Source organism: Felis catus, chromosome C1, assembly GCF_018350175.1.
Source record: "Felis catus isolate Fca126 chromosome C1, F.catus_Fca126_mat1.0, whole genome shotgun sequence".
Taxonomy (NCBI): Eukaryota; Metazoa; Chordata; class Mammalia; order Carnivora; family Felidae; genus Felis; species Felis catus.
In genome coordinates, this window is record NC_058375.1 from 141,105,643 (window position 1) to 141,177,731 (window position 72,089).

At 39.3% G+C, this 72,089-nt stretch overlaps 1 protein-coding gene and 1 long non-coding RNA gene across 3 annotated transcripts; one reads left to right on the forward strand and one right to left on the reverse strand.

The window, feature by feature from the left end:
• Positions 1-5,723: 5,723 nt before the first annotated feature.
• Positions 5,724-25,635, reverse strand: RND3 (Rho family GTPase 3). The gene is made up of 5 exons (XM_003990756.6): positions 25,243-25,635; positions 24,663-24,750; positions 12,502-12,611; positions 9,198-9,332; positions 5,724-7,756 (listed from the first exon to the last, which is right to left on the reverse strand). The coding sequence occupies exons 1-5, from the start codon at positions 25,390-25,392 to the stop codon at positions 7,505-7,507; spliced, it is 735 nt and encodes a 244-aa protein (XP_003990805.1). The 5' UTR covers positions 25,393-25,635; the 3' UTR covers positions 5,724-7,504.
• Positions 23,423-48,743, forward strand: LOC109502691. 2 transcript variants are annotated; one of them, XR_002161451.3, is made up of 4 exons: positions 23,423-23,723; positions 41,833-41,882; positions 42,359-42,511; positions 47,765-48,743. It is a non-coding gene; the product is annotated as an uncharacterized LOC109502691 (long non-coding RNA). The 2 variants fall into 2 exon arrangements; XR_006583199.1 differs by lacking the exon at positions 47,765-48,743 and having other exon boundaries at positions 42,359-42,522.
• Positions 48,744-72,089: the final 23,346 nt, after the last annotated feature.

Here is a 72,089-nt window from a genome sequence, read left to right on the forward strand (position 1 = left end):
GAGATAAGATTCCTGACACTCATCAGGAATGGGAGGCAGACATTTAGTGAAACGAGTGGCTTGGGTCTGTGGTAGCAATGCTATGAGCAAAGCCTGTTACCTCATAACATAAAGGAGCCAAGAGTAAGGGGTGAAGGAAGAGGAGAGTTTTGTTTAACATACCTGTATTAGCTTCCTATGGCTCCTTTAACAAATCGCCACAGATTCAGTGGCTTGAAACCACACAAATTTATTATAGTAGAGTTCTTGAGGTCAGAACTCTAAAATAGCTCTTCAGAGGTACATTCCTTCTGGAGGCTGCAGGGGAGAATTCTTTTCCTTGACCTTTCCAACTTCTAGAGGCCAGCTACATCCTTTGGCTGTTGGTCCCCTGCCTCTGTATTTAAAGCCAGCTGCTTAGCATCTTCAACTCTTTTTCTCTCTGTCCCTCTGCAGAGCCTCTGTCATCACATTGCCCCTGTCTGACTCTGAGTCCTTCTGTGTCCCTCTTATAAGGATTTATGATTACACTGGGCCTAGCTGGATAATCCAGAATGGTATCTCCATCTCAAGATCTTTAACTTGATCACATATGCAAAGTCCCTTTTGCCACGTAGGGTGACATTCACAGTTAATGAGGATTAGGAAGCAGTCATGCACGGGAGCCATTCTTCAGCCTATACAATACCTTATGTTTGCTTGCTTGTATTTATTTCTTATGCCACAGTTTTGTAGGAAGAGTCATGTTCACAGATATTATGTGCAGAGAAGGAAAAAGCAGAGAAGGAATTCATATAGCTAAGTATGAACAGGTGGTAAGAAAAAGGAGAAGGAACTATGTGCTTGGAGCTGAAGGCAACCTAAAGTTCTTAACAAGTCGTCAACTGCGTCTTGGAGACATAAGGAATGAATAAGTCTCCCTCCCCAGCAATTTGTCACATACTCCACTTCTACACTATTTATGTAGAAGGCTGGAATATTGGGAAGATTCTTGAGTAATAATATCATATTATATTGCAATAATATTATTATAATACATGAGCTGTGCATTATAACTAAATGAAATGAGAATGTTCTGTAACATTCTCATACATTGATATTTTCCTGGCGGTAGAGATGTGTGCAGTGGAGCAGGGGAAAATGTGGGGAGTGGGTAAAGGTGGGGTGAGTATATTCCAGATGGCCACAGACACACAAAGACTTCCTGTGTAATCTTGTCCTATTAGGGTAATTCCAGATCCAGCAAGCTTCTTCAGGGCTGAGACAATCCTAAGAACTCTGCTTAATTCAGACTGTTAGAAATCATTTGAGTCAGACCTTAGCAACCCAAAGAGCACCCTTTCATTTGGTACTTCAAGTTGTGAATTAATTAATTAATTAACCTGCTATCTACTGTTACAAATGATGGATATACATTGGTAAATAAAATACAGTCCCTTCCTTGCAGAGCTAAGAGTCAAGGGCATTCCAAGACACTCTGGATGTATGGCTGTCAGAGAAAGAGGTCCACACTCACAGATTGGGGAAAATCTGGACACAAAGTGGCCAAGGAAGTCCAGATCTTTTGAGACTTTTTGAGGATGTTAACACGATTTATAAATGTCATATTGCCTGATTGCGTTTGGCTTTCTTGCCACAGGATATGTTAGAAGAAAAATGAGCAAATGATTAGAAATGATTAGTCCAGTTGGACCGCGAATGGAGAAAGGGCAGAGCCTGAGAAAGTTGGGACCTACGCAAACAAGAGGAGTATGACAAATATCTTTTCCAGAAGGGTACAATGGCACTTAAAAAACAGGAAACCCTACCACAAGATCCCGATAACAGGTGAATGTAGCATTTTCTCTCCCAGCTCTTTTACGGTTAGCTAAATCACCTTGGTGATGATCAGTCAAATGGAAGTCACTGCATTATTCGAATTGGGTCAAGTTTTCTCTGTCCATCTCTGTTCTCTAGAACTATGTCAGCTCCTGGTGAAGGAAAGTAAGTTCTAGCTACTCTTCGACATCCTTAAACAGCAATTTACTGGGGATGTACTCTTGGGAAACCAAAGTGAATAAGAGTAGCTTCCTCCTCTAATTGGCTTCCTGGGATTTTGAAAGGCCTTATGTGTCAGCCAACTGTGGGTCCTGCTATGGACTGAATTGTGTCCCCCAAATTCATACATTGATGCCCTAGGCCCCAAAGTGACTATATTTGGAGATAAGTCTTTTAGGAGGTAATTAAGTTTAAAGGAAGTCATAATTGTTGGAGTCCTAATCCAATAGGATTGGTGGCTTTTTAAGAAGAGGAAGATTCTCTCTCTCTCTCTCTCTCGATCTCTACATGCACCAAGGAAAGGCCATGTGAGCACACAGTGAGCAGGTGGCCATTTATAATCCAGGAAGAGAGGTCTCACCAGGAACACAATGGGCTGGAACCTTGATCTTGGACTTCCATTTTCCAGAACTGTGACAAATAAATATACGTAGGCCACCCAGTCTGTGGTATTTTGTTATGACAACCTCAGCCGACTCGGACAGGTCCTTTCATTGTCTCCTGGAAATGCTCTCACCACCCAAGAAGCAGGGAAAACTTGCATAGAAATAAAGGCAGAAGTGAAAGAGGGAACAAGAGTGTGAGGAGAGTTGGGAAGTAGCTAGGATTATGGAAAAGACTAGTATGGGTACAGACCTGGGGAGATCAGGGTGGATGTATTCACACTGTAGCTCAGCAAGCAGATGCATGGCCATGTTCAGTTTTCATGCACTTGGGACACACACTATACACATGAAATTTTTGTCTAAGGCAAGATAGTATGGTGAATAGCGTGGAACTGCAGGACCAGACTGCCCTCCCTGAGTTCTAATCTTGGGTTTTCCATGTGATCCTGAAGAAAATATCTGGTTCCTTATCTGAAAAAGAGGAACTTGATGGTACTTAACTTATTGAGTATATTTGTGATGGGGAATGAGTAATTATATAAACCATTTAGAATATGTACAATTTCAGCGGTAACTATTACTTTGACAGGGTTGACCATACACTGACCTAGTTTTCATTTCCACTGTGGAATTCCTTTTAAAAATTTGTTTTAAAATAAAGGCCCACTGTCAGTATTTCACTATTCATGGAAGAAAGGCATTAATGATTCCCTTCAAAAGAAAATCTGAAAAAAAAAAAAAAATCCCAAATAGTGAATTGGCTTTGCCAATCCTGAGTTTTCATTTTTGGGTTCCCTGGAATTTGTTTCCTGTGTTCCCAAGGGGGTCAGAGACAAAGAGTTTTAGAATTCACTGTTAGTCAATACTGTTAAAAAGATTTTTTAAACTCCCACCAAACACATATTTTCAACATTAGGTGAATAATGGGTTCTTCATCTTCACCCAGAGTGCTATTATAAATTCCCCGAGTTAATTCTGTAATCCCTTGAAAGGTCACTTCATTTTATTTCATTTATGACTTTCATTTCATTTATTTCAAACTTTATTTCCTTTTTACTTTTCCAGTATGTTTAACAAATGAAGACTTTACAGAAGGAAAGTACAAATTTCCGCACATTTTATAACAAGCAGATTAAGGATCGTTCATGTTCAGTATGGGAAGGATGTTTTCCCCCAACGGACATCTAAGCAGCCACAGAAATCTGAGGTATTGTATAAACACTAGAATGATGACTGGCAACCGTCATTCACATTGCTCTTATACGATCCCCATACACGGACGCCAGCTGTTAGGACACTCTTGAAAATTCCTTTTGCACCATCTTTATCGTAGCTTTAGAAATGTGGTGGAACACATGTGGCTATTGCCTTGGTGTACCTGGCTGCATGTTGGAATGTTTACCACTGACCCGGCATCTATGGCTCAGTTAATGTCCATAGCAATCACACCCAGACATCTTGCATGGTGACTGTCTCCCTCTACTAGATTGTAAACTCTCCAGGACAAAGATTTTTCTAGCCGTGATTCTGTTCCAAGTCTAGGAAAGTGCCAGGCACATAGTTGGTACTCAAAAATGTGTAGTCAATGAAAGACTGACATCAGTAAAAACTGACAGATTTAAAACAGAATACTAATATCAAAATAATCCATCCAAAAGAGAATGTGAAGCTCTCAGAGTTTCAGGAGTCTTAAGGAAATGAGGCTTTTTTTTTTTTTTTAAATTCCTTTTAATAAAAAATACTTCCCTGGGTTATTTCTAAATTTGCATTTGAGGCACATTTTCTAAAAGACCAGAATCTTCCAAGCAACTATTCCTAGAAAAGATTAATAGAAGTGAGAGAGACGCAATTAAAGTCTTACTCAAAGTTTGAAAATCACCTTTTAGTATTTAAAGAGGCATTAATCATGATCATTAATCAATAGAAAGGAATGTTCACAGAATGCTTAGAATAAATGTTTGCTGAAGCAAGAAGTCAGAGGAGAAAAGGAAGGCATACATGCCCACGGCTGAAGACAAAGTTTTTTTCTTTTTGGTTTAACAAATTAAAGCCACTGGAAAAGAACAATTCACTAGAGGGAAATATTACTGTACAATCTATAAAATACTGCCAAGGTCAGCAGAACCTTAGCTGTTTTTTCTTTTTCTTTCTTTCTTTCTTTCTTTCTTCCTTTCTTTCTTTTTTTTTTTCTGTGCCAGTCGATGTTGAGAAACAAGTTTCTCACAAGCCTGATTTAGATATTAAGCCTAGAAGTTACTCAACACCACGGATTAGGAAAGTACTTTTATTTCCTTTACTGCTTACTGACAAGAATGAGTTACATTTTTGGTAATTCTTTTTAAATCTTTTTTCTAAGGCTCTCCTATTATGTCAATGCTCTTTCATTTGTTCATTCATGCCAGCCCCTCTGGTTTTCCCCTTGGTTGGTGCTTCTGAGAATTATTTCCAAGGAACTATACCCCAAAGATTGCTAAAGCCATTTTTTAAAAAGCCACAAGGATGCAGTTTTCATATGAAGTGACTCAGCTGTACAGAAAGCTGAGTTTTGAAGTCCTACATGGAATATCTTTGGATGTTTATGGAACTCATGTGTGAGAGTTTTAGCTAAAGACTTTGAACCAACTAGATTTATGGGGACCCAGGCCACTCTTGGTTCCATGCTATTCCATGCTTACATCTTTCAAGTCCCTGGAGAAGCTCATATTGTCTCCCTGTGTTATTTCGAGATGCTGCCTTCAACAAGGGCAGTTTTTCTTGTCCTCTTTTCCCCCCTTCCCTGTAATTGTTATTAATAGCTAGGTCCTGGGTCATCTACCCAACTGACCTCTGAACAAAAACATGCAATCCAAGGTGGATGGCTGGGTTAGGGACTGAGGCTGGAAGTGAAGGATGGGTTGGGGGACAAAGGGCAAGAAAGCAAACAAAGCTCATAAGCAGAATTAAACGTGTGACCTGAGACTACCTCACACTGTCTCATTACTAAAGAGTTCAAGGCATTTCCATATCTTTTATCATTTAAAATTTTTTCCATGTTTTTTAATCTTATGCAGTATCGTAGCTCTTTTTCTGTGATCGAACCACTTAGTCTGGTAATACTCCATTTTCTTCTTGTGATTTGAAATTGTTATGAAAAACCTCTTATCTACGCAGATTTAGCTTTTGCCCAAGAAACTTCCACCACCAGGAAGAATCAAAAACTTCCAAAGCTTACGAGTTTAGAAAACGTGAGGCTGGATGCTCTCATCATCTCCATTAAAGAACAAAACCAAACAGCGAAACCAGGAAGTAGATAATAAAGGACAAATCATATTTAGACAAAGACATGGTTACTTTTTTATTTGAAAGAAAAACAAAAGTATGTTTTAATAAATACTGCGGAAACATTGACCAAACAAACATACAAAGTGACTTCAACATTTAAAAAAATGCAACGCAAGTTCTGCTTTATAACAGTTATAACTTATTTTCTTTTTACAATATTTAAATACAGAAAGCACTTGCCAGCTATTTTGTAATACTGCCCAAAGCATAACGCTGCATCAATCAAAGCATATTATGTTGGTAAAACGTCTGTATTTCGTGGGAAATGACTGGAATGGTATTTTCTTGCAGAGACAAAACAAAGTGCTTGTAAGACAAAGGACTGAATGTTGTAATTACCTTAATCTCCTCTTCTGCTACAATTTAATGGGAGCACAGCTTCAACACTTCAAAAATGAAGCTTTATCACTGGAAAGAAAGCTCGTTTTCAACAAGCGCCAACAATAAACAGGTCAGATCTGGTTTCTCCTCTGAAAGAAGTTCTAAAAGGAACTGGTCGAAAAATATCTGTAAACTATTTTAAATGCTGATTATTTTACGTAACAACAGCAATCAAGTATTGAACACCGGCCTTGGCTGAATCTGGTTAAGTGAGGAATCTGGGTAAGCAATCGCTCTATGGAATTGCCCTAGTGTAGTGTCAGGACTGACATCACACTTTTCTTCTAAGGATTCTCTAAAGCTTAGGTAAGAAGGTCCTTCTCTTAGAGATGTTCTTTTAAAGAAAGTGAAATAAACCAAGAGTTATCAGATGCTGTCAACTTTGGAGCTTCATCCCAAAATAATAGGCCTTTTGCTTTGTACTTTTGGTAACTTAATTCCAGACAGCTTTACTCACAAACTGTGCTTTCTGCTACTATTCCTTCATTATCTCTTCAGGTGAAAAGAGTACCTACATTTTAGATATTTTCCCCCCTTGGATCATTTTATGACGTCAAACCAAGACACCTCTCATTTGACTTTGCACTTTCATCAATGATGGCAAAAGAAATCACACACCCTCTTTTCTAAACAGCGCACAAAAATATTACATTGAGCAATTTACCACTTTTTAATGACAATCACAATGATGAACAGAACCATCAGACTGCATAAAAACGGACACCTTTTTTCTATTTGATCTATTTGATCTTTGTAGTGCTGGTCTGCATATCTTGCAAGACTCCAAAAGCCTTTCTTTAGAACCATCTCGCTCAGCTATCTTCAGGAAGGCAAGATTTCAAAGCCTTACAAACTTTTCCTCTGGATATCCCATGGGTCCTGATACAATTTCCATTTTAATGATGAGCTAGGAGGAAATTAGATCACATCCTCTAGAAAACTAAACGCTAAGGTCACAGTGCCAGTTCCCCAGTGAGGACGGTATATTAATATATACTTTTTGTAAAGGAGATTAAAACATTTAAAAATTAAATCAAAGTAGAGATCCATGAAGAGATTGTAACAAAGAAAACAAAAACGCAAGCACCATTCAGAACGTGATTCTTCTTCTTGGAGGTCCTCTCGTTCCTCTTTATCTACTTCTAGCCCATTTGAATCTCTCTTTTTTGGCATATTTTTCAAGTCACACTTCAACACTCTTCAACGTATTCACTGAACTGCCTGTTCTACATGCCGAACCTAAGGACAGGATTCCAAAAAGATGAGCATCTTTCCAAACACCTCCTAAGCCTCCAGAATACGTGACTTTGGCTGTGCGCTTCATTCAGACTTCACCTTTCTGTTTTGTTGTTTGTGTTTTTTACACTAGACTTCCTTGTCCTCATTAAAGAGACAGAGATTCACATCACAGTGCAACTCTTCGCTTTGTCTTTTCGTAAGTCCGTAGCAACTGCAGAGAGTTCTGGTCTGCTGGGCATGTGTGAGATCCGCTTTGTGGCCCTCTGTGATTTGTTCCGCTTAACGTTTTTATTTGTCTTGTTTACACATGCCAAGGTGGCAACGTGAAAAATGTCTCTGACACTATTTTCTGACTGTAAAGCTGAGCATTCAATGTAAGTGGCTGCTCCAATCTGTTTGGCCATATTTGCCCCCTGAGAAGCAAAAGAATGGATTGCAATCAGCAATAAGTCCTTGGGAAAGTTATAAAGTGTCTTCCTAATACCACAGAATAATAATGCATTGCAAAACATTTCAAATATGTGAGCTGTGTTTTCCAAGTGTTGCTGCAAAAAAACCCTCCAGTTTTTAAAATGCATTCTTTTGTAATAAATTATAACATATTATTTCATAAATATTTGCAGTCAAGACTCGGTCTTAAAATGTTCAGTTATCATCACTCAGTAGACAGTGCTTGACTTCCCAGAGGTGTGAAAGCCTGATTTTTCTTGAGTCTAAATGGTGCTCAAAACTAGTCAATAGGCTGCATAAAAAACAAGGGTAAGGGGTGGAATTTAGAATCAAATTTGAAATGTATGTGATTATGTCTCAGGGCCAAAATAAACTGAGGAAATGAATAACACTGTTATGAGACCTATAACTTTGGGAAACACAAAATACAGAATTTCTAAACATGGACCGGACAGACAACGAGGGAACACAGTAATAAGCATGTGTGCATCAAAATGACTTCTTTAAGTAACTAGATTTTTATTAATTGCACATGTAAGACAAACATGACTACGGTATTTAAAATGATGAATACTAAGGAAAATTCTAGCTATTTCAACATGAACTCTCTTTAGAATCTGGTTGTTAAGTTTTCAGAGAATGAAGTTCTGAAACAAATTCTTTCTAGATACTTGGGGGAGATGCCCACAGAAATGATGAATCTCTAAAAGACAGTTTTATGCAGTGTTCTACTTTACTGGCAATGTCCTTCTTAAGTATTTTATTGTTCTGCTGAGTGTAAAGTAAGATGACCTCTCTCACAGAGTATTACTGATTTGACCACATTTTCTCTTAGATCCATCTAACTTTAAACCCAGGAAGAGCTGCAGAGATATACAAAGGGTAGAATATGATCCACTGTTTATATACTCAGTAACCAAATATCATGTGATTACCCTACTGAATGACAGAGCATTTCTCATTTTAAAAGATGTTTTCCAAACTCATCTTATTGATGCACACACATATCCTTATCTAATCCTTATAAAGTAAACTACTAAACAAATATTGGAACGCTTTTTGAGAGGGTCCAGCATCAAGGTACCATCAAAATCTCAGCTGAACCCTGCCCCAGATCACTTTGCAGTCTTCACAGTCTGAGCTATCAGCTGTCATGAGGGGCTTAGATGCTCGCTGTAGGAGGCACCAGGACAAAGAACGCCAGCTCTTTCCTCCGTGTTTTCAGATGGTCCATCCGGGCACATGGGTCTCAGAATGCACCTTACTCAAGGGTTTTTAACCTGGAGCTGACTACTGGTGGAGCCTTTAGAAAAGCAGCTACTTTTTCCTTTACTTATAATGAGTGATGTTCCACTTTCGTCATCCTTTTTGATATCCACATTTATACACTGACAACATACATACCTGATCATATGACACTGGTGTCTGTCTGTGATTTGAGAGCTCTACTAATGTACTAACATCTGTCCGAAGGTCAGATTTGCAGCCAACCAGCAGCATTTTGGTGTTGGGGCAAAACTCCTGGATTTCACCTTTCCACTGAGGGTGTGGGAAGAGAGAAACAAGATGAAAAATTAGCATAGTGCCGGCATCTATATATCAGCAAACAATTCCTCCACTGGTGGACGTCGGAAATGGAGACTCAAAAAGAACATTTGAAAGAAAATGTCACTTCAGATGAAGAAGCAAACTTGCCTGTATCTTTCGAGTAGATTATTAAGTTTTACTACTTTTTAAAGTGGATTCATTAAGGAACACTTATGTATGTTATTATCTCTTCTCCCTCTCTGTGACTCACTACCTATCCCTAAGCAAGAAACTTGTTGGGTGGTGTCAGAAGGTAGCTCCAATAATTTCTTAATTATTGGGGTATCTCTGAAGGATAAAAGTGCCTTAGGAATAATTATATATTCTAACACATGACTGTATCCTCAGATATGTTGAGCTGGTATGGTACTTCCCAGCCTGGAAGGTTGAGAATAAGGCAGAGTCAACACAAGCACAGGTATGCATTCACAAATCCCACCAAGAAAGGCTGAACAGCCACCACGTGCCAACATTTCCAATGAGATTTCAGGGACTGGAGACAGTGTTAATAAACAGAATGGCCTGCCTTTAAGGAACTTCCATTCAAGTGACTGAATCAACACAGATCATGAAGTTTACAAAGGCCCATCTCTAGGCTATCGGGAAGGCCTCTGGTCCTATAGCTGATATGCCCTTGAGTTAGTTTTAAATTGCACAAGTTGTTTAATATTTCAATTTAGTCCAATTTGGCTAGCTGTTTTCGTGACCTGACAAGACTTATTAGAGCCTCCAGAAATGCCTAGGAGGGAATTCCAGTTGTCCTCTTAAAGAGTGAACAGCTGACTTTGTGTGGTTTCATTTCCTCAAGCTTCAGATGACCATCATGATGGGAGACAGGGATTCAGAGTGTTCCCAGGAGAGCTCTGGCTCCTGGGGATGGGGGAATGGAAAGCCAAGATCAGGAACCAGGCTGGCTCTCCCAGCCCACACACACAAGTACACATTAAGTGATCTACTAAGTACTGTGGTTGTTACAAAGATGATTAAGACATAGCTGTGGGGGTGCCTGGGTGGCTCAGTCGGTTAAGCATCCGACTTCGGCTTAGGTCACGATCTCACGGTTCATGGGTTTGAGGCCTGAGTCGGGCTCTGTGCTGACAGCTCAGAGCCTGAAGCCTGCTTCAGATTCTGTGTCTCCCTCTCTCTCTGCTCCTCCTCCACGCACGCCCTGTCTCCCTCTCTCTCTCTCTTTCACACACAAACACAAATAAATAAACATTAAAAAAAAAAGAAAGAAAGAAAGACATTGCTGTGGAATCCACCCAAGAGCAGGGTTGACAAAGTCATGTATATAATACTAGATAAGAGGGACATGCTACCAGAGTCATTTAAAAGACCACTAAAGGGGACATCTCCAGATCTAGAGGTATACTTTGGGCAGACAAAAAGGTACAAACATGCTTTCCACAAGAGCCTAATTTTTCTGCCAAATCCCTCCTTCTCTCCTCCCTTCCTTCCAGAGTTATTTAGAAGCATCTACCATTTGCTAGATGACACTGGAGTTCGAACTGCAAGATGAATTGAAAAAGAAAAAAAGATCTATCCTGCTTTATGTCACTCTAAACTCTTTGATATTCGAGGACTTAAAGACTCAATTAATCAAGACAAACCACTGCACGGGTTATCACGAGCCTTAAACTTCACACAAATGTAAAACACATTCATTAATATCTCTAAGGCCAAAGTCACTATTCATTAGGTCTTAGAAGACAAAAGCAAAATAAAATAAGAGCAAGGCTTTTGATCATAAATTATGCACAACCTGATACTACATCAAGTAAAAACTCCAGTAAATAAGCAATCTCTTTGATCTACAGACAAGCGGTAGACATGTCGTTATGTTGTTCTTCAGCGGTGTAATGACTTTGGTTTCCTTCTGCATGTCTAGCAATTGTTTACAAGCACTGAAGATAGGAAAGGTGTATTCCTGCCTGAATATGACAAACATTAGCATTATTTGTGTTAGATAACACATTACTCAAAATTGAAAGGAGTAAAAAAAGCCTTTGATCTTTCAAGAAATTCTTATTTCGTTGAGCTAACTAACTGTGTTTGTCATGTTCGGTAAAGAGACCGAGGTGAGGGGGGGAATAAATCACCTTCAAATCCTCATTTCATAATGACATCCAAGATGAGCAGTTAAACATAATAGGGGAATGTAAACTAATAAAAACACACAAAATACAAACACATTACCTTGCTCTCAACCACGGCCTTTGTCGTAGCCTTAGTGCATGGAGAAGAGGCAGGTGATCTACAGAAGGCTCTGACTCTGAAACCTCACAGCACTCAGGCCAGGACTGAGAAAACAGAGAGTGGCAAATACACGCTCATCCATGGACAAGCCTATGCCTTCTGTGACCAGCCAGGGGCTTAGTCCTAGGTTGGTGGCAGCCCCGAAACACTCCTCTCCCCCATTGGCCTCCCTAGGACTTATGATCCGTCCTACAACAGGCTCCCTTCCTCCTGACCTCCCCCTGGTTCCAGCCCGAGCTTGCTCAGGTCCCTTCTCCACCTACAGAACCTATGAACCTCCAGAAACCAAATGTGTTCTCTATAGCATATTTACAACTACTGTTTTTATCACTCTCTGATATCTATCTGATCACTCTTCACCTTGTCTAATGTCTGAAAACACACCTCCACTCCTCCTTTAACAGTACTATTTCTAATAAATAACATCATAACCAAAGCACAGCTTCTTTATCAAAACAGCTCTTATTACATTCATTTCAATATATGAACAGAGGTCAAATGTAAACCTGTAAACTAAGGCACAATCTATAGGAGAAATGAAGGATGGAAAAAGAAACACATGCTTGAGAGTAATCCAATATTAATATTTTTGGCTGCACCATTTTCACCCAAAGGGTAAAGACAGAAGCTTTTTAAAGGGCATGTACTTTCTTAAAATGAAAGAAAATTTTAAGCAGGTTCATGGTCAAAACTTTGACATATGTGTGTAGAAACGCTGCTGTAGTATGAGAGTGTTGTTTACAGCATTTTAATTACAAATATGCAGCAAAGTATTAACTGGAGTGTTTGAGCTCCCCCAGCCAACCCCCGTCTCTGTTTTACAGATGGGCCAGCACCGAACTGTGCCATTGTCTCCAGCACTTGCCTTTTTTAGCACACTGTCCAGAGTCTCTGGTCTACTGATGTCAAAGCAAATCAGCACGGCATCTGAATCTGGGTAAGAGAGAGGCCGAACGTTGTCATAGTAAGGAGAACCTGAGAAGAAACAAAGAAACACACATTTTCAGATAAAAATCCCATTTATTTGTCATCTATTAACTCTACCCTTTTGAGTTAAACCCCCTGAATATCACATGGCTCTATTCCCACCTTCTCAAATTCTTAGAGAAGAATGCAAACAAGCAACAGCCCAGTGGTAATATATTCATTTCTACCAGAAGATAAGGAGGCCTCACTGGCATCTGTCTGAAATTCAAGGGGAGGAGCAAGGACTTTAAGCTGAAATCTGTATGGTTCAGGGTCCCCGAAGGCACCTGGGTGAAGTGTAGAGTAGAAGCATGAGGAGTCAGGTGGCCTGGGGTGCAAATCTACCTCCATCACGAAGGAGGGGGGCAAGGCATATTTAGGGCTCTGTGTCTCTGATTCTTCATCCTAAAATGAAGATGACAACAATACCTACACCTGGGATTAAATGAACCCAGGCAATGACTGGGATTTAGTAAGGGACTGTTAAGTCTCAACTATGGTTATGGTTGTATTGTTGCTATTACAAGCTGAGTGGTAGCAAGCACCGTAAATGGAGCTACTTCTTGGGAAAGAGACAAGACCTCAAGATCTCTCTGGTAATCGGATGGGATGAGTGGGGGAGGGAGGGAAGGGCCAGCTCCGAAAAGAGAGCTGCAGTAAACACAGAGTCACCCTATCTCAGTTACACATTTGGATGAGCCACTGATTTGTGCGCTTGCTTACTTGAACTTATCCCCAAACCCTATGTGGACTCTCTTTCTGTTACAACCAAAGAATGTAATAAATGCCATATTGGTCATGTCACTTTTCTACACAGTTCCATCTCTGAGAGTGACACTGAGGCATGATGCAGGGGTCTCGGCCTGAGGTAAATCCAGGGCACCCAAATGATTCAAGTTGCCAGCCAATTAATTTAACCACAGAAATGTCTCATTGTTTAGAAGAATTTCTATTTCTTTTAGAATCCCAAAGGATGAGCAATTACATGAAGTCAATTATTGTACAATGGTGTGACTATAAAATTAAATACAGCTTGCCAATGTTATTTATTTTTTAAAATCATTTTCAGTATACTACCATTTTACAAGCATAGCATGAAAAATCATTTTACATATATAGGTATTTGACTCCAGAGGAGAAGAAGAAAATCTAAGCTACCAAAGTTTTTTTGAAAGCCAATTTCATTTTGACATCACTCTCCGTTTCTAGCAGAAAAACATGACATGTTGTCCCCTGATAAATCAAAACCTCGGTAGTCAAAGTCAGGAGGAGAGAGAGACTATAAAGAACCTTTTAAAATAATCTTTTACAATTCTATCAAAACAACATTCTTCAGGAGGCTGCTCTTGAGACCTAGAAGTTACTGTGGTTAGGGTGCATCTGGTATTCACTATGCAACCCCAGGAACTCTGTGGCCTTTTCAATAGCTGCTTTCGGGATGGACAGTGACAACTCCAGGACAGCTGCGTCTACAAGCAACGAAGTAGGGAACGTTCTAGGAACCAAGAAGAAATCTAAACCAGAATTTTTCACAAGCTGCAGTAGCTCCCTACACACATCTGGAATCAGGACTCTGGTGTTACAGAGACTGACAACTGAAAGGCATTTTTCAAAAGCTTAAAGGGTTTAGAGTTAAAAAATATCAAGTCCTTTTAAAGGCATACTGGATATTAAGGCATACTAGAACGGCACTGTCTCTGAAAATGAGCTGTGACTGCTTTTTCAGCCACTAGAAGAAATTTAAGGTCAAGAGAATAATTCACAAACAACTCACTAATTTAAACATTTTTGAGAGGCATCAGAAATGAGATGGCTTATCACTGTTTCTAGGTATAATGGTTATTTCTGTATTTGTTTTGTGAAGTTCAATCTCAACCTCTCTCATTTCTGTGTTCAAAGTTAGACTTTGACTCAGCTTCTTCTGTAAATAAAGTTAGGAAATCTTTTTCAAAGTGTACGGTCAGAAAATTCCAGATTACAGAGTGGTATACAAATACCAGACACATACACAAAGACTTCCTCTGCTCTTCCAAGTTAGTAAGATATGACATGACCCCAAATTCATACAGTACAGCTGTCTGACAATTCTGATGGCCAGGACCCTAACAGGGCCTCAGAGATCTTTCTTGGAAATCACTCACATTACAAAAGACAACTATCTCACTGTGGCTACTTTCCAGCCTCAATCAGGCCAACTGGAATTGGATGAAAGGCATATCCAGGTGCCTTCAGAACATGACCTATGTCTGGATGAGAGTATTCTATGTAACAGAGTATACTGATCTCCCTGTACTAAGAGTTCTCTATGTTAACAATGGGAAGACCCAAAGACCATCTTTCCCAAATACAAACTTTAGGAAAGACAACCGGAGAATTACAAAGGTGCTAAAATAGAGTAACATCGGGACTACCAGTAAATTCCAGAGGAATGATTTCAGCATTTAGGTCACCAGGTGACCGCAGAGAATACTCCTTCCTCCAGTTGTGTCCTGGGTTCGCCTCTCCCACCCATTTTTATGGACACAAGGAGGATCTGGCTTTGTCTTCAGCCCTCAGTCAAGGCTGGAGATTCTTGCTCACTACTTTCTTTCTTTCTTTTTTTTTTTTTAAATGTTTTTATTTATTTCTGAGACAGAGAGACAGAGCATGAGCAGGGTAAGGGCAGAGAGAGAGGGAGACACAGAATCCGAAGCAGGCTCCAGGCTCTGAGCTGTCAGCACAGAGCCTGCTGTGGGGCTCGAACTCACGGACTGTGAGATCATGACCTGAGCTGAAGTCGGACGCTCAACCAACTGAGCCACCCAGGAGCCCCAGTCTTGCTCAGTACTTTCAAGTGAGCTGCCTTCTGTGCTCAGTGGGTATGCCCATATATCTGCAAAATATAGACAGTGGCCAGGCCTGAAAATGAAACAGTGTGCAACTGAAACCAAATTCTTATGGAGGTTTGTTTCTGCTTTTGTTTTTATTTGGTTTAGTATTTTGAATGAAAATACATTTGTGTGTAAAGGTTTTCATGGGAAGTAAAGCTCCTTGCTGGATGAAATAGAAGGGTGATTTTAAAGAGCTTTAACAAGACCCAATTAGGAACAACACTTTGATCCTGTCTTACTACTTTTGCTAATGAACGGTACTTTTAGGTCAACAAGTGTCCAAAGGCGGTAATAAAACTGATCCTCACATTTAGTACTTATAGGTGTAATTTGTCCAACCATGAACTACAAGAGTGATTTGGCATTAAAAATAGAAAGTCCATTTCTTCATGAAATTTTTGCTAGGGTAAGGTTAGAACTTTTTTTGGATAGAAAAATCTGTCTCTATTGTTTTGTAGTAAAGGAAAAAAAAAGACAGAAGACAATACAGGATTATAAGAGAATTGTTCTACTGGGAAAAATCTAGCAATTCATCAGCGAAGCAGGACCTTCAGTTAAAAAAAAAAAAAAATCCTGTGTGATTTGACAGTGTTCACTCTGTGTTTAAGCACTTTGAATTCTTCCCTATCTATAAAGCCCATGCTACTACACAAAGGAAGTGAGAAAAGCAAAGCTGGAGAGTCAGGGTGTAATCACTGGCATCCGGGGATAACTCTCCAGCCAAGGAGAAATGAAGAGGAATTCCAGGAATGCCCCTGTGAAGTGACAAGCAACATGGAAAGGCAGAAGTGACACCAAAGTGAGGAGCAGAAAGCAAGCCGATGAAATGGACAGTATCTGCCTTGTACTCCTATATCCCTCCAGAAAAGTCTTAAAACATTCTGCTAGCCAAACGGCAAACAACAACAACAACAACAACAACAACAACAACAAAAACAACAAAGAACAAAACAAAACAAAACAAAACAAACAAACAAACAAAAAAAGTCTATAGATTTAAAAGATGCACGTGAAAAGCTTCCAGGGTAAGTGTAGAACTGAACATGGCACACAGAAGAGCGCCAATCATTACGTAGTCAAGTACTAAACTAGAACCACCATACATGGTAGGTACTGAGGTACATATGGTAGGTGCTCCAGTATCCAGGAATGTTCTCAGGCCTAATTCAGTTAGTCTAAGCTTTGCTTGTCAAATACAACTCGTTCTCAGCATGTGAAATGGTCTCCATGCATATGGGAATTTCCACATGCTGCATGTCTCTTACACTACCTGAAACTCTTAAGCACACAGCACCATTCCAAAGTCCTTTCTAATCACCTATCAGAACACCAAAAGGAAAACTCCAGGAAACTCTATATTGTAAAGAAACAACCATGGCACATGTGTAAAATGTGCCCACTCCCCCCCCACCCCCACCCCCCCTGCCCCATATAGTCAGAGGGCTTTGCTCTGGGTAAACTGGAATAAGTGCACGTTTGGGGTTCTCTTGAGTTCAAGTTTGGCAAACATCAGCAAAGTTCCAAAAACGTTTTTGAAACTTCAGGTCTAACCATCTTTGTCTTCAGGATCATTAATTCTGGGTGACAGCAATACTTCCAGCCCAAGAATAGTCACCAAATGCCTCACCCAGAAACTAATTCTGCAGACACATACCTGCTTGCTTAAGTCATCCTTGCACAAAGATAGAACACACCATATATGCACATACTTAAATGTATATGTAAGGAGATTCATGCCCAAAAGGGAGGCTTTATGGAACCTTTTGCAAAGCCAGTTCAAACGCTGAGGCTTTACAGGAGCTTGAGAACTGCAAACACTTCTAGTTGAATATTTCATAATCGAAATACTCTTTTCCTTGAACCTGAAATTGAAAAGCTTCCCCTTCCCCAAAAAGAAATCCCTACCAAGAACAGTAAAATTTGGAATGTTGTATAATTTTGGCAGAGAAAACATATTAACTTTTGGTAGTTTTAGTGACTAGCAAGAGAACATCTGTACCAGAGAGCAGCTACCATGCGAGCCTCTATGATCTGCCCGATTATTACCAGATTCCATTTCCTCATGCCGTCTCTACTCAGAGTGAAAGCTTCAAGTCAGCAATAATCTCAAGAATGTGAATCAAGTCTGGGCAGAACTTTCATGTCTGGCTCAGTACAAGACTCTGTTGAATTCATTTTCCCAAGGAGTCTGAAGGATAAGCGCCATGCCTGTAAAAATGCAGCAAACATTCCCAGAGAGGCTATTTCCTTTATTTCTTTATAGGCTCAGATTAACAGGAATTATGAACAGATTTTATGAAAATGTGAGGGCATTTCTGTGTTGCTACAAAAATACAATCTATGTTCTCAATTTCTGGGGACAATGCAGTTACATAGTTAGAGAAGAGGTCAAAGAGGTAGAAATGATTGCTATTTTTGAGCTTTACATAAAGCTTTAGCTTAAACTTTAAACTCCTAATCTTATTGAGATACTTAAAAAATAGAAGAATAAAAATACTTTATGTAAAGTAGAACCATGGGAGGTCACAGAACTTGAGGGATAAGGGTAGACAGGCATTTTAAAAATTACATTATCATTCTGTAACAGATTGAAGATTTTGTGTTTTATATTATACGTAAGTGTGTGATTCCTTGGAGGAGAGGCCCATGAGCAAGTCCACCTTGCCACATGCTATGTCATCAGGCTCATTTTCCAAAACCAATGTATACAACACCTGCTAAAACTTCTGAGGCAGCTTACCCTCCATCCATGTCAATGAAGTTTCTGTTTTGTCATGGGCGTCTCTGAGTAAAGTTGCCAATATATAGTAACTGAGAAGATGTTTAAAGGGCATCAGGGGCACCTGGGGCACCTGGGTGGCTCAGTCTGTTAAGTGTCAGACTCTTGATTTAGGCTTGGGTCATGATCTCACAGTTAGTGAGATCAAGCCCCATGTTGGTTTCTGTGCTGACAGCGCAGAGCCTGCTTGGGATTCTCTCTTTTCCTCTCTATCTCTGCCCCTCCCCTGCTCATGCCTGTGCATGCATGCTCTCTCTTTCAATGAATAAACATTTTTAAAAAACAAATAAAAATATAAAGGGCATCAGAAAATGGCTAAGGTACTACCAGTTCAGCAGGCATAGCCACCAGCTCTCCAATGAGCTAACTGGAGAAACTACTGGTCCATGGTGTCATATCTACATGCAGGAACTGGGTTAATGAGGAAATATCTGGCTATTTCAGGTGGCATCAGAATAACTAAACTGGATATCTCACCGAAATGTGCAACTTAGCAAGAAACAAGATTGGGGGGGGGGGGCGGGGAGGAGGGGGGAACACACCAGACTAAATGAGATTTAAAAATAGGCCTAGAGATAGATAAGGACTTAGAAAGAGAATTTATACCTTTTTTTTTTAAAATACATGGTGGACAAATCTCCAAATGTAGTTTTATATATTGCTTATTGGAAATCACCGTACAAATTCAGAGCTCTCTGTTTTGCCTTAATCCACATCTCTTACAGAGTTTCAGTGTGAAAACTGCATTGAGCCTGGTTTTGAAACACTAAGCTAGTAGGGATCATTACCACCTTATGATCTAACTGGTTTTCTGCAATTTGTCCCTTGATATTCACATCACAAGTCTTCGCGCTTCTTTGGCTTCTTTGTAAATTCTCTCTCTCCCTTTCTCTCACAAGGTCAAGTTAAGTGAGAATTCTTCAACTTTCAGAATCTTGTTTTCACTGATAGCCCTTAAGTGTAGGCATGTTTCCAAGTGGGAGGGATGTTAAAGACTTCTTAAGAATTGAGTCAACTTCTAGAGATAAGGATGGAATTGTGGTGGGCTTCAGTGAGTCAACTTCTAGAGATAAGGATGGAATTGTGGTGGGCTTCAGTGAGAATGAGTGAGAATGAGTCAGGGGCTTGGGCTGGCCCCACGGCCCTCAATTACTCTTTGGATCTTTTTGCTGGGAGGTGAATCTAGCTTTCAAACCTTTAGATTCACCCTCCTATAAACAAGGACTGCAGTACCAAGGAGGAGGCCATTACTACCTTGCGGGCAAGAACTGCTTTGCAATATACCCTCCCTTGCTCCCACAGCCTCTACCAGAATTCCTGCACACAGAATACCCTAAAAAGCATTTACTGGTTTTATAATCATTTCTGTAAGTCTTGCCTTGCTATGTTAATTTACATGTCAAATCACAAGAAAAGGGACCAATGAACTATTTATTTTGAAGCTGCTTTTCTGAACTAAATACATACTAATCCCCAACATTGCTGCAACACTTCTTTCTCTGTAAAGCAATATTTCAGTACAGTGCTTGTCACAGAAACCATTTTTCAAATGTGATGTATAAGGTACAAATACAATATGCATTGACTTGTGTTTGTAGAGGAGTATGTCCTCAAAGTCAGGCCAGGAGTAATTAAGATTTCTCTTTCTTCCTTTGTCCTATAAGTCTAAAAATTAAAGAAAACTATATTTTCTGTTACTCTGCTAAAAACTAATACAGGAAGTGCTAACTTTAGCACTCATGGACTAAAAGCAGCTTGCATCATGACAAGATTCAAAACAGTGTTCATGAGGCAATGGCACAGTTATTGTAGAGGAATTTTAGCAGCTGAATTGAGTAGTTTATAAGTAATAACATGCCTTAAATAAAGTGGACATTAACGTGCATTGGTTAAAAGCTGGCATGAACGATTATTACTCCCTAAATTGCGTGTGCTGAAATTACACTGCAATCAAATCACTTAGGAAAAGATATGGTGATCCTCAAATGGCTGAGTTTCCATTATTAGGAGGCATTTGGCTTCATGCTACAAACTGCCTCCGTGTTTGGCAAATGTGGCACATTCTGATATTAGAACATTCACATTCAAGATATTAGAACTACTTTGGTCTCACTTACCACTTCAAAATGTTGAAACCATTACCCAGTGTTTTGCAGAAACTCAATGAGTGAATTTGAGAATCATTCAGAGCATTTCTGCAACTATTAACACAAATACTCATCTTATCAATGAAAAGGGAATTTTTCTCATTAAAATCAATTAAGGATGGACCGGCATCCAAAGACTACCTTTAAAAATCCCCTCTTTTAGAGAATTTATGGTGGCATTGTTTAAAAGGTTTTGTTTCCTGGCCTGGGGCGGGGTGGGGGGGGGGTGCTGGAATAACTTCAAGCAGCTGGCAAATTGCCATTTGTGGTTGCTCTAATTGGGGTGTGCACTGAGGGTGGGAGGAGGGAAGTGTTTCCTACCTGAGGAGGATCCAAAGGATGTATCAGCACTAGTGATGCCTGACAAGGGAAATACACTGCAACCAGGTGGAACAGTGGACTTGAGTTCAAGAACCTGACAAAATTAGCTCAACATAGGTTGAATATTAGCTACACTAATAATCACGCAGGGAGAGCTTCCTTTTCCCCACTCCCTGCCCTACCAGGGTTCTATGACTCTTAGGAGCAGGACTGTATAATAATACTGCATCTCTAAGGCTTAACAGAAAGCCTATTCATGGTAGGTAAGGAAAGGAAGAAAGAAGGAAGAGATGGAGGGAGGGAGAGGGACAGAAAGAGACAGAGAGCGAGGTGGTGAAGGAATGGAAAGAACTGTCAAGTTACTGTGCCTCAAAAAGTGGGAAAGAATTCTCTTCTCTTGGTGCAAAGAGGTCCCACGTATTCTAATACCATTTGATGTTCTTTCCTCTACCCAAATTGGCACTTTTGCCTATGCATAATTCCATGACTGCTGGGCGGGGGAAGGAGACCCCTTATGAGAAGTTGTCCAAGTACAGAAGTCAGCAAAGAGAACTGCTTTCTACGTAACAGAAGTTAGGTATACCTCATTTTTCCTATTAATCTTTAACTTTCACAAAGTTCCAGAAGGGGGGAAAAATCTGGCATTTAGGACTTTAGAGTCTTGGGCTTGAATGTTCTCTCCGGAGTTAAACTGATTGATAGCAGTTGGAAAAAATAAATGTATCAGAATGCATCAGGCATATGCAATTATTTTCACAACCTGAACTAAACAAATGTCCTAGTGGGCAAAGAAAATGTCAAATATTTGTCAAAAAATAATCCTGTTTGGAAATTTGTCACAAAAACCTTGAGATGAAGTAGAAAAATGTTCGGAATTTGATATGATGAGCCGCTGATGAAGTGGCTCTTGTTAGATGCCTTTTGCTCGTGAATGATAAACCATTTTAGGTGAAAATAATCTATTTCGTAGAATTTAACCAGTACTTGGTGGCTATGCTTAGTTAACATTTCACTTCACATCAACATAATAGGATTCTAAATAATACCCTTGTCCCTTTTTTTTCCATTTGTATAAATCTAAATTTCAACTAAGATTTCATTACTGGCTAATTCTGCAGTGTGATGTTTTCTTAATCACGGTTTTTTCAAACCTTTATGTTTGAGTTAAACATGCATAGTTTTTGTTACATTAAATAAAAATAAAAGTGATTATTTTATTACAGACTTCATTTCAGGTGATTATCTTCAATCTGATGAAAGGCAGTGTTTATAAAGTTGCCATTCTTTGCGCACAGGTAATTCAGTGGTAATGAACGTCAGGGAATCTCATCTCCTTGGAAACTATGCATACAATTATTCATTTGTTCATTTAACAGATTTTCCTGGGTGACTACTGTGTGCAAGGCGTGCTACATGTGTAGCATCATCATAGGGTGTACAAACTATTGAATTTGGATTAAATATTTGAGGATATCTGAAGTGTTATTTATCTGCACATGTGAAGCATAGCCTCAACGATAAACTGACCACATTTTGTTTGTTTTCTAGCATTTGAAAAAACAATGTGCCTTTTCTTCCCTAAAAAAAAAAAGTCACTTTAGCTCTTTGGTCGCCTAATCTAAAATCTCCATTGGTGGTCCTGTGACTCATGGAGCATGACACAGGAGAGGCATAACCCTGCATTCCTGTAGGCCCAGCCATGCCTCCTCCTTCCTTCCTAACTCCACTAGGAAGCAGTGGCTCTGTTCAGAACCTGGCTTGCTTTGTAGGTGGTGAAAACCCCAGCAACGGGGGCCAGATCCATTGAGACTAAGAGCTGAAGGCAACCAACGTCCTGGGAAACAAAAAGACTTGCCTGTCTGGCATACTAAGGCCAAGAAGTATACAGCTGGGAGAGACCCTGCACATTGTCTAGCTCTGTATCTTTTCAGATGAAATGAGGCTCAGGGAGGTAGAGATTTGCACACAAAAAGCCCTGGTAACCAGTAGCTAAGATCTAAACACAGGTTTTTATCAAAGACGAGATCAGATTTACAGACCCCAAGACTAAATAATTCTTATCATGCATTAGGTCCAAAGAGACTGGGGGAGGGTAAGTACCGATGCTAATTACCGGTACCATACCAGCGGTACTGCACTCTAGGTATAACAAATATCATGATATGTCTGGGAATCCGAGCCCATTAAATACTAGGCTATGTAACAATTCTGATAATAGGAGCTATTGAAATAAGAAAACACTGCAATTCTATCAACACCTTCCCCATAGTTGTGAGACCGTGTGCACACCCCGATACAGTACAGGGTGAGGTTCTGGTTCTGCTCTCCTTGGCCAAGCTTGAGGAAGAGCCTGCCTCTCCAGGGGGTAACAGAATCAGTGCTTCTCACTGCAACACTAGGAGCATCTGGCACCGGCCGTGAGAGGCGCTCGTGCGAGACTTCTCCTTTGCCTTTGTGCACGGACTGCCTCTGGCGACCCTGTCAGTCTGGTATCTTCCTCGTGTTCTTTAATCCCCTGAGTCCCTCGGGGCCTCCAGAGGTTAAAACCGAGGGCTGCGTGAAGCTCGCACAGTCCAGAAGCACCTCCACGAGGCCACTCCCAGCTGGGCTCAGGTCCACCTCTGGGGCCTCACTGCCTGACGGCAACGCTTGCGTGTTGGCACTTGTGCGCTCCTCCAAGCTAGTTTCACCCGGGATTTGGCTCGGTTTGCCCGCAGCAGCCCAACTCCCCGCTAAGCTCCCAGAACTAAGGTCCGCGGGGACCTTCAATGGCCTTCCCGGTGGCTCCTCCTCCTCCAGAGGTGTCACCCTTCTGGGAAACGGTACTCCTCCCTCTCACCCCCGCCCAGCACTGCTGGGGGTGGGCGGGAACCGGTGCCAGCCGGTGATTCCAGGTCGAGCCTCCCGCCCTCACCAAGCTTGACCCAGCCCAAACCCCTAACAGCCACGCGCTGGGAGCCTCCCCACCGCGGGGTACCGGGCCCTCTCCACCACCGCGCGCCAGGTAGGTGGGTGGGCGCGTAGGAGGCGATAACCCGCCCTTGAACCCCAGACCCTTGAAAATAATTTACCACGACGCCAATAATTCAACTAGACAGGAAGGTCAAAGGCGAATTGTGCTGCCCGCGGCCTTATAGGCTGGCAGAGGGTGATGCAACGGGGGTCAGGAGGGAAGGGCGAGGGCCGGGGGTGGGGGGTGCGTGCGGCGGCGTGATCACTGGGGGCTAGCGGGGGTGTCGGACCTACAGATTCGCGCCGAGGCTACGCGGGTGGCCGGCAGCGGGAGACAAGGGCAGGCGACCGCTCGGCCCGGTGCTGCCCGCGCCACCAGCGCATTCCTGGCAGTAGGCGTCACGAGCGCCGCGGTTGCTTGCGCTCACGTTACAATCCTTCCAAGCGCTGAATACACACGTAACTGCGTCGCTTCAGGGATTTTCTCCCACCTCCCACTACTACCGCTGCGCTCCCAGCCTCTCCGACAACCATCAGGTTAGATCCCGGAGGGGCGCCCGTCGCGAGCCAGGTAGTTCTGAGGCGCCTCACGCATCTCCCCAGTACCGGGCCACCTTGGCCGCCCACAGGCGACTCCGGCATAACACCCCCACCCCCACCCTGGGCCCAGCCGCTCCCCGGCCACCTGGCTACAAGCAGTTCCCACGGCGGGGTCACCCAGCGGGCACACAGCGCCCTTCTCTCCCCCCTGCCATTCCTCCCTACCCATTGTCGTCCCCCACCCCCACCCAGAAGGGACAAAATTTTCACCGAGCAGGGACTGCGGGAATCCCACGGAAGAGGCAAAGTTAACCCAGGGGCGCCGAGTGCGCTGGTGGTGCGCGGTTGTGTGCTTAGGAGTGAGCCACGCGCGGGGTCGCGAGACCCGCCGCGCGCCCTGGAGCTGCTGGAAACCCGCCCCGAGGGCCACGCGGTCCGATGACTCTCTTACCCGAAGTGTCCCACAGGCTCAATTCTATTCTTTGTGTGTCGATTTCAAAACTGGCCGTGTAATTCTCAAACACTGTAGGGACGTAATTCTGGACAAACAAAATGGACAGAGGGAGGGAAGAGGGCAAAGAGATTATCTAAAATGTACGACACCCGCAGAACACCCTCCGCAAATCGCTTCCTCACTCCCCAATAAAAAAAAAAAAAAAAAAAAAAAAAACATATATAATGTCGCACACACCAGATCACACACTAACCACGCAGACCCCTTCCGAAACCCCTGACTCACCACCCGCACCACCCTGCTCTCCAAGACCTGAGGATCCAAACCTCCCAACCCAGGGTTCCGCACACATGACTGAACAAGTTTCAGAAGCTAATAGAATGTGAAGATGCGTCCCCTACACGCTTCCAGCTCACTTTCCCTTTCCGGGCAGTCTAGCCAGGGGGAAAGTTGTAAGAAAGACTGCTTAAAAAAAGAAAATCGGGTGACGGAGGAAAAGCAAGGAGAAGCCCAACTCAAGACGGGGGGATTCCCGAGGGCCGACCCCCTCCTCCAAGCCTCCGCCGGCCACACTCACCTCAGGGAAGCAGTCTTTGGCGAAGACATGCAGCAGCGCAGTTTTCCCACACTGACTGTCTCCCACCACTACTATCTTGCATTTCACGTTCTGATTAGGATCCATGATAGATTTACTAGATAATTTCTGGCTGGCTCTTCTCTCCTTCATTGATCTTGCCTTATTTTCTCTTGGAACAGGAATTGTCTCTTAAGAGGAAAAAATATATATATTTCTCTCTATATAAAAAACATATAAAAATAAAACGCAAAGCTGGTGGGAACTCCTGAAGCGCAGTGCAGACGAGGGGCTAGAGGAGCAGGCTCGTTACTCCCCTCCAACAAGTTTTATGCCTGACTCCACACCGCGCTTCCCAAGTCCAATTCCGATCCGACTGCTTTGTTTCACGCTCTCTGCGCGGCTTTATACGCCCGGCCTTCCAATCCTCTTTCTCAATGAGAGAAGGAAACTGATCCGCCTCCTCCCCTTTTATGGAGCCTGGGAGCAAGCGCCGTCTGGTTACAGGCGGAAAATGTAAACAGTGCGCCCTCTAGGGTGACCGTGCGGGATCTATTTCCCTACTAAGTCTAGGGCAACTTGGAGATCCCAGCGTTGCTTAGCCGATGGATAGGACGGTACAAGTCCAGAAGGAGGTGGGAAATGGGGATCTGTGCATATTGATTTTTAGTAGGATTTCTTTAAAACGTTTTAGTAGGGGCTGCTTTCCATAAGCCTCATGAACATTGATGAAAGCAAAACCATTTCTCACCCAAGTTAAAACATAGTTTAAAAACATAAGAGGCAAATCTTGGGTTGGGAAGGGTTAAGTGGTTTTTTTTTTTTTTTTTTTTTTAAGAAAGAAATGGTTTGTATCACGTATATAGGCCATGGAACAATAGCTAAGCCAGGCTATTTCAGAAGCGGGAACTGGCTTGTCTGGGTCACAGCAACACACTGGTTTCTGAAAGCTGTCAGTTTCAGTCACTCAGGAGAGGCAGAAAGGTCTGGGGGTGTGGGTAGAAGAGGTGGAAACAGAGAAAAGAAGATTCTTATAACTCAGTGCAAAAACCGTTAGAGGCTCAGCCCTAATGCACTAGGGACCCAAGCACACAAGGCAGCCCTTGCCCCTCTTGCAGTGAGGAGACTTGGTAGGAGGGGATCTGATCCTGACTTTATTTCCTCTATCTGTAGCCTCCCCCTCCCTAGAATCAAAGCAACTTCAGCTGTACCCAGAAAACATAAATATTCTTACTTGGAAAATGCAGGTACAACTTTCAGCGCCCTCCCCACCTCTTCTTCACATCCATCCGTCTCCCCACCCACCCCAAAAGTCTGAAAAAGGAGTAAAAATGGCCTTGCATTTGTTCTTTTTTCCCTAGAAGAGGTCCTTCTTTTCTCATCTTCATCTTCTGTGCTTCAAATGGAAAGATTTCAAATATTAAATTTTAGTAAGGACAGGGACACCTGGGTGACTCAGTCGGTTAAGCGCTCTGACTCTTAATTTCCACTCAGGTCATGATCTCATGAGGTTGAGCCCCACATTGGGCTCAGGGCTGGGGGTGGAGCCTGCTTAAGATTCTGTCTCTCCCGCTCTCTCTTCCCCTTCCCCACGTTCTCTCTCCCCTCGCCCCCCACACAAAAAATTGTAGTAAGGACATTGGCCAAAAATCTCATAGGTACCCCTATGGAGACTTCTAGGCTTATAAAGGAGAAGGTGAGGTGAAAACCCACAGTGTTCAGTATGGGGAATGAAAAGGCACACAGAAAGGGGGTTAGAAGCACGGATATAAGTATTGGATGCTAAACCATGAAGCCTCATGGGTCCAAGGATGGTCTTGTCTTCCTTTCAGAGCTGAGAAAAGGGTGCTCTAACCCAAAGGAAGACTGTGACTCAGACCCAGCGTGTGGGTCTGTGTTTACATACATGCTGGGCTAAACCACAGAGAAAGGGATAGCTGACCCTAATCAGGTTCCCAAAGCAGCATTGGCCAAAGTTTCCTCTGCAGAACTTTAAATGCTCCTCACAAAAAGTGTCCTGTGTCCCAATGAGTAGTGGAAACACTGTGCCCATATCAATCCCTGAAGATGCGCCAAGCACTTTGACATGTTACAGACTCTAAAACGTTCTAGGGAAAAGTAGCCTACTTAATATAGTTTAACCCAGCTTTTCCAAAATCTACTTCAGTACGGGAAACTTTTATCAAATTATTTGCTAGTTCATTTGAAAAGCAATGGGCGCACTATGGTTGGGGGCAGGAGGACACAAAGAAGTGTATCTGGGTGACCTTATTCAACCTCTCTAAGCCTCAATTTCATTGTCTGTAAAATAGGAATCTTAATAGTAATGATGAGGAAATGCAAGCGAATTTTGCAGAATAGTTTCTGGCACAGTAAAGAATCTCCAATCTATTTTATATTTTGCATGTAACTCTTATTTACACGTCTTAGAATTATTGAACATATCTTGGGAAATACTGGCCTCATTAGTGGACTCACTAATTGGAACTGGGAGAATAGATCCACCCCCACTTTTTTTTCCCTCAGATTTTTAACTTAAGAAGTTGCCCTTTTCTAGAGCTATGATTTGATCTTCCACATTACTGAATTGATGTAGTCTATGTGGTTAAACCACTCTAACTAGCAATAATTATGAAGTATTAGTTTTTGGCTGACAATGAATAGGATAGCTATGTAATTTGTCATATAAGCTGGGCACTTTTGAGAGCAAAAGAGAGTACTACTAATGATTATGTCAGAACAGAGACTGTAAACAGGGTCTATCCCAGGCAAAATGAGAGGCATAATCACTTTACCAGTGAATAATCTAAAATCATAGTGGATAACTATTTTTGGAAATCAGGTGACCTGAATCTCCAGGAATCTGCCAGTTGCGGAGTGAAATTTAATGGCTGTGTAATAGAGTAGAAAACCAACTGCCTGAAGTTACCAGTCTCTGAATCTCATTAGAGCAAGAACTCTTTGCTTTACTTCTTGGGATATCTAGTGCTGAGTGTGTAATAGATACTCAATATTAAAAAAAATTCATTTAGTATTTAGTTCAACAAATATTTATTAAGCACCTGCTATATTCCAGGCACATTTCTAGGAGCTGTAAATAACAGTAAACAAGTCAGGCCTGTTTGCTGCTCTTACAGAGTACACATTCCAAACCAGAGACAGACAATAAATAAGGAAGCAAGTACATAAATAAGAATGCATGTGCTAAGCTCTTTGAAGAAAAAACAGGATGGCATGTTAAACTATAGTAGATAGGGATTAGACCCAGTGGCCGGGCAATGCCTCTCTAAGGAGGTTGAGTCTTCGATGATGAGAGCAAATCAGCAATGAAACGGTCTACTGGAAGGCAAGGGAACAGAGAGTGAACAGGTCACACACAGGCAGAGTTGGGTGGGTATGAGGAACAGAAGGAGGGCCAGAAGGATTGGGGTCCCTGAAGGAGGGAGAAAATAGGCAGCAGAGCAGAGGAGAGCAGGCAAGAACTAAACAAACAATTGGGCCTTGGAGTCTGGGTGGCTCAGTCAGTTGAGCGTCCAACTTCGGTTCAGGTCATGATCTCACAGCTCAGTTCATGAGCTGTGGTGACAGCTCAGAGCCTGGAGCCTGCTTTGGATACTGTGTCTCCATCCCTTTCTGCTCTTCCCTACCTTGCACACACTCTAAAAAAATAAACATTAAAAAAATTAAAAAAAAGAATGGAGATGTAATGATAGAAGTTGGATTTTATTCTAAAGGTATTATGTAGTCAGATTTGGAGGGCTTGAAGCATGGTAATGACATGATTATTTGAAAGAATGAATGAATGAATGAATGACTTCAGGTTTAGGTCTACACCTGGCACTTCACTGTGAAACTCCGATGTAACTTCTCATCTTCAATGAGTTTTTCAGCTCTAAACGATACCTAGAAAAGACTAAAATTTTAGACTGCAATGAAAGTTTTTTCTTTTTAAAAAAATTTTTTTTAAATGTTTATTTTTGACAGAGAGAGAGAGAGAGAGAGAATGAGTGGGGGAGAGGCAGAGAGAGAGGGAGACATAGAATTCGAAGCAGGCTCCAGGCTCCAAGCTGTCAGCCCAGAGCCCGATGTGGGGCTGGAACCCACAAACTGCGAGATCATGCCCTGAGCCCAAGTCGGACGCTCAACCAACTGAGCCACGTAGGCGCCCCTGAAAATCTTTTACTTAAGAAAAACAATCATTTGGAAGATGTGAAACCCCATCTAGGGATCATACATTACTTAATGTCCTGCTGTTTCTTATTCTTCCTGTTTGTCTTCCTATTATACTTTCTACTTTCTCTACTTAACCCCCTAAGCTCAAGAGAAGAGAAAAAATAGCAAACACCTCAATATACATTGGTTAATAAACCATGTGTATTCAACATTCAATTGCCCTAAGAAGTCTGAGCTAAAGAATTCTTTGCTTTGTGGTTAACCCTTTATTTACTAGGGGGAAGCCACTCCTCCCACAGAAACTACATTTTATCTGACACAAACGGGGTTGGTTCCAGGCCTGGAGAGGAGGTTAACTGACAGAGAACAGCCATCTAGGGTTGACATCAAATGATAAGCAATAACTCCGTGTTCTTGATGTGAGCACTGGACAACAAGTGAGGAAATTTGGGTTTTGGTCCAGGTTATGCTAATGCACTGTCTGACCTTGAGCAAATATTGACTGAATTATTTCCCTCAGTTTCATCCTTGCAAGAGGATGATGACATCTGCCTCCTTCAAGATGTAAAATAAGGCTGCTTAGAAAATCACATGCCCTGTACTTTCAAACATTCTTCTTTAGAAACGCACTACAGACACCCCCCTTTTCAGGTTCAGGGAATTTATAGGGATCTCAGCTCATGGTGGAATAATGGAAGGCCTGCTCCTAATTGTTTATTCATGGTTGCTGCCTCTCTGCAGATTCCAGCAGAAGTGTTTGAAGGAGCAAGTCCACCTTGAGGAGAAAGCACAGGTCTCTCAAAGGCATCATCAATGGAGCAGAGCGATGATATAAAAAACAAGAAAACATGCAGGATGCCTTCCTAGACGTCATGTCAGAAAATAGGGACATGAGCCATGGGCATTCTCTTTGAGAATTTAATAAAATGCTGGGGATGCAATAGCTTCAAAAACATGAAGTTCAATATAAAAATAAGGGCAGGATGTACTACACTGTTCTGAAGGGTGCCACTTCCACAGTTGTCTCTTTGGGACAGTCCCTCAGCTGCCCTTATGTAACATCAACAAAATATAAGGCTTTTTTTTTTTTTTTTTTTTTTTTTTGGAAAGAGGAATTGAGGAAAGAAGGTTCACAAAATTCAGTGAATTGAACTTGTTATCTGGGAAGAATTTGTTCTCTTGGAAGGCAATCTTTTTCTTTATTTCCTTTTAAAATTATGGCTGATTGCCCGGTCAAGGGCATTGCAGGAAGCTGTGTAGTCTGTTTGGTGAGAGTACTCCAGTCAAGTTGCAGAATTTGGTCTTGTTTTTCCTCATTAATGCTGACTGCTAATATGATTTACTGCTGCTGTGTAGACTGAGCTCTCACCCTTTAGCCAACAGGAAATGACACAGCTGTGTGAATGTTGAATAATAAGTGATTGCCCAACTGATCATCCTTCCCTCTGTTTATAGCATATTTGACAAAGAATTTGTTGCATTCTTCGGAGACCAGGACCACATAATTTTGGTGGTGGATATTACAGGGCACCCATAACTCTTCCCAAGTGCCCCTTCCAAACTTCAGTGTCTTTGATTCCCGATGGCATTTCTTTATCGTTCAGTATTTCCTAGGGGAAACAAAAAGATCAACACATAAAGGATTAATACAGGATTATAAGGCTCATTGATTATTTAATATACTAAACATCACTATATACTTTATATCAGTTTGTCAGTGCAATATGAACAAATATTTAAGGAAACTTTTAAGAAACAAATTTTAAATGAGTGCTTCATAACTTGTTTTCTTTTAAGAGCATATAGTACATTCAAAAGATATACCTTTTTCAGTATTCTGGGAGTAGTCAAAGAAAAGCAAAGATTACTACTGAGCACAGATCAGTCCATCTTTCAGAGACTGCCAGAGCCATATTGCTAATCTGATGAGATTTACAAACCTGAGTTACTTATGGCTCAATGCATGGTCAAGTAGCATTCAATATTTGAATCCAGGACTTAAAAGATGGAGTTATAGATGTCCTGTCAGGTTTCTGGAAAAATCCTTTGTGGGAATTCTTTCCCTTATGATGAAATGCTCAAAAACAAGTTGAGGTTACTATTTATTTAAAGAAAAAGCAGGGATTGTTAGATCAAACTTAAAAACACCCAGGAGCCACTGTTTTATTATTCCTGAGCTCAGTGTGAAGAAACAGAAAATGATTGGCTAGGTTGAATTGAAAGGGTTCATTAACTTAGGCAAAGACAAAGACAGTAGACTTTAATGCTTTTAACCTTAAATTGAATATATTATGTTTTAGACTAGTAGTTTTCCATGTATGATTGGGCAGAGGGCTACTACTTTCATAAGTAAAACCAACCAACCAACCAACCAAGAAAAAAAGCCCACAGATGTTCTCTGGGAAACTATCTCCAGAATTAGAAGTCAAACTGCAATAATTTTGATGGTAAGCCTATAAAGGGGTGTCTAGGTCTTGTACTCTGTCTATAATATTTATTTAAAAATTGAATGCCTTAGATGAGTTATTTTTAAACTTGAAGCATGCATGATGCATGCGCAAGACTTATCACTAGTGGATCACTGGTGATTGCAGACCTAAAATTTAAGAATCGTTGCTCTAAACCAGATTTTAGAGGGGGAACATTTCTTTTTTGACGTTACCGATTTGCCTGTAGCAGAGCAGATTCAGTACTTTAGATCATATTCTGTGCTGGAGGGACTTCTCTGCTGCACTTACCAAAGAGCTTATGGCTTCCCTGTTAAAGACCATAGACAATATGACAATATCAGTTCCTTCTTCTTTTTTGTTGCCGAATTGGAAGCAAAATTATTTTTTTGTTTTTAGTTAGTTAGTCAAAATAGTTTATGTGTTATCCTAAAAGATGCTTTCAGTTAAGTTTTCTTTATATCTGGCTGTAAATTAAAATCTCAAATCTTATTCTTTCCTTTGGAGGACGCCTATTTAAGGTAAAAGAGCATTCTGGAAAATACAGCCCAAAAGCTCAAAATGGTACTCAAGAATATCCAAGATAATGCAGGTCCAGATAAAGTCTTGCAACCACTAATTTTTGAAAACGTATATGAGGGAGAAGAAAATTACTCTTTTATCCCCGGCCAGCAAGAATCTTGTCTTCTATAAACATCTTCTAGACTTGAGGGTCTTCTGTACCCTCCTTCTCCACTCCAACCTCCAAGGAACCCTCTCTGAAAGGCACTGCTTTTCATAATGCTAGCTCTTATTGAGTGTTGTTGGACGTGATTATGAACTGTTAGCGCCTTAAAACTGGCCACCTAAGTAGAGGTCAGATGACTCACCACAATCTGATCCTGGCCCTTATCCAAGATGTTTCTGTAGGTCACATTACTGTCACCAAACCACTACAGACTGGCCTTAGGTTAAATGAATGTGTAAGTGTTATGATGCAATGTCTGGTAACCAGCAAGATGTGTAAGTTATATGGGAAAAAAACCCGTCTTGTGCTTTAAAAGCAAAGAGGAGGTCGTAATACATCAATTATACAATTCCTCTTAATTTTAGCTCAGAGCAAAAAGCTACCATCAGCACATTGTATATAGCCATTGATCTTAATAAATATTTACTGAGGATTTATGCCAGTACGCATGGTTCTGGCTTATAACCTCCATGCAGCCTCTGAATATGCCTCCTGGTGCTTCCACATTGTCCCAGCAGTGCTATGGAATCAGTCAAATGACTGCTCTTAGGTGTCCCCCGTGTCATCCAGTCCCACTTAGAGAATCTAGCTTCATGTTAGACAAGGTCACTAAGGCGGTTAACATGTTGGCACCAGGGCATTTATGGCAGCTCATATACAATTAAAACAGACCTTTGAAACCAAATTTTATAGTACATCAGAGATTTTGGCATGATGTGAAAGAAAAAGAATAAGGGTATTTATTTTTATTAAAAAGCATGAATTAGAAAGAAAGGCTAAGATTAGCATACTAAAGAGAGGCTTATTTATTATAATGTACAATGGAAGTCATTCAACTTTGATTCATTTTCCAAAAAAGCTAACAGCTATTGCCCAATTAATACATCTTAGAAATTTTTCCCAAATGGTGCTCTCCATATATATAAATTCATAGTTTTATTTCTCCCCAGAGTTCTCAGTTTGCATTTTCAATAGCCTTGTTGAGTGCTACCTGGCCTCTGCTTCTCAGTCAGAGGTACTGGAAAATCAGGTCAAAAGAATTGGAGAAAAGACTATCAGAAGACTTTGCAGTTTTCTGGAACTCACTGGGGCACTTTGTGATCTGTAAGACCTCTTAAAGGATGCTGAGCGAACTTACCGTGGGGCCCTTAAACAGACTCAGGTGAATGAATAGAAGACTGTAGGACCAGCAACTCTAATCATGAAAATTCATTCTGTACTACCCCCAACTGTCTGGGTGCAAGTGTAACAGAAGTGTTTTACAAAGGAGGGGCAAATTGTTAGGATAATTCCAGGCCTCTGATATCCACTATTCCCACACACATAGGCCCCCATGGGTTTTCATTACTATGAGGAAAATCGGTTTGTATTAAAACATAAACAGACCATTAGACTACAAACCTTACCTCCAAAGGAAATCTGGGCTACAAGCATGATCTTTATGTTTCCTAAAATTACACAGGAGTAAAAACAATGAAGTTACAGTTTGGAGAGCAAAATTTTGCTTACATCTTGCAAATATAAATGATCCTTAAATTGTTTTAAAAAGCCCAATAAAATTACTGTTTCAATTAAGTGCAAATGAATGTTTCTGTTCACCTCCTGGAACAGAGGCAGTTTCAATTCAGTGATGCGTTGCACTTCCTTGTCTGATCTTAAAACCTCTGCAGAAAAGCTGCCGTAAGAAACTGAAATGCACTTCCTTGCAATGAAACCCTTTCTCAGTCATGAGCCAGTCCTAGAGGCCTATGGGCTCAGGCAACACCATTAGTTACTCACTCTTACCTTTCTGATTTAAATCTACTTCAAATATCTCTCAAAGGAAGCCTTAAGGGGATGGGGGAAACTCAAAAGGCAGTATCTACATGGAAGAGTGTAGGCACTGGTGGTCCATTCACTTTTACTTTGAAAATTATGGGTAATTATAGGCGTGAGAGGCATCCAGATAGAATGACTTCACACTAGCTGTGTGATCTTGGGCAAATGTTTAACCTCTCTGGGTGTCAAGTTCTCCACCTGACCTAGATGACCTGTGAGATTTTGTACAGCTTTAATAAGCCATGGTTTCTGACTTGGATTGTGTTTTAGATCAATAGGAAGAACTAAGTCCTCCACTGCCTGCTTTCTATCAGCCTCCAGCACCTGGATCCCAAACGTAGGGCTCTGAACACGGGTACCACGTTTCCAGGACCTGGATCCTCCACAGGCACTTTTATATTTCAACTCAAGGATCCGACTATGTGATATGTTGAGGTCGTTTAATTTCTGTCTTGTCTAAACAGTATCTTTTAGAAGGCATTAAGAAAAAATCCATTCAAATCTAATGCAGAATAGCAGATTGCCACATGGTCAAATGAGCTGGTTTCTTTATATGCACACCTGCAAACATAACTGTCCTTTCATACATGCCCATGATGATATATATGTATCATACAGATTTGGGAGTTTAGGAAGTTTTTTTCTTTATTTTATCTAAGTATAATTACATACAGTAGTAAGTATACACTTTTGAGTGTACACATGAGTGAATCTTGACAAATGTATATGCTCATGTTATCAGTGTTCCAAAAAAGATATAAAACATTGCCTTTGAAATTTTCCTTAGGTCTTTTTCCACTCAATTTCTTTTCTGAAAGGAACAATTCTGATTTTGATTTTATCTGCATGGATAAGTTTTGCCTATTCCTGAACTTTGTATATTGCTTAATATAATGTTGTTTAGATTTAGGTATTTAATTGATGTATTTATAATTTGTTCCTTTTTATTGCTAAGTACTATTCCATTGTGTGAATATGCCACAACTCATCTATGCTTCTGTTAATAGACAAATTGGCTCAATTCCAATTTTTCTCTATAATGAATAAAGTTACAGTGAACATTCCTGTACATGGCTTTTGGGGGACTTATGTTTTCATTGGCAGGGGAGGGGTGTGCATATGCAAATACCTAGGGGGGAATTGCTGGGTCAAAGGTTAAGTACATATTTAACTTAGTGAGAAATTGCTAAACGACTTTCCAGTACTGATGTACTATCCCATCAGCAATGTGAGTGATTCCATTGCCCTACATTTTCCCTGACATATGGTATTTTTACTTTTAGCCATTCTAATGGATGTATAATGATATCTCTTTGTGGCTTTAACTTGCATTCCCTTATGTATTTCCCATTTTCATATGTCTATTGGGAATTTATATATTCTCTTTTATGAAGTATCTATGCAAAACTTTTGCCCATTTTTATTGAGTGTTATTTTTTTACTGTTGATTTGTAGTTTTAAAAAATATTCTCCCATGCTAGTTATTTGTCACTTGTATACATTGTGAATATTTTATCCCAGGCTGTGGTTTACTTTTTCATTTCTGTAATGGTATCTTTTGAATGTTGGTAAGTTTTGTTTATCAATTTTTCCATGTATAGCAAGTACTTTTTGCATTCTGTTTATATTTTCCTACCTCAACTTCACAAGTATACTCTCCCGCTGTTTTCTTTATAGGCTTAGCTTTTAGCTTCTATCTTAGGTCTGTAATCCTGTTCCAGTCAATTTATGTGTATAAGGCAAAAAAACAAACAACAACAACAACAACAACAACAACAACAACAACAAAACCCTGTATGGATATCCAGTTTATCTAGCATCTTTTCTTGGGGAAAATTATTTTACTATTAAATTTCATTGACATCTTTGTAAAAAAACATTTTGACCATAAATGTATGGTCTATTTCTGCACTCACTTTATCATTCCATGAATCTGTTATCTATTGTTACACGAATACCACACTTTCTCAATTATAACTTTATATGAACTCTTCACATGTAGTGAAAATTCTCCAATTGTATTCTTCTTTTGCAATGATGTTTTAGTTATTCTAAGCCCTTTACGTTCTCAGTATCAATTTTAGTTTCAACTTGCCAAAAGAAAAAAACCAAAAAACTGTTGCTGGGTTTGTGACTGGAATTGCATTGAATCTATAGATGAATATGCAGAGAATTGGGATCTTAGCAACAAATATGGGGAGAATTGGGATCTTAGCAATATTCAGTCTTCTAACAGGAATCTGGCTCACCTCTCCATTTTTTAGGTGTTTGATTTTCTCAGCAATATTTTATCATTTCCCAAGTACAGGTCTTGCACCTAGTATGTTAAATATATTCCTAAGTATGTCATGTTTTGGTGTCATCATTTTGAAATATTTATTTCCACCTATTTGTTGCTGATATATAGAAATAGAATTGATTTTTTTGTATACTGATCTTAAATCTTGTGATCTTGTTGAAATCACATAATCATTTATTACATTTAATAGGTTTTTGGTTTTGGTTTTGGATTTGTTTTGTTTTGTGTTGCTTTTGCTAAATTCCTAAGGATTCTCTCCATACATTAACCTGTTGGCTGAAATAAAGACAGTTTAAATTTTTCTTCGAATCAATACAGTGTTGGCTAGGGTTGGTGAATGTAAACACCCCTAGCTTGATATCTGCCTTGGTGAAAAGTGTTCAATATTTGTCCATTAAGTGTGCTGTTAGCCGCAGGTTTTTCACAAATTTCCTTTATCATATTAAGGAAGTTTCCTTCTGTTCCTGGCTTGCTGAGAATTTGTTGGATTTTTTCAAATGTTTTTTTCTATACCTATTGAAATTATTGGGTGATATTTGCATTTACTTTAATACAGTGATTTAAATTGATAGATGTTGGAATATTAGACCAATATTGTATTCTTCAGATGAGAGCTACTTGCTTATAATGTATTATCTTTTAAGTGTATTATTGAATTTTGTTAAGGTTTTTTGTGGGTATGTGTATTCATGAGGAACATTGATCTGTAATTTTCTTTTTCTGTAATGTCATTTTCAAATTTCAGTTATAAGGTTATTCTGGCCTCATAAAACACATTGAGATGCATGCCATCCCTCTTATTTTCCAAAAATGTTTTGTGTAAGATTTTTTTTCCCTTTAAATGTTTAATAGAAGCTACTCTGAGCCAGTGTCTGGGCCAGGAATTTTCTTTATAGGAAAATTTTAATTACAAATTCAATTTCTTTGACAGAGATGCTTTTATTCGGGGTATATATCATCTTATATCCATTTTGGAAATAATGTTTCTAAAAATGTTTTCCATTTCATTTATGTTGTTAAAATTGTTGGCATAGAGCTATTCATAGAAACTTTTTAAATTTATTTATTTATTTTTGAGAGAGAGACAGAGACAGAGACAGAGGAAGCAGGGGAAGGGCAGAGAGAGAGGGAGACACAGAATCCAAAGCAGGCTCCAGGCACTGAGCTGTCAGCACAAAGCCTGATGCAGGGCTCAGACTCACAAACTATGAGATCATGACCTGAGCCCAAGTTGGATGCTTAACTGAACCATCCAGGCACCCCCAGAATTTTCTTAGTTTCTTTCTAAGGATCTGTGGTGAGAGTCCCTTTCAGTCTTGATTTTGGTATTTTGTATTTTTCTTTAATTTTTGATTAATTTTGATGGAAGTTTATCAATCATATTAATTCTTTAGAAAAACCAACTTCTGATACTTCCAAATGTGTTAATCTTATTATTATTTAAGATTATTTCATTGACTTCTGTTCTTACAGTTATTATTTCCTTTCTTCCACTTACAGGGCTTAATTTGTTTTTCTTTATCTATAATTTTAAAGTGGAAGGGTAGATAATTAATTTTAGGCTTTTATTGTTTTTCTAATATAAGCACTTAAGGTAAAATTTCCTTTTAAACACTCTCTTAGCTGCATCTTACAATTTAAATATGTTGTGCTTTTTATTGTTCCATTTAAAATATTTTCTAACTTGTGACTTCTTTCACTAATGGGTCATTTAGAAATATGTTGCTTAATATCCAAATATTTGGAGAAATTTATTTATTTATTTATTTTAGTTATTGATTCTAATACAATCCTGTTGAGATCAGATAAAATACTTTGTGACCTTAATCCTTTAAAATTTATTGAGAGTTTTTAATAGACTAGTATATTGGGTTGTTTTCTTTAATGTTCCTTGTGTGATTGAAGAGAATATGTATTCTGCAGCTGTCAGATACAGTGTTCTATAAAATTCTATTGGGTCACTTGTTGATAGTGCTGCTCAAATATTATATTTTACTATTGATTTTTTAAAAATGTACATCCAAGTTAGTTAGCATATAGTGCAATAATGATTTCAGGAGTATAATCCAGTGATTCATCCCCTATTTAAAACACCCAGTGCTCATATGAACAAGTGTCTTCCTTAATGCCCCTTGCCCATTTAGCCCATCCCCTGACCCATAACTCTTCGGCAACCCTCAGTTTGTTCTCTATATTTAAGAGTCTCTTATATTTTGTCCCCCTCCCTGTTTTTATATTATTTTTGTCACCCTTCCCCTATGTTCATTTGTTTTGTATCTTAAATTCCACATATGGGTGAAGTCATATGTTTGTCTTTCTCTAAGTTTGCTTAGCATAATACACTCTAGTTCCATCCATGTAGTTGCAAATGGCAAGATTTCATTCTTTTTGATTGCTGAGTAATATTCCATTATATATATATATATATCCATTATATATATATATATATATCCATTTTATATATATATATATATCCATTATATATATATATATATATATATATATCCATTATATATATACCACATCTTCCTTATCCATTCATCTGTTGATGGACATTTGGCTCTTTCCATACTCTGGCTACTGTTGATAGCAAAATCTATTTGTTCTATCAATTGTTGAGAGTTGCCTGCTAAAGTTTCTAGTGATGATTATGAATTTATCTCCTTCCCCATTTAATTCTGTCAGTTATTGTTTCATGTACTTTAAAGCTCTGTTATTAAGTGCATTATGTTCAAAATTATCATGTTGGTTGATATATTCAGTATTTTATCATTATAAAATATCCCTCTTCATCTCAGACAATACTTCTTATTTGAAGTCTACTTTGTCTGATGTAAATTCAGTTACACTAGCTTTCTTCTGGTTTGTGTTTGGATGGTGTATATTTTTTCTATCTTTTTACTTTTCAAGTATTTGTAACTCTATATTTAAAGCTGTGTATTCATATTGGTAACATATATTTCAGTTTTATATTATTATCCATTCTGATAATCTGTTTTTCATTGGAAATTTCAATCTAATCACATTTAATATAGTAATTAATATAGTTTAGTTGGTAATAATACTTATGTTGTTTTCTCTTTTTCCTTCCATGATAAACTTCCTTTTGTTATATGTTATCTAAATAGGTTCCTAGATGTCATCCTGTCAGCTTGGGCTGCTTTTCTCTCTCTCAAGAAAAGTAGACCAATATAGCATACATGTGCTAAATATAATCAAATAAATAAGGAAATGGAAAATAAGTCTATTGGGAACATAGTTCTAGGGAGGATCACACAACTCGTGGTCATTTTGCAGAGAGGACTTAGCAGAGGGTCAGTGTCAACACTGGTGGTACTATTCTGGGACCAACACCATCCCTGATACTGCTAAGTATTTTCTTTGGTGATTTATGAGAATAATAATTAATGAAGTAAATGATGTACTACTAGGTGGAAAGGTTGGTTAGTCCATGGTTGCCCAGATTGTGAAAATAAAATAGTATGTTGGAGAAACAATCAGTGGCAACAAAATGAATGTTAATTAGGTATGTCTTCAGCTGATACACTTAAAAACAAAGCTGAGAAAAAAAATTGAAAGCTAGTAAGGATGAGAAAGATTAGCGAGGAAAAAAGTATTGAGATTAACATGGATAACAAAATGATTCTTTCACCACTTAAGTTCAATAATTTAAAGATATTGTGAGACAAGGATTCAGAAATTGTAATAAAGCGTGTCTTATATACTAACTTCCATACTTAGCACCAACCTTCTGTGTCCAGTCATAGCTTTCCTAATTAATGTGGGAGAACTAGGTAGATTTCAGGGAAGCATCAGAAATTTGGTTTTAGAGATAGATGAATAGAGATAATTCTGTCCAAACTCCACATTTCACTGATGACGAGACTCAGAAGGTTGAAGTATTTTATGGCAGAACTGTGACTAGAGCCTTAATGCTTACTTCCTTATCCAGTGTTCCTTCCAGTTCTCAGAGTAATTAAGGATTTTGAAATGAGAGGAGACAGAGGAAACATGCAGGGAAGCAAGTTTATTCACTATAGAGAAAAGAATGTTTAGATTATATATAATATTTATCAAGCCAATGAAAACTTCTTATTTAAAGGTTGGTGACTAGAAACTCTTCATCTCCTCTAACAAGGAACTTTATTTTTCCTGAGGACTAAATGGGAGGAAATGCATAATAAAGTGCAACAAGAGGAATTTAGGATATACATAAGGGAACTATTTCATGCAGCAAGAATCATTGCTCATTAGCATGGTAACTTATAATATCTGTTACCGTCCAATACCATTCCCAGAGTGAGCTGACTTTTTTATTTCATGATTTCAGCTTTCATCTTCTACTGTAAACCACAAGGTTGTGGTGTTAGGAGAGACCGTTTACCTAAGCACTCCCTTGGCTGGCCAAGATCTATTGGAGAATATGACACTACTTGTCAGCAGCAAATGGAATTCTTGATAAATGCTATAGTAAAATTTTAAGTTGTCAAGTTGTGAATTGTTCAAAATAATAATGTGTTACCAGTTTATTAAGGAAATTTTTTTAAAAAGCCCTAAATACTACAAACTACATGAAAAACTACAATTAGAAATAATTACCTGTGGTGGATTTTGCTTATAAGACAAAGGTTTGAAAAGCAAGTTCAGTTAACATTAAAATCTGTATTACATCATTTCAGACATATAAATTTGGAGCAATCTTAATGATCATCTAGAAATTCAGAGATTTTTATTGTTATTTATCTTCTTCTCAAAAGCTCTTGTGCTACAAATAAAAGAGTTTTTTCCTTTCTTTCCTTTTTATTGTATTCATATGAGAAGACGGATGTTAGCTTAACCTATTGTGGTAATCGTTTCACAATATGTGTAAATCAAACCATCACACTGTATGTCTTAAACTTATACAGTAATGTATGTCAATTATTTCTCAACAAAACTGGAAAGAAGTCCAGCATAGTATTGTTGATAGTTGAAAGTGAATTGAAATTCTTTTTTAGGTAAGTACTTTCAGTCAAGAAAAGTAACTGTGTTTTAGTTTATTTCCAGGTTGATTCTTTTCCATTATGGAAGAGCATTTACAAATTATTTTGACAAAGGTCGCACAACCAAATCATTATTTTTCTTTCCAGAATGCACCTCTGTAAAAGACAACAAAATAAGAACCAGCCAAGGAAAGCAAGTAAGTTTCTTGACTTCTTTTGAACGTGTGAGGACCATTTGACTTGTCCACATCCCAGGTGATTTATAAAGGAAGGAAAACAATTACACTACAACATGCAGTTGTTTGAAATAGCTGTAGTGTTAAAAAAAAAAAAAAGTATCTTGTATTTCAGGTTGTGTTCCATTGACTAACATGCACCTATTACAGGATATTATATTTTGTTATGCCATGGAATCTGTAGCCCATATTTTTTAAGCCCAGTCATATTCTTCATGTACAGAGAGAAGAGTTACGTGTGGTAGACTGGAATTTGAGAGACCTGGATTCAGATTTTGACTATTTCTTTCCCATGAATGAGCACTGTGGGCAAGTCACTTAGTCTTTAGCTTCTCTGTACTTGTGGATGATGACTCAGTTGCATTCTTTTGATTCTAGTAATCATCTCTGACTTCTGTAATATTTTCTGTTTGTCTCCATGTTTATTCGAATGAAAGAAGGCGGAACTACCTCTGCAAGTCCAAGAAAGCTGGTACTGACAATGTTGTGGCTGAACCGGACACCCCACAATAGTCTCCAGCCTCGAGGAAGCAGCTCTACCTCTCTCTATCTTGGACAAAATGAATTTTAAGAGATCACCTTGAGTGTTTGTAAATAGACAGACTTTGCCACTGTTTATTTTTTTAATGTTTAGTTACTTTTGAGAGAGACAGAGAGAGAGAGGGAGGGAGAGAGAGAGACAGAGACAGAGGCATGAACAGAGGAGGGGCAGAGAGAGAGGGAGACACAGAGTCTGAAGCAGAATCTGAAGCAGACACAGAATGCTTCAGACTCTGTGTCTCCCTCCGAGCTGTCAGCACAGAGCCCGATGAGGGGCTTGCACTCACGGACTGCGAAATCATGACCTGAGCCAAAGTCGGATGCTTAACCAACTGAGCCACCCAATCGCCCTGCCATTGGTTGGTTTAACATTACTCATTTGGTTTACATTGTGTGAATATTAATTCCACATAGTTTTATGGTAATTAGAGCTATACCAGGGCCAGAACTTCCTTCTTGCAACCCAATAAAGCGATATTTTTAGAGTTACATGCCGCGATTTCCAAACAGTCAAGCACTCTAGACAGACCAGCACTACAGCTATTCTGAAGACTCCCTTGGAAATCTGTGGCATATTTTATTCATTTCTGTGCACTTTTAATAGATATGGAAAGTGTCTTAGTCAGCTTGGGCTGCCATAACAAAATACCACAGACTACATGACTTACACAACAGAAATTTATTTTCTCGTAGTTCTGGAGACTGGAAAGTCTAAGGTTAAGATCCAATGGAGTTCTGTTTCTGGTGAAGCCTTTCTTCCTAGTCTGTAGATAGCTGTCTTCCTTCTGTATCCTCACACGGCCTTTCGTCTGGGTGCACAAGGAGACAGAGACAGAGAGACAGAGAAAGACATTTCTTCCTCTTCTTATAAGGCTATCAGTCTCAGCTGATTAAGGTTCCACCCTAATAATGTCATTTAATGTCATTACTTCCGTAAGATCCTATCTCCAAATACAGTCACATGGAGTTAGGGCTTCAACATATTCATTTGGGGGGCATAATTTAGTCCATAGCCAACCATAAATATGGAGATTTACTGGCATTGTCTTGATTTCTTAATGCATTTTTTCTAAAAAAAAAAAAAAAAAGCAATTATTTAAATGTATAATTAAGTGTGATTTTATTTTTTTATTTCACTGGAGTCTTAAGGGTAAAATACTTCTGTATCGTTGCTCGACTTTACTAGAGTTTTATATTTACAAAGTATATTTAGATATGTTATAAATCTGAAAATGACCTTAGTTATGTCAACCGCTGTTGGGTTCAGAAGATTACCATAGCTTTATAAAGTGCTTTTAGAAAAACTATGTGGGGAGCAAGAACCGTGAACATCATCTTGTAAAGCCAGAGAAATGGAGCTAGGTGCCTCCTGAAGACTGTAAAGCTTGTGAACTTGGGGTCCATGGAAAATCACAGACACATAAGTGGCTGAGGCACTTCAGCAAACTTGATCAGCTCTCAGAGTCGCACTGAACTTTGCTTTCCTCATTAATTCATCCACACTCGTTCTTTCTCCTACCCAGGTTCTTCCAAAGTCCAGAATTAAATGTAAAACTCTACTGGGGAATGCATACAAGGTGTAACCCGAGCCTACAGCTGAAAAACTTCTTGTGCTGTGAAGCACTGGCACAACTTTGACCTTACAAATTGATCCAATAAATCTGAATTTCTAAGTGAATAGACATTCTTAAGAATTCAATAGGTCACAAGATACCCTTTTTTAGATGAATAAATAAATAAATAAATAAATAAAACACAGCCATGAAGAGAAAGACATCAACTCTAGACTAAAGTAAGTTATTAAATACTTGAAATTGTTGGCATGTTTAACAATCATCAGATGGATCAGAACATTGATAAAGAATTATATGGGTTATTTTATAAAATACATCTCTAGGAGTTATCTAATCAACAATTGTCGTTTATTGAATACCTGCTCGGAACACAGTATCAAATAGTAAAATGGCATAATTGCTTTGCTTTCTAAATTGAAACAACCTTTCAATGTCACCTACAGGTACTTTAAACTAATATGAAATATACATGCATTGTCTCATAAACAAAGGATGTCATAGTAAGGGCAAATAGTTAAAATTTTAAAATCAAAATCGTATGTAGTAGATATTTTATTACATTCAAAACTATTAAGTCCCATTGTAGTGAAAGCTGTCAATTCACTGCTCAGAACAGGTCAGACATGAGGGTGAAGAGACACCAAAAGGAAAGGGAAGAGCTCTGAGTAAACGCTTGTCCTTGCTAAAGAGCCACTCAGGTCTCTCTTTGGGGTGCTGAAATCCACCTGACCTCAGCATACGGTTTCACTTAACTTCCACTTGTCTTTTGCCCCAGCCTGAGTGCCTCAGTGAGACAGTGGAGAGAAGTAACTCTTGGAATTAGCTGTAGGTTGTAAAATACTTTTGCTAATCACAGTGTAGGTGAGCACCTGGTTCAGAGGGGGTTAAATCAAGGGCATGGAGCATTCTTGCTTTGGGTGGCAGAAATCTCAAAGGTGTTACTGAGCTCGGATGTAATGTAAACTGCTGAAAAGCAATAATTAAACTTACACCTTTAGCTTTGTTAGATGAATTATCTAAAAGCTCCACCCCCTCTCTGAAAAAAAAAACAGATTAAGTAGCATAAGTCTGCTGTTGGCAACTGCAGTGATTATACAGGACATGCTGTCTGGGATTATTTGGATTAAGGACAAATTGTATGCATGGGGTGTTCAACCACTGAGGAAATATTATGATTCTTCTAGGACATGTTCATTATTACATGATATAAACATATATCAGATAAAGCCAAAATTCCACCAGAAAGGAATCGATTCGCAATTCTTGGGTCTGTGCGACCAAAAAAAAGTGGCAAAAAAATTAAATGTGCTATCTTTTAGATCTTAAAATAATACAATTCTCTATTATAAAATTTCCCCTAATGCCATTTATAAGGAAAATATTGTCATATAGGCAAAGTGGAGGAAAAGTCAAGATTTATATAGATACTATATTGAACTATATTGCAAAAAAGTCAATATTTTCATAATAGAAAGGCAACAAAACTCAGTATAGCAACAGCTTCAGAAACCAAAGAAAGAGAGACCTCATTTAATCGAAAGAGAGAGAAGACTGATGGCTAAAAACAGGCAGGTGTTAAATTCTGCACCTTCTGTTGAGGTTATGGAGATTGCAAAGAACAATCTGCGACCTGTGCTTTTCCATTAAATTGTGGCTACTAAGTGTGTATGTATGTTTGTGAACATTTGACTCATTAGGTCTCTGATTCAGCTCCTGCCTCCCTTCTCTCTATGGATTTTTTTTTTTTTATTAAAACATTTTTTTTTTAACATTTATTTATTTTTGAGACAGAGAGAGCATGAATGGGGGAGAGTCAGAGAGAGGGAGACAGAATCCGAAACAGGCTCCAGGTTCTGAGCTGTCAGCACAGAGCCCGACACGGGGCTCGAACTCACGGACCGCGAGATCGTGACCTGAGCCGAAGTCGGCCGCTCAACCGACTGAGCCACCCAGGCGCCCCCGGATTTGTTTTTTAATGTAGACTATCAAATTCTCTCTGGCAGACACCATACAAATATTCTGCTGTGGTACGCACGTATACTGAGTGTGCACTCCATACACTAAACCTAGCTCTCGACGAGTGCCTTCTCTCTGGAAGTAAGGGTGCCCTCTACTAATTGATCTTTACTAGACGTCTAAAGAGTAATCTTCCTGGGAGAATTGATTCTTCTCACCTAGGAGAGATGATTTTTCTGGGGAAGAGTTTGCTCTTTCTGTGCTGCTCTACTGACTTGCACTAACAGAATTATTTGAAGAAGCCCAAGGCATCACCAGTCTTCAGTCACCTCAAATTCTGCAGATAATACCACACAATCACCTAGAGGCATCTCAACTAAGTAAGCATGACTGTCCCAATTAGGCAAGAGTCCTCACTATTAAATATTATTAGACTTAATTTGGTGCCCCGGGAAAATTCTTGATGAAGCCCGTCCCACTAAGGACAGGGCATTGTGAATCCACAACAACATGCTCAGAAAACACTTCTATGGTAATGTTCCTTAAGTCCCAAACAATATCATGTGGTGACGTGTTCAGTAGGTTTATAGAAATATCAACCATTACAGCTGGAAATGCCATCCTGTATTACCCTGTCACTTTACAGATGAGGAAATAAAAGTCCACGGTGGTGTGGTGGATACAGTTAGGAAAAATAAGACTAGACTTTAGGCCTCCTGACTCTTCCAGCCCAGGGCTTTTTACACGATACCATCATACATCCTAAAATATGCCAGTGACTGAAAGCACATCTCTAAAGCTGTGATCTCTCAATGTAGGTGTGTTGGTGGTGATGAAATTAGAATACTTAACTTGGCATTTCTAACCAGTGTTTCACCTTGAGGAAATCAATGTGACTGCATCTCATTTTTAATTGTAAATTAGAGATAATTTTGCCTGTCTCATGAAGTTGTGGTGAAAATTTAATAAATATTGCATGACAAGGCAAATATAATGTGAACATGGAATGAAAATGTGCCTCTGGAAGCTTATCTGTGACTTCTGGTTCCAGATGGTGGGTTGAGTACATGTTTTGTTTTATGCAACGGACAAGCATAACAGCTCACCATTGTTTTAATTTTACTTTCTCTGATTGTTAGTGGAAGGCATCTTCTCTTCATACGCTTATTAACCCTTTGTATTTTTTATTTGTATCTTTCAATTATTACTATTTTCCTATTTAGCTGTTTGTGGTTTTCTTGTTATTTTGTCGTTCTTTATCTCTTAGAAGTACTCCTTTTATTATACATGATGCAAGTATTTTCTCCCAGGCTGTTGTTTGTCTTCTATATTTTTAAATCAGAAGTGTCACAGCTGTCTGTGGGTTATCAGAGAAGTCATAGAGGGGAAAGAGCTGGTTTGTTATTTCTGTGAGTTCTTAATTTTTTATACACATCAGCTTGCCTTGATTGTTGAGTTCTTACTATATACAGTACTATATGAATCAAATCTAATATGCAACTTCTTAGTGTATGTCATGTTGAAATTAAAAAAAAAATTAATAAAACTCTTTTCAGGTGCGCCTGGGTGGCTCAGTCAGTTAAGCATCTGACTCTTGATTTTGGCTCAGGTCATGATCTCACAGTTTGTGAGTTCAGACCCCATGTTGGGTTCTGCACTGACAGTACAGAGCCTGCTTGGGAGTCTCTGTCCCTCTCTCTCTCTGCCCCTCCTCTGCTCATGTTCTCTCTCTCAAAATAAATAAATAAACTTAAAAAAAAAATCTCTTTTCAGAGATCCTGTTTCCCAAGCAAACATTTTCAGGAGTCTTTGAGGACAATCTTCAGCAAAATGAGAGAACAGACCAAGAAAAAGAAAAGCATGAACTCAAGTGTATCCAAACCAGGAGCACAGCTGAAGGAAGTCCCAGAAGGGCAGCTACCCAGCAGGCTCACAGAGCGACTGGCACAGATGGGAGCAAGAAGGGCCCTCTTTTTCCGTATCATGTGATTTTTTAAAAGCATATGCTTGTATTATCTGAAATACTTCAGATAAAAAAAAAACCCAGCATACTTCATGTTACAAACTTTCTTCTAAGCATACACAATCCTCCCTCTGCGTGTCTATTTTTAAAACATGGTGCCTTTAAGAATTACTTAGTGGTAACATCAGTCAATACAAAAGCATATGAAAGTCTCCGGCTGCCTCCTACACGCCCAGGAGTCAATCACTACTAGAGTTATGCATCTTCTCCAACTCTGGCATGCATAGTCTTTATTAAAATGTTTTACCAAAAACAAAAAAAAATCATACTATATGTGTTCTTCCACAACTTGCTTTTTCACAGGGCGCTGTGTCACAGGTGTACCCCCTTGTCAATGAGCACATACTCAGCTTATTCTTTTTTATGACTGTACAGGTTTCTGCAGACGGACAGACCACAATTTATTTAACCTGCACCTTATTAATAGATATTTAGATTGCCTCCAATTTTTGACTAATGCAACAAATGCTTCCAGAAACAGTCAGACACATGCTTCTTTGTACAAGTATTTTTTTAAGATAAATTTCAAGATGTGAAATTGCTGGTTCAAAGGACACATGTGTTTTACATTTTAATAGATTAGAAAGTGAAAACCCCTTCCCCCAAAATGGGCTGTACTATTTTACACTCACACTAAAAATATATGAGTAGTCATTTCCCTACATTTTTACCAATCACTGACATTATTAACCTTTTAAGGTTTTGTTTCACAAAACCAGCAAACATGACAGCTCACTATTGTTTTAATTTGACTTTTTATTATTATTAGTGGGGTGTATCTTCCTTTCATATGCTTATTAGCCATTTGATATTTTTATTCATATCTTCCAATTATTATTATTTTCCCATTTGGCTGTTTGTGATTTTCTTGTTATTTTGTAGTTCTTTTTTTCTTAGGAGTACTCCTTTTATTATATATTACGCAAATATTTTCTTCCAGGCTGTTGTTTTTCTTTTAAGTTTTTAATTTATAAGTGTCCCAAAATTACCATTGAGGTCTACCATTGAGGTCTTAAAGAACTTGATTAAAACATGACCTTTCTGGGGCACCTTGGTGGCTCAGTCAGTTAAGTGTTCGACTTCGGCTCAGATCATGATCTCGTGGTCCATGAGTTCGAGCCCCGCGTCGGGGGCTGTCTGTGCTGACAGCTCAGAGCCTGGAGCCGGCTTTGGATTCTGTGTCTCCCTCTGTGTCTTCCCTTTCTCTGCTTGCTCTCTCTCTCTCTCTCTCTCTCTCTCAAAAATAAACATTAAAAAAATTAAGAAAAAAGCATGACCTTTCTCTTTGCACTAAAAATAAAGCAGTACCAAGCTATTGAGCAAATTCTTATTGAATGCCCACTATGGAGAGTAGTTGCAGAGGGCACTAAGGTAGAAGGATGATCCCTGGGACGTTGGGTGGCTTAGTTGGTTAAGTGTTCGACTCTTGGTTTCGGCATAGGTCATGATCTCACGGTTTGTGTTGTTGAGCTCTGCACTGTCAGCATGGGGCCTGCTTGGAATTTCTCTCTCCCTCTATCCCTGCCCCTCCCTCCCTCTCTCTTTCTCTCTCAAAATAAATACATAAACTTAAAAAAAAAAAAAGAAGGATGATCCCTGATTATAAAGATCACTTGGTACAAGGAGCAGATAGACCTGTAAATACACGAGTCCGCTACAATAAATTTATAACACAATATATACTGGGAGCAGAGGAGAAAGAATGCCAAAAACTACCCATGGATTATCAGAGAAGATCTCATAGAGGGGAAAGAGCTACTGTGTTGTTATTCCTCTGAGTTCTTAACTTTTTGTACACGTCAATTTCCCTTGACTGTGGAATTCCTATTGTATGCTAATAGTATACAATCAAATATGGATTTCCAAGCCTTTCACCTTAAATTTTTTTTTATTCTCAACATTTTAATAAGTGAATTCTTCAAATTGATCTTATGCCATTAAATCATGTAGGTATTTTTTTTATTTTTTTTTTAATTTTTCTTTTCAACATTTATTTATTTTGGGGACAGAGAGAGACAGAGCATGAACGGGGGAGGGGCAGAGAGAGGGAGACACAGAATCGGAAACAGGCTCCAGGCTCTGAGCCATCAGCCCAGAGCCTGACGCGGCGCTCGAACTCCCGGACCGCGAGATCGTGACCTGGCTGAAGTCGGACGCTTAACCGACTGCGTCACCCAGGCGCCCCTATGTAGGTATTTTTAAAGAACACCTGAAAAGTGAGTCATATGAATGTGAAACACAAAAACAATTTCATTTTTAAGTATTCATTCTAATATTTCAATTCCTATTTTTAATAATCCAAAATTATTCATATTTATAGAACTATAGCAATATTAGCTATAATATATTATATGTAATATACATAAACGCATGTTATATGAAAAATAACACTCCCAACACCCTACACAACCCCTCCATCCAAACACACCCACTGTACAGGAGGAAAATATGATAAAGTGTTTCTTTAAATCTTTGAAAACTTTCTTTTTTTGGTCCTCCCTCTTTGACTCTGGCATTTCCCTTGTCTTCCATGAGTCATTCCACAACAAACTCAAAATACGGTGATGAATGCAACTGCTCGTAATATCTCAAAACCTCTCATTATTTAAGGTGCTACATACAATTGGAAGGCTAGCCTACCATCAACAAGAAACCATAAGGCATTGAAACACTTATCACATGCCAATCCACAGCCCTCTTCTGCTCCTATGACCTTTACAACATTTTTCATTCTTCTCTACCCCATCCGCTGCTTGGTTCAGTACTTTTTCAATATTCATCTGAAAAAGATTTTCCAGGAAACCTCTGCTTCATGTAGAAGGTAAAGTGCTGACCTAGGCAAAATTTCTTCTCTAAATGTCTATTACTCTACCCCAAGAAAGACAGGGCATAGCCCTCAAATACCTTGAATTTTTTAATAATAAAAAAAAGTCAAAGTAAATTGGCTCTACCTATAGTTCTAAGCAATCAGAGATTTGTTTCTAAATAGCTCTGGGAGATTTCACCATATGACTCCTATTAATGGAAATTGCTGAGCTAATCTCTCCATGTGACATTACAAATATTAGCTTCCCATCCAACTTTGTTTGAAGCTTTTCTGTATTTCTTTTGCTGTTAGAACAAGAACTGTAAATCTGGAAAGAATTTTTGAGATCAATCAATTCAGTCTTCTAATATTACAGATGAAGGAATAGATTGCTAGAGGTTGTTACTGATTATTAAACGGCTGTGTGAGTTTGGGCAATTTGATCTGCTGACTTTAAAGACTGGATTGGAATTTAGGAAGCTGTTTTTAGGTACCATCTACATAAAAGATAAGAAGTGAGAAAGCTTGAGGAATAACCTAGATTATCTGCATTGAGTGTTGCAAGGGTTTTCTTTTATCCTACTACCATTATTACTAATGGCTGTGTCAATATTTGGAAGTTGTCCACGTAAAAGACTATATTAGGGAGAACATGGTAAGGGTCACCAGATCAGCCAATAAAGGGTTGTTGTTATGAATATGGGCTAACATGGTAGGATGATCTCCAGAGTGTATTTTGCTGTGGCTACCTGAATAAAAAGTTGCACATTGCAGCAACATCATAAAAATCAGATTTTAATAAGCTTTGGTTGAGTGGGTTCCTATTGTCTAGGTCACTATAAATCCTTCTTACATTTTTAATGAACTTAGAACAGTTCTGAATAGCTTTTGAATGGGAGATGAAAAAGTCACATGATAGCTAAGCAGCCGCACCCGTAACTGTCAGTAACATTGCAATCCTCCTTGCAGACGTGGAAATTCTTCCACATTATAGGTTCAGTCCATTTATTTAGAGTAAAAGATGTGCCTGTTTTTCTTTCATGATATTCTGGGTTTTTTTGTTTTGTTTTGTTTTGTTTACTTTGGTTTTTGATATGGAAGAAATAGGGTCTTCTCTTTTGGTGACTTTTTACAATTGAATATTTTAACACATTACTAGGATTACACAGGACATATGGAGTACTTTAAAAGCTCTTGTTGCCCTTTCAAACATCTCCTTAGGTGGAGAAAAAACATTTGGCATTCATTCATGTATGATTCATGATCTTCTGACTTTGTTTTTGTGGGGGCCATAGTGACCCAGGTCTTAAAAAAAGACATGCTATTTCAAATACAAAATCTGACTTTTATCCTTGTCTCTTTAGCTTCTATTCCAATGAAGGTGGAAAATTGTGAAAACCAATAGTTCATGCAGTTTGTTTTGCCTCAGGGAGGCTCAAATGTGTGACTAATTAAAAGAAAGCCCATCAGTATTGGTGTCATAGGTTCAAACCTAACATTTTCTTTTTTTCTTTTTTAATGTTTATTTATTTTTGAGAGACAGAGTACGAGCAGGGGAGGGGAAGAGAGAGAGGGAGACACAGAATCTGAAGCAGGCTTCAGGCTCTGAGCTGTCAGCACAGAGCCCAACACAGGGCTCGAATCCACAAACCTTGAGATCATGACCTGAGCCAAAGTTGGACGCTTAACCAACTAAGCCACGCAGGCGCCCCTAACATTTTCTAGAAAATTTTTTTTTCTCATGTAGATATTTCTGTCTGGAAAATTGTTTTTTTCATCAAAATATTTCTTTTGAGAAATGAATGATCCCGTAACTAGAGCCACAAATATCACAGTTTTACATGTGGAAGGTTTTTGTTTTTGTTTTTTTAAATACTTTAATTTCTCGTACTGCATAGGCAACTGATGACTTTTATTTCACCATATATTGGGCTTTATCATGGTAGAAAGGTGAATTAATAATTGAAGCATAACTATTCATGTTATTTCTACTTTGTACTTCCTTAGGAATGGTTCATAACAAGACATCAAAGCCAAATTCTGCAATTAGAAAAGGGTTTGTATCAACTGGATTTTGAAAAGAGAAAGCAACAACAAAATCACCCAAAATTCTTGAAGCAGTAAAAGAGAAAATATAGGAAAAAAAAAAGTCTTGGCATTTGCTCACTCTTTTAACATTTGCTCCTGATCATAAATAAAAACATGTTGGAAAAATTGTTGTGAACCAAAGGTCTTAATTGGAAAAACTTCTTTAGTAATGTTTGACAGGAAATGACAGAGGAACACCTGGGTGGCTCAGTCAGTTGGGCATCCGACTCTTGATTTTGGCTCAGGCTGCGATCTCACGTTTGGCTGGTGAGTTTGGCTCTGTGTCGGGCTCTGCCCTGACTGTGCGGAGCCTGCCTGGGATTCTCTTTCTCCCTTTCTCTGCCCTTCCCTCTCTCTCTACACCTCCCCCACTCTCTTTTTCTCTCTCTCAAAATAAATAAAGAAACTAAAAAAAAAAAAAAGGAAATAACAGAGTATGTTTATTAAGCCTGGACCAAAACCACTTGCCTCATATTCTTCAGCTATGATATACCTAAATATTCATTAAGAATTGACAACATTGTGGGATTCTCCCACGTATGTTACATACAGAATAGTGGTGAACATGACACCAAGCTACCAACGAAGCAAAAGCATACTGAGAAACACAAGCTGTGAGACACAACCCATGCAAAGACATTTCATCCCAGGTAAGTTGAAACTTAAGAGCACCCTAAAGCTAGAGCCCCTGCACTGTTAGGAATGACCTTGGTTTCTGGCAATGCCTTTCTAAAAAGGACCGAGATTTTTGGAGAGAAATGCACTGATGACAAGCTGAGTCTTCCCCTCTCAGGAGGATGGAGAGGCAAAGTTGGGCACAAAAGCTTGCAGTATTCAAGTACTGTGATTTTTTTTCTTATGAAGATGGAAGCTATTATTTTTTAAAACGTGGTTTCAATGGTGCATATTTGATTTATGACTAAGGATTCTTTTTCTCCACGCCATATTAGCACCCTCGTATAATTAATTTCCCTTCTGAAACTTAGATTAGGCTGGATTCTGTCTTACCAGGGTAGTGAATATGGTGTGGACAACCTAGGTTTAAAACACATCAGAAACGTGGCAACCCCGGACCTTTTTCTTCCTGAATTTCACATGGTAAAAATCTTGGCCATTCTACTACATTTTGCGGGCATAGCTCTAATGCTGGCCTGAACAACTTAGAAAAACCTTAGTTTCCTCTGCACCTCAGTCTTGTCAGAACGACACGGGGCGTGTGAACTCGGTTGGATTTAACAGGATATGAACCTGAGCACATATTACAAATGCAAATGAAGTCTCCATTTTTTTAACCATAAAAGGCGTGAACATAAATTCCAAAGATGATTCCACGTTAAGTGACGTGGGATAACAGTATTGCTTCCTTTTGTGGACCTGCTTCTCCTCCCACAAGCCTTAAAACTCCTTTACCTCTCTTGAGCTTGTCAGTGCAAGCCCATAAACATTTACCTGGGTAAACTTATAATTAAAAAAATATATCCTAATCCTTCAGCAAGTAATTATATTGAGCATTATTCACCCTTCACGAGAAATCCCTTAAAGATCTAAAGGGTGACAGCCTCATCAAGTTTTCGCTGCCTACCTTGATGCATTTCCATTTTTGGAAGTATCCTCTCACTTTCTGCTTAGCATACAGGAACACAAAAAGAAATTCAAAGGAAGGTACCTTGAAAGAAGAACTTCATTAAATAATTATCAAATTAGAAAATTGCATACCCAAATATTCCACACGTTATAATAAGATGAGATATACATGTGTTTGCATGCTTGTATGGGATATACAGTCTCGGCATATATAAATATGCATAATTTTCTCCTACAACATAATTAGAGAAAATTGCATATCTCGCCAATTAGTCTTCAGAGCCATTTTCTTCATATTTTCTTTCTCTTCAGCTAAAATGGACTTAGAGCCCACCGTCACCTCCATTTTCAGCGGTCTGACTCTCAGCTGCCCCTCACTGCTAGCTCTCCTCCACCATGCTTAATATTTTATGCCTTCCTTGCAGGGCCACTGCCTTCCTCCCTCTCTGTTCTGTTCATTTTCCCACCCTCTTCCCAAGTCTCAGATACTGGGCAAGACTCCAGTGGTTTGTAGGTGGACAAAACAATTACACAGAAACTCCAATAGAAAAAAAGAAGACTCCCTCTCTGATGTCACGGATGGCCTCCGACCTCTCTTGGTTCCCTCCATCTGTTTGTCCCTCAGTTACAAAGAAGAGAATATGTCATCACCCCATGCAGAATTTGGTTACCAAAGTGGTCTTCCATTCCAGCCCACTGGCTTATGGGAAGCCTAAGGTAGCCAAACACTTCCTTTTGGAATATCTCCATATCCCATGAGTAGGGAGACTTGCAGGCTTTGGAAAGACAGCATTCATGGCTAAGCTCAACATGGCATGTTTGTCCCCAGGCACAGAGCAAATCAGGGAACCCCAGCTCTGTATACGCCTGAACTCTAATGTGGGCTCTGGGAAATTGCCACCCTCAAGTTGAGCGTACACTCTGAAGCTGGCAGAGCCTGCTTTTTCCCCAGCTGCCACTCAGTGAGCTCGTTCTGTAGCCTGGCAAGACCCAGGAATTTCATATTATGCCATCAGCTCTCTGAATACCTACCGAATCCTTCTCCAGAGTGGATGCTACATATTCAAATGGCTCTGCCTTGGCTCTGGGGATGGAGTCAAGGTGGGTTCACAGATTTCCCTCTCTCTCCCTCTGTCCATTTCCACTGAACCCACAGTGGGGCAAGGTTGAGGCTCCTATGCCCCTATGACAATGTTTTTTTCATCATTGCTCTCCTAAGGAGCCTTTTAAGACATGGGTTTTTTCTTAATTAGTAAGTTAATAAAATTTCCCTCATGACAATTCAATACTGCTCATATACTGTATGTGTGTCTGTCTTTTACACATCACACAAGCTTGATGCTTTTACTCCCCGAGAACCAATCTTCTCCCTTTGGAGGCGATATCATCCCCATTAAATGTGTGCTCTGTGGATTTGTATCTCTGAGGTAGGACTGACATTGAGTGTGACATAACCAGGGTCTCGAGGCTTTAGATGTTCTACTTGTGCTGTTCTCCTGTGCACATCACCTCACTGCATTCTCATTCCATTTTGTACCCTCTCAACATAAGGAAGCACTAGGAATCCCCATAGGGCTGTTTGGGCCAGAGGTAGGCCTGTGGGGGAGATGGGGGTGGTTCAAAAATAAATTGTGGACATTTCTCTGCCGTTAACCACTGTACTAGCCCGAAAGCATTCTCCTGATAGGAGGCTGGTTGCTGCCCCGTTCTTTATCTAAGTACCTAGGGATACAGATGTGTTGCCTAGCACATACTGTTTATGAAACATTCCCAAGGGGATAGGATTGATGCTGGAGGGGGCTTGTCTGGCCACCCTGCACATGAAAGCCTGCTGGGGGCAAGTGGGGGTGAAGAAAGAAATGCAGGGCAGTATGACGAGTAAGAAGGTAATATAGTCCCAGCACAGGTCCTTCTGGAGAGAAGGACTTGCTGTATACGAGGTCTTGTAGTCAAGGTAACATATGGTTAGAACTGCATGTAAAGCAGCTCAGTCAGTACACTTTAAAAACACATTTAATGAGTTTCAATTACCTATAGATCGCAATGCATTCTTATTAAACCAGCATTTTAGATTCTCCAGAGAATGGCCCTACTTATTTATCTGCTAGTCTTCTTTGACCTGCAGTCCACCTCCTCTATGACACCGGCTCTAAACTCACTAGGACCCAAATGCCAGCTTACATGCCTTTGCACTTTCAAAGTCAGCCTCTAGGAAGTAATTTCTGATTTTTCCAAATAGATATTCTTTTTCCTCCACACTTTCACTTCATTCCCTTGTGCAATCACCAAGGAAGAAATCAAATTACCATAAAAGGCAGAATAAGGTATTTAGCTCCTCGGCTAACCTGTGCATCCACGGACAACAGGGATTCAATTACATCCATCTTTGGATCTTCTACAGTGTCTACTGCTCATACTGAGGACACAATAACAGTATTGAATTTCTTGTGCTGATCAGGTTGTGTTGTTGCTTCGGGGCCAGAGTAGGACAGAACTTTACTGGAAACACCCATCTCATAACATTCCCATAATGGATAATGAGGCTTGAGCCAACTCTAAAACTAGAAATGTAGATTCATTTAGGTAAACACAGACAAGGTGTGTGTTTTATTGTTCTTCTCAGTCTTTTTGTTTTGATTTGTTTCCCTCACTTCCTTACATTTTCTTTGAGGAAAAAAGAATTTTGAGAAGGCCAATGAGCCATATAACCTAGATAGTTTTTCCTCTTGTGTATTAATATTTCCTGCTAACTACAAAGCTAAAAATAGTCCCTTTAACCGGAGCTGGCAGGGATCATTCACATGGTTTATTGACCTCAGCAACGCAATTCAAGTCATAATTCATTTTATTTGCTTTTATCATTATTTAAAAAATTTTATCAAATCACTTTTTTTCTGGTTGATCTTCTTACTGCCCAATTCCCTCAGATTATTAAACAATATAGCTAGTTACACAAATCTAGCTTTTATTATTATGCATATAGAAGATATGTTCATTGTTATTTGTTTGGAGTCTATTTTTTTTTTCATTGTTTTTAAAGATAAGTCAGATCCAGAGTCAAATGAAAAGACCTGAAACCATCCGGAAGACATTGTTCAGGTGAAGGTCACTTTGTTGCTTGGGATTCAACAGCACAGCAGTTGAAATTTGAAGTCTGTTTTTTGTTTTTTGTTTTTTTTTCTTTTTTCCCCTTTTGGTAACCATAGGGATAGCAGAGTATCTTAAATATGAAGCTTCTGGGAAGGAATAACCTTGGAAATTCTTCTACTGAAGAATGATTTAAGCCTTGTTCTGACACATGAATCATGGGGTGGTGCTTTCTGTCAACATTCTTTGCTCTCTCTTCAGAACCAGAAAAGCCAGTATCTGTCGTCTGGTTACTGGTACCGCCACGGCTGCTGGGAAAATGGCACTATGACAGGGGAGTTTTTCTGAAATCATTTTTAAATAGTCGCACATGCCCAGGAACACTCAAATGATATTTTCATCATAGATATCTTTTGGACGTATCACTGATATTCTGCACTCTATAAAATGACATTTGGAACAACTCAATTTATTCTTAACTTGGAGGAGAAAATACTCTAAGAAATTCTTTTAGCATCTGAAAATGCCTCTGAAAAGGTGTTGTGTATGATGAAAAGGATATGCTTCCTTTGTTCATTTCAATTCAGTATTATCTTCAGTAGTAATACCTTAAAGTGAGTATATGTCGATATAAGCATAGATATATAGTTATATATTGTATATATATTAATTCAAATGATTCGTATTTTTTCTTTTGTAGAAATTGTCGTTTTAGATCACACTTTTTCTTCAAAAACAAGAATACATGTGAAGATATACTAAAAACATTCTAGAAATTATTAAATCAGGTCTTTTTATTAGTTTTTATCCGTTAAAAAGAGGAATATCGGAGAAAACCACATGGGTAGGTCACTAATTTTTTATTTACTTATCTGAACATTTTATCAAAAATAATTCTGTGTTGGGGGCCTGGGTGGCTCAGTTGATTAAGCATCTGACTTCGGCCTAGGTCATAATCTCTCCATTCCCGAGTTCGAGCCCTGCATCGGGCTCTGTGCTGACAGCTTGGAGCCTGGAGCCTGTTTTAGATTCTGTGTCTCCCTCTCTCTCTCTCTCTCTCTGTCCCTCATCCACTCACACTATGTCTCTATCTCTCAAAAATAAATAAATAAACATTAAAAATTTTTTTTTAAAAATAACTCTGCGTTTTCTTTGCTGGCTATAGCTCCTTGAATAATTGCTTCTATTTTTCACTTTACAGCAGTCCCCTCTTTTCTGCAATTTTGTTTCCCATGGTTTCAGTTACCTGCAGTAGGGTAACAGATAATCCTTCCTCTTAGGTATTGTCAGAAGATCAGTAGTGGCCTAATGCTATGCCACAACATCTACATCATTCACCGCATTTCATCTCATGATGTAGACATTTTATCATCTCACATTATCACAAAAAGAAGGGTGAATATAGTATGATAAGCTATTTTGAGAGAAAGACCACATTCACATAACTTTTATTATAGTACATTGCTGTAATTGCTCTATTTTATTATTAATTATGGTTGTTAATCTCTTATGGTACTAGCTTATAAATTAAACCTTCTCATAGCTGTGTATGTATAGGAAAAAGCATAGTATACATAGAGTTTGGTATTATCTGATGTTTCAGGCATTCTATTGGGGATCTTGGAATGTATCCCTCACAGATAAGGGGGGGATTGCTGTACATTTATTAAAACAACTTCATTATAAATTGTTTCCTCCCCACCCCCATGAAAACACCAACAAAATTAACTTTAAAAAGTCTTCTTTCCAAACTCTCTTCATTTCAAACTTCCAGTTGTAAATAAGTCATGGAGATAAAAAGTATAGCATAGGGAATATAGTCAATAATATTGTGATAATGATATATGATGACAGCTGGTGACTGTATTTATCACAGTGAGCACCGAGTAATGCAAAGAATTGTTCAAAGACTATGTTGTACACCTGAAACTAATATAACATCGCATATCAGCTATGCTTCAAAAATAAGTAAATACATAAATAAATAAATACTTTTTGAAAGTCTTCTTTCTTTCTTTCTTTCTTTCTTCCTTCCTTCCTTCCTTCCTTCCTTCCTTCCTTCCTTCCTTCTGAGAGAATGTGAGCTGGGAAGAGGGGCAGAGGGAGAGGGAGCAAGAGAAAGAGAAAGAGAGAGAGAGAATCTTAATCAGGTTCCATGCTCAGCACAGAGCCTGACATGGGGCTTGGTCCCACAATCCTGGGATCATGACCTAAGCTGAAATCAAGAGTTGGACGCTCAACTAACTGAGCCACCCAAGCACCCCATAAAGTCTCCCTTTCATGTATCAAAAGATTATTCTAGTTTTTTCCATCACTGACTCTTTACTTTCCACCACACCTTGGCCAATTTTCTTTGCTGCAACTCAAATACATATTCATTAGGACACTGTGTTCAATGTCTAAACTCATAGGACACTTTTAACTCCACTTTCCCACCCCCAGCCAAAGGTTCCACAAATGGTGGTCTTGTGTTATCCCTTAGAGTCACAGGAAACCTACTAGTTTTCATACATATGTATATATTTTAAAAATCACATAGTTTATATATTTATATATATATTTAAAGTATATAATAAAAACTTTATACATATATATATTTAAAAATATGTAAATTAAAAAACCTACCACTTGTCATACATATATTAAAACTATATATTTTATATATATTTAAAAATTATATACAATTTCATACATATGTATACTGAAAATAAGATTATATATATATTTATAAAATATATATATAATATTGACTTGGATTCTCTTTTGCCCACTTAGCCCATGAATGGTGAACTAAGTTTTATTTATAGGTTGAAGCTGCTTGAATTTGGTACCCAGATTCTAGGACCCCACATGTAACCAGGAGGGGAAGGCAGACACTTCTTGGTATTGATTCATCTATATTATCTTCCTGTCATTAGCCACTCATTACCATACCACTAGACTCTATGAATCCACTCGGCCTATGAACACTGAATATCAGAAATAGGTCCCACCACCCAAATACATTTTACATTGGCCCTGTTTCTTTGTTTTGCTCATACCAGACTGTAACAATGTTCACAATATATTTAAACACTCAATTGTTTTAATGTCTTTCCACGTTCGTCTTCCCAACAAGACTGATTTCCTTGAGGACAGAGACAACAACTTGTCCATAATTATGTGCTGCCTAGTACTTTGCTCAGTTTATAGCATATTACATATGTCCAATAATAGACAAATGCAGAGGGTTTCCTCTCCTCTGCCTAGCTCAATAAAAAAGCCTGCTTTTGTTACCACTTTGAAACAGTGTGTGCTTAGTATAGGAAGTCTTTAACTTATAAACTGGTTCTATTCCAGAAACTTCTTAGGTTGTATAAACCAGAAACCCATTGATGTTCTCTGTAGTTAATAGTCACCAAGATGCTGTGGTGGATTGGGTGCCATGAATGTGGTAAAGGGACTGTGACGAATTGACTCTGGCCACAGAACAGTGAAGGAAGAAGAAGAAGACAGGAAAAGAAGACAGTTTTTTGGTACCTGGTGTGGCTTTGTCAAAATTCTAAAATGGATGAAGGTCATTTGAGATATTCTTCCCCATTTAATTTTTTATTATTTGCAACTGCGTCCTCAACCATGTGGTGCTGTTCTTACCTCTACTTCCCACCCGCAGTGACTTTTTGCTGGTCTACCCCATCACTGCAAACTCTCTGCAGGAGTGGGTAAAGAGAAAGACTAAAAGAAGAAGCCAATTTTAATGGGAATGATGCCATCTCCGACTAAACTAATATCCATTCAGGTCTGAACGACTAATAGCATTCTTAATCTTTCTGTTATTTGGGTTTTGATGTCTTGCCCCATAGCAAAGCATATCAGTTCCGGCTTTTCCTAGGTTCCTTTCTCCACATGTATACTACACAACTTTTTCAAAGCTCTGTCTGTTTGTTTATTGCTGTGAAGTGTGTGTGTATGTGTGTATGTGTGTAGGAAGTGGGGGGGGGGGGAGGAGGGGTCTGTGCGTTTGCTTTGCCAGAACCACCAGGGCCTTTAGCATGAGAGAAAAAACAACACTGAAGAAGAAAGATCATAATGGTTCTAAGTATGGGTCATTAGTAAAACAAGTGTTTAAAACAGAAAAATTGCTTACACATTTAAATACCCTTTGCAGTGTCTATGTTATAAATCAACACTTTTGTATAAAGGTGGATGTGGATTTTTTGGAGACAGTAAGCTTAGAATTCCGTGAGCCTGAAACTCTGATCTATGACTTTGTGTTTAGAAGTCAGGAATGTGTAGTATGTGGGAAAGTGTTATTGGGGCTCAGATCCCACTTTGGTTTCCATTTCATAGTCTTTGCAGCTTAAAAAAATAATCCATGGAAAATCTTTGGTGGGGAGTATAGCCTTCAAACAAGTTTTCTTCATTCTTCTGCAATTCTAGAAATTTGATTATATCAATTAGGGAGAGTTCACATTTCCTAAATGTCCTTAGGGAGTTTCATGTTATATTCTTTAGTAATTTACATAAAGTTTTGAGTGCAGATAAGCCTCAGACATCAGAGAACATCACCCGCTTCCTTGAAGAGTCTATACGAAAAGAATGTTCTTTGGATCAATAATCTGTGATACAAAAGAATTTACGAACGCTAATGATATTGGCCTCCTACATAAATAATGGAAATCTTCATGTATGGAGAAATTCTATAACATATATTTATAACATATGTTATACATACACAAACTTACATAGAGAATGTAAAAATAGATAGCTGAACAAATATATATGTAACCAGTATGTATTTGTTGTATGTATTTATATAGGATATATATAATTCCATTCAGACAAACTGAAATATGGGTATTTCTGAAGCACAGTGATTATGCTAACACTCTACGTTTGAATATAAAGTAATATAAATTAATGTATAGCCTGCAATCAAGCCCAGCCCACTTCTCTTCTCAACAAGGACATGTGCTGGGAAGGGCATGGCCGGAGCAGCTGTGCCATTGAACACATTCCCAGCTCTTTCTTGCCTTCAACCAACCATGTACCTTTAATCCATGTTGAAGTTGCATTAAAGTAGGGGTTGGTGTATTCTTATACCCTGTTCACGTATTCCTCCTTGTTCAGCTGGCACCCTTCTGTAGTCTAAAACCAGACTCTGCTGTAACTATGTTTCTTACGTTCTTTTTAATCATGTTTTCTTTGGTGCTTTGGATTCTGTGTCTCCCTCTGTCTCTGCCCCTTCCCTTTTCGTGCTGTATCTCTCTTTCAATAATAAGTAAACATTAAAAAATTAAAAAAAGAGGGGGCACCTGGGTGGCTCAATCAGTTAAGCATCTGACTTCGCCCCAGGTCATGATCTCCCTGGTCCTGAGTTGGAGCCCCACGTCGGGCTCTGTGCTGACAGCTCAGAGCCTGGAGCCTGCTTGGGATTCTGTGTCTCCCTCTCTATCTGCCCCTCCCATACTCGCACTCTGTTTCTCTCTCTCTCAGTAACAAATGAACATTAAATTTTTTTTTTAAATCATGGTTTCTTTGGGGTGCCTGGGTGGCTCAGTCGGTTCGGCGTCCGACTTGGGCTCAGGTCATGATCTCGCGGTCCATGAGTTCGAGCCCTGCATCGGGCTCTGGGCTGACATCTCGGAGCCTGGAGCCTGTTTTGGATTCTGTGTCTCTCTCTCTCTCTCTGACCCTCCCCTGCTCATGCTCTGTCTCTCTCTGTCTCAAAAATAAATGTTAAAAAAAAATTTGTTTAAATAAATCATGGTTTCTTTGGTCAACAAATATTTATCAAAGACCCACTATGAGGAAGACACTCTTCTTGCCTTTAGGGAACTCATCATCTGGAAAGAGTTATTGCCTTGTATTGTATTATGTGTATAGAACTTTGTATTATAACTATGTGTTCAGGTTTACAGATTTAGGGGTTTTCTGTAAAGGGTCTTTACATGCAGATGTATTCAAATATAAGATAGTTACATTACATAGTTGTTTGCAATGAATTCTAACTGCAGAAATAGGACCAATTTTTTTTTTTTACAAAGTCACCGTAATGAGAAGATAAAGTGTATCCTATAAACAAAAAATAGAGATTTTAGGCTGTGAAGAGAAAAAAAAACCAATAGTGTGCATTTTTCTGACAGTGACTGGTGAGTTTCCAAATATCTCTCGCCTAACTTATTAAAGTTAAATAGTAAAACAATATATCTTCATAAGTCTTTGTGTAACTTTGACTCTATAACTAACTGTGTTATTGATCAAATGTGGTTTCCCTTTACAAAGAAAAAAAGGTTTTTAAAAATCTCATATAACTTATTGGTGATCAAGTACTTTGCAGAGAATAACATTTTGATAAAAAAAAAAGTGAGAGTAACTCAGGAACATATGGATTACATTTGCCTCCAAATGCATAAACTTTAAAGAAGTTATAAGGGAAATTCCTGGCAAAAAATGTCCCTTGATTTGGAGTATGAAATATATCTGAAAAAGACAAAAAGGTGGGTAACAGGAAAATTTAATATACAAAGTCTGCAAGAAGTTGAATTGCTTTCTTATTCAAAAATGTCTAAGATGATTCTAAAAATACATAGCTAAGTCCTGGAGTGACTGCTGTATGTTAAAAATTCAGTTGTGAGCGAAAATCATGGAGTGGCCCAAGAGGCAGCCAGTTTGCACAACTGTACAAATATCACCCTGTATAATACAATATTTCCAGTATGCAGCTTAGAAAATCTTTTTCTAGTGGGTAGGGGAGTCTATACAGTGCTTGTGAGCACATGTGTTTAAAACACCTTCTAGCAACATGCTTTGGGAAATGGAGCATTTATATACAAATAATGCATTGTCTTACTTTTCATGATGCATCTGCATGAATTTTGTTTATATGTGCAAGATTATTCACTTTTTTAAAACCTAGTTAACATGTATAATAACCTTTCTGAGAGGTTAGGGTACATACCTGCACCTTTGGGTGAAGATGAGGGAGAAACATAGGGTACCCTCTTTCTCCCATGTAGGGACAGTGGAATTGTCTGTGGGTTTCCTCTCATCTCAGCTCTACTCCCGTCCATCTAACACCAGAAAAGAGTGATTCCAGGGTTTCTGAAAGAGCACCAAGTCAGCTTTTCACCAGCCTACTGCTGGAAAGCTCCTCACAGCAGGATGATTATAGATGCTCTGTGAATCTTCATGCAACCAGTGGGCATTCCCCTTCTCTCTTCCCCTTCCTCCTAAGCAGGAGAAGGACACTGAGAAGTTCCAGGGAGGACTGGAGAAGAGAACTATTCACATAGCCAAGCAAAAGTAAGGTGGCAGCACAGTGGTGGTTGGTCCTCAAGCCTGACTGGTCCGTAATTACAGTCTGGGGGAACCAGGTAATCGGGGGTGGCTCAACACATGGGGCCTCCTTGCTTAAGTTCCCCATAACTTCCAAATGTCTCACACTTCAGCGTTGTACCCAGAGCTAACTCCAAAACTTCAAAGAACTGCTCTTGTGGTCTTAAAATTGAACCTGAGGCTGAAGCAGAATGGCACTTGGAATCTCCCAAGGCATCGTGTCTGTGATCGCAGTGAACCAGCTGCCTCCCTCCCTGCACTGGGTCCTCTGAGAGCCACAGTTTCCCAAGAGCCAAAGGTGTGCATAAGAGGGGCTTACTGACCATGAGGAATAGGATGAACAGTTTCCCACACTCCAATGGAAGACTCTACATACAGTTTCTTCATTTGTGTGAATGTTTCTTTTGTTAGTAAGTACTATTCGACCTTCTTGGTTGGTAACAATAATAACTGTTACATTTTTCGACAATGCCAGACATTCATCACCTCTGTTGCTCATGTCCTGATTAAACATTCTTTCCCCAGAACACTGTAGGATTTCTGATCTTATAACACGGTTTTGGAATTTACAAAACATCTGTCTCATTCTTTTCTCAGCCAGAAACTACCAAGAAGGCTGATTCTTGCTTTGGCTCTATGAAGGAGCTAATACCACAGCCTTTGACACACAGATGAGAGGAAAACATAATTTTGCTCCCCACCCACAGATCTAGATCTTTCTTCATCACAGCTTCCACCTCAGTGTCACTGACAGCATGTGCAAATTCTGGCATAGGAGCCTGGTAGGCAAATCCTAAAGCTTCACGGCAACCATATCAGCAGCAGGATCACCAAGAGCACCTGGCAGTGGGCCTGCCCTTCCCAAACATTCTAGGGCATGTGGGCACGTGTATGGCCTGGTTATTGCTCAGCCCTGAGCTTGGACACCACCTAGGCTATTGCATCCTAGGGTGATTTTCTCCCTGTCCTCCCTTGGGGTCAGCCACAGAAACACCTGCAGAAGGATAGACTCTCAGCCTTGGAAAGCCTTGTCTTCCAGCCTCATACAAAGGGCAAAGTTGCAAAAAGCACACGATCCCCTGCTATGAGGTTCTAGATACATCCTCTAGTCTGCCACTTCTCCACCCAATTCTCTGTCAATGGTTCTCAAAGTTTTTTGACCATGATCCACAGAAGACTAAGCCCAGCATAAATACACATGTACAATGACATACAGACTATGAAGAACAGATATAACAGTTTCACAAAACATCATTTAATTCTGCATGCTAATATATTCTGAGATTTTTTTCTTCTGTCATACTTACGTACTTTTCTTTTAATTCTTGTCATGACCCACCAATCTGATTTCACGAGCTGCCAATGGTCACAACCCACAGTTTTAAATGAAGTACTCTACACTACAGGGCTTACTTGCCCATTGGAAAAAATTTTAATAATGTAATAATGATGGCTGTGGTTTATTTACCATTACCATTAGTCAGGCAATGGGCTAAGTGCCTCCCATCCATCACTCTAATCCTTACAATAATTTTGTAAGTTAGATGTTATGCACATTTCACAAAAAAGATTTCAACTTCAAATAACTTAAAATATTTTACTTAGAATGTTTAGACTTCATAGCATAGTTCAGCTTCTTGAAATATTTTTATTCACAAAGACTGGGTGAGAGGTATATTTATGTGTGTGTGTACATAGAAATATAGATAGATAGATAGATAGATAGATAGATAGATATAGATATAGATATAGATATAGATATAGATATAGATATAGAGGCGCCTGGGTGGCGCAGTCGGTTAAGCGTCCGACTTCAGCCAGGTCATGATCTCGCGGTCCGTGAGTTCGAGCCCCGCGTCAGGCTCTGGGCTGATGGCTCAGAGCCTGGAGCCTGTTTCTGATTCTGTGTCTCCCTCTCTCTCTGCCCCTCCCCCGTTCATGCTCTGTCTCTCTCTGTCCCAAAAATAAATTTAAAAAAGTTGAAAAAAAATTAAAAAAAAAAGAAATATAGATAGATAGATAGATAGATATAAGTATAGATATATACATATAGATATATATGTAAATATAGCCTATAAGACAGAGGGAATCAGAAGAAGGTAGATTGCCTGGGCAGGAGAGGGTCTCTGGAGAAAAATGACCCAGTGAACTTCATGTAATAATTCATGAAACAATTTTAAGGCCTGAGGTAGTGCAGCTATAAAAGGAAAGCCTGTCATGTATCAACCTGTAACATTTTTGTAGACTAAAATTTTTCTCTTCCTGAAGAGAACATTTGACATATTTGCTTTTGTCTCTTTTAAACTTTTATAAACTATTTCCTATACCTTATGTAGAGAAGTGAGTGTGCTACCTAAACTTGTCTCAACATGCTGCTAAAAAACTAATTAAAAGCAGAAAAATGCACCCCAGAGTTCATGTTGTTGGGTCAACTGGTCTCTAAGCATGTGGTTAGGCTGACCCTCTTCGACAGGAAATGATTCAAAGACAGCAATATTTACTGCTTTTGCTTTTGTCCTGTTTTGTTTTTAATCTCCTCAAAACCGCTGATGCTGAAGAGTGAATCACAGTGATGTTTACAAATATTTTGTCTCTCTGGCTATGTTGTGGGATCACAGAGGAAAGCTACTCCCTTCACTAATGTCCCTGGTTGTGTTGCTGGCTCCTGGCATTTGTATTCTGTGCTAGAGTGGATGTTATCAAATGTGCGGCTTTCCCCAGCCTTGATGCTTGCCATCTATCCATACTTAGGATGGTTATATTTTGTGGGTGACATAAAAAAGCAAGCGATCTCTCTGGATTGTTCTCTGTGCCCTGGAATGAGCCTTCTTGACCAGTAGCCAGCAAAGCACAATCTGGTGTGGATCTCCAGCCAAATGCCAGCTATCTTATCCCCCTCCTCCTGGTTCATGAAGCTTCCCTTCCTCCTGGTTAGAGCTTCTCAATGACACCTGAACTCTTTATGTCCAATGACAATCATAAGACACTAAGTATATCAGAAGTTGTCTGACCTTAACATAAGCTGCAGACCCAAAACCTCAACGTGGAAACAAGCAGGAATCTTTTGATTGCTCTTCTTTCCCTTTTTTGGTGGGGGAGGGAGAAAAGTAGGAAACCAGTCATGATTAAATCGGGAAGAAGTAACACACAGACGCTTTTAAGGAACTTTCAACGCTTCATGTGACTTTCCAGGAATAGCAAACCCTTAAGGCCAATGCAGACCTAAACATCTGAGGGATACGATCTGTCATGGGCCAAGGGTTCTAATGTAACAAAAGAGCAACAGGAAAGAAGAAAGCCACACTGAAGTTCTGCCACACTGAAATGAAACACTCTCCAGAAGAGAGTGGTCAAGGTGCTACTTAGGAAGATGAGACCAGCATGGATGCAGGTAAATTCTTGGACACAATGATCTCAATGAAAACATCTACCCGTGGAAGAACAATTAAAAGGAGTAAGTAGTCTTCCAACACATCATCAGCAATATCTTTCTAAAAATCTGTTATTTACCCAGAATTCCTGCAGCAGTGACAGTGTGGTGGTATGGAGGAGCACACACGTGCTTGTTCATCTCTTGAATGCTGTAGTTGCCCCTGAAGAACTGCTGAGAATGATGACAGTCAAAAAGTTGAAGGGTCCTGGACATATCTTTAATTTTACCTTCTTTGAGTTTCCCTTGTACTATTTGTTTTAAGTTTATTTATTTATTTTGAGAGAGAGAGAGGGAGAGAATCTCAAGAAGGCTCTGTGCTGTCAATGTAGAACCCAATGCGGGGCTCGATCTCATGAAATATGAGATCATGACCTGAGCCGAAATCAAGACTTGGATGCTTAACTGACTGAGCCACCCAGGGGCCCTTCCCTTGTACTATTTTTAATAGAAGAGTGAACCCTAGAATATTTTTTCATTTGTTTATTACATAAGCTTCCTTGATTACAAAAAAACTATATGTCATCTTCTTGCCTGGTAAATCATAATGCACTGATGGGTTACTAAGACAAGTGTCAATCACCTTGTCCTTTCTTCCTTGACCTATGGGAATATCCTTCTTTATCAGGACCTTATAAGGGCAAAACTTCTGCCACTCATTCAGTGACAGTGACAGGACACCAAGAAAATCACAAGTCATCAGGTATATAAATTGCTGAAAGGAAGTTTGACAAAATTTTAAGAGAATATTAAGCCTCCATAAGGCCACCTACAATCGGCAGCTTGTGATGACATAAGACGAACAGTGGCCCTCACCTCCCTTAACAGCAGCTTCAAAAGTAGCCTAGAAATGCTACCAAAAGCATGTAGACAATGACTGTTAAGACTTACTACTTATACAGGATGGACTCCAGTTTTGATTATAAAATCTTACCTACATTTATTCACTCAAAAGACCATTCACTGAAAGTAAAACTTGGATCTTTTCTTGCTAGTGATGCTGGAACAGTCAGGCCCCACTGAAAGATCAGAGAGCTGAGTAATTATCATCAAAGCTGGCCTAGGCTCTACACACCTCAGGGCTATTTTTTAGCTTAATGGAAAAGTTTTGTCTTCATTACCTAATTTTTTTTTTAATCTCAATAGTCAACTCCAGTCATGTGTACATTTGTAACTTCTCTCAGGAAATTTCTCATGAAAAGCTACATTTTAAGACTGTTTCATGTAATATGACGTCATGCAAAATAAACCAAAGCAGATTTTCTGAACATGCTACACATGACAAATGCCAAGATATGGTTTGTGTCCAGCATGGGTTCTGCTTCAAACATTTGGCTGGAGGAGAAAAGAAATTATAATAAGAAATAAGCTGGGATTATTTTTACCTAAAACAGTGAGCTGTTACCAAAATCACAACTTTTTTTGTTTGGCTCTTAGCATTAATGGGTTTTCAGAACATTTTGGGGGTCACATTCTCCCGTTTTGTAGACACAGGATATCAGACAGCCAAAGGCAACATTCCTTACTCACATTACTCACGCGCGATCTCGTGATGGGCAATAACAGAAGCCATGGTATAAACAAAAACCAGTCCCTGACCCTCAAAACCGTAGAGTTTAATTATCTCACACAAGTAGAACATTGCAAAAATGTATGCTGATATCTTAGTGGGACAACAGCATTGAGAACTCAAAGCACTCTTTCCATATAAGAAATGTGTGAAATGAAAATTTCCCAGCTTCATTTTCCCCTGATCTGGGTGAGAATTTTGTGGTGACAGAAATCTATTTAGACATGAGATTTCCAGGTGTGAGACAAATACTGAGTCATTCTTAGTCCCCGTTGGACTACTGGCTTCATCACTTTAGACCTGTTTCCCTATCTACATTTGAATGCTGTGAAAAAGACAACATCTAGGAATGCTTTCATTCTAAATTTGGGGACGGTTATGATTCTTTCAGAGCTTCCTCGTGAATTCTTTGGGGGTGTGACAAACTTCATCTCACTAACAGAAGTGCAATTTTAATTGGCTCACGTTATCGTTTGCCTGCGCGCATTAACTTTTGTGCCAGGATTCTTAACATTTCCCAGCTGCAAATTAGTACAGTGACGCCATCCAGCGAAATACCTCAATCCTACGTGAGGCAGAGTCACTGACCAGCAGCCACAGTTTTATGTGACCTTCAGGTTTTGCCTTAAAATTTCATAGTAACGGGGCTGGCGATAGATACTTCACAGTTAGTTAGAAAAGGTAAGATAATTATTACAAGTTGGATTTTCTTTCAAATTTACATCTCTGAGTAACTAGCAGTGACTAATGTGAAAGCAAATATTATTTCAATACCTAAGTTTATTTGTACCACACCTCCAAGATACAGATGAATGATAATGTTTATGAGTTGATGTTAGGACAGTACAGCCCTAAATATCCCCTGGGCGTTTTAAAATACATCCTTTCAAGTAGAGTTTTCCGTTTAAGCCTATGCTCAAAGGAAGTACACTTTGTTTCTCTTAAGTCTTGTAGTCATTTTAATAGATGTGTTTATGTATGCAAGGGGAAGAGTGAGAAAGAAAAAGCCTGTTAACTTAAAGAAAGGTGAGGGCAGTGAAGATGAATGAGGGACAACCAAATTCATCATGTATTTTCCAGGTAATTTTTTGTTTTTCATATTTATTCCACTCATGAGAATAATGTTTTCTAATCACCTTGTTTATGTTTACACAAACCAGCTAAGTAAGAAATTAACACTTCCCATTAAATATGGCGGGATGAATTTCTAAATTTATGTCAACCCTCTCCCAAAGCCCTACTAAAAAGACAACACAAATTTTAAAAAGGCATAAACAGTGCTAGGTTGGAGCCAATTGTTACCTTGAGTCAAGACACAATTTTTAAATATTCAGGCCTCTTGCAAGCCATTGTTAAACTACTGGTCGCTTGAAAATAGTCATAGTGGGAGTATACGCCACTGAAATTAGCAAAGGCTACAAATCAGAGGTGAGTTTTTCCCCCCCTTTCTTTCTTTTTTTCCAAACAGCCATTTATCAGCATATCACTAAACAAACCCATAATGAAAAAGACCATCAGAAAGGAGAAGACATCAGATGGGAGTTACTGGTATGAATTCAGAAGCTAGGAAGCAGATATTTAAGTGAAAACTGACTTCGTAGACCTAAGAAAACAAGAAAAGCCTTCAGTGGGGGAAGGTCTACCTTCTCTCTCCCCCAACATCCCCCAGAAGTTATTCACTTCAGAAGACTTTAGAAAGATTGATGTACATTTGGGGTCTTGAAATTTGACTACAAAAGCAGAAGGGTAAAGTAGGGCTGAAAATAGGAAGAAAAGTTATTAAATCAACTACTACACCTAGCCAGGTAGTCATTCCTCCCATAACCTGAAGAAGATAGGAGAGCTTAAATAAGACAGGCTATGAACTGTGGTGAGTGATGTGTTGTACTGAAACCAGGGGAATTGACAATTAATATACTGAATGGAGAGACCCAAGCCCTCTTCTCTTACAGGATGTAAGCTCAGCTTACAGGATGCTGGCAACCAGGTATGATATTGAAGGACTAAAAGCTGAGGAAATTGCCCTAAGGGGTGGGGTTAGTGATGCTACCAGCTGGGGATCTCCCAGTAACGGCCGGTGCCTACCAGATTAGTCTGTGAAGAAGCACACAGTCACCTTCACCCATGTGAAAGCAGGAGTTTCTAATTGGCATCTACTCTTAAAAACTTTACTCTTAAAATGTCAGCTGACAA

What these genes read in the sequence shown, in the direction of transcription:
- RND3 (XM_003990756.6), bottom strand. Translation starts at nt 25,392, where the DNA reads ATGAAGGAGAGAAGAGCCAGCCAGAAATTATCTAGTAAATCTATCATG. An exon ending in TGGACAGTGTGCTAAAAAAG is followed by an intron (nt 9,333 to 12,501) that starts GCAAGTGCTGGA and finishes CCACACCCTCAG; the next exon opens with TGGAAAGGTGAAATCCAGGA. An exon ending in CACCAGTGTCATATGATCAG is followed by an intron (nt 7,757 to 9,197) that starts GTATGTATGTTG and finishes TTTGCTTCTCAG; the next exon opens with GGGGCAAATATGGCCAAACA.